Source organism: Populus nigra, chromosome 1 (assembly GCF_951802175.1).
Source record: "Populus nigra chromosome 1, ddPopNigr1.1, whole genome shotgun sequence".
Lineage (NCBI taxonomy): Eukaryota > Viridiplantae > Streptophyta > Magnoliopsida > Malpighiales > Salicaceae > Populus > Populus nigra.
The window spans coordinates 1,870,142-1,925,217 of NC_084852.1; the positions used below are offsets into that span (position 1 = coordinate 1,870,142).

Consider the following 55,076-nt stretch of genomic DNA (forward strand, 5'->3'; position numbering starts at 1 on the left):
TTTAAAAAAAACAAAAAAAACAATAATTATTTGTTATAGATTTATTTATTTTCAAATAATTACTAATTAGACGAGACATTTGCAATACATTCAAGTATTGAATCAGACATGCATACAATCATATCATATTAAAAATAAAGAAACAATAATTATCTTAGTGAATAAAACAATGTGTGATTATTATTATTATTATTATTTTGAAAACACACTCATGAAATTAAAGAAGAATCTTGAGTGATTTGTAATATACTGACTGCATGTATGTGACATATTTAATACATTCAAATACAGAATTAATTATTATTATTATGACACAATAAGATATCAAATTAGATATGAATAGACACACAACAAATCACATTATTTCAAAAAATAATAACTTATTTTTTTAACATGAAAAACAATTATAATGTTGAATATGAAAAAAATATGTGGTTTTTTTTTTCAAAACAACGCATACTATAAAGTATATGTTTTGTAATATAGTGTATCGTATTTTTTAAATTAAAATAATATTTTTTTATTTTTAATATTAGTACATTAAAACTATTAAAAATACTAAATCATTATTGGTAACTAATGGGACATGAGTCAAATTAATGTAATACATTCATATCAAATCACATGATCATTTACATTATATTTAAATATTATACAAAATATAATTATATTGGTAAACATAACAGCGGTGTATATATGTTTTTTTTTCAAGTGATTTATTATACATTTATTTATTTTTAAATAATTATTAATTAGATAAAATATATATGATATATTTAGACCGAAATAGATAATCCATCTCATTACGATCATCATCGATATGATCTATATACATCATTTATACACTAACAATTTTCTTCGATTTGTAGTTATTACATACCAAGAACAAACGGCTATTTAAGGTGTGTCCAGAAATGATACATATATGGTATAAATTAAATTAATGAACAGTCATTTTAGCCTGATTTAGTTGGTTTGGGCTGGGTTAGTTTTGAACTATGGTTGAGTTGGAGCGTACATATTATTTTATATTCTTGTATTTCTATATCTTTGTCCAGCTCAAATCTTACAAGGAAAACACATAAAAAAAGGAAAATAAAATAAAATTAAGTTTGAATTGAAATTCTTTAAGAAATCAAAGAAAAAAGAATATTGTGTTGCCAATCTTAATAAAGCTAAAGCAATGGACCCAATTGGACATGGCCATGTCAATGCTGGTGGAATTTAGAGGTAGATATTAAATATTTATTGGAGATGAAAATGGAGACGGTTTGCAGAGAATTTTAATCTCAGAGATGAGGTGATGGGTGTGTACTTGTGGGGTGACTGATCCTTTGAATTTATAGGTAGATATTAAATATTTATTATTTTTTGAAAAAATAATTTTATTTTTTTCAATTACTTTAAGGAAACAGGACAGGGAATTAATCTTTGTTATATAACTTAATATATGCTGGACCTTCAAATAAATATATATATATAAATAAAAATAGAGTTTAATCAATATTAAGAAGTAATTATGTTTGAAAAATAAATTATTTTTTATACTCTATAATTAATGACATATTTCCATTGTTTTTAACTAATTAATTATAATAATTTATGTCAATCTTCATGAACCTATTTTTAATTTTTTTATATTTTACCAAAATATATTTAAAAGGGAAAATTCACCACAATATATATTCATTTTTTTTTCCATCTTAGCCCAAAAATACTTCCATCCAAGCCCCCACCCAAAAAAAAAAAAAAAGATTTTTACCTACAGAAATGCATTTATATTGATCCATCTCCAATTGAATAGGATCATATACTATACCTTGGATAAAACATTTATTTATCTGGAGTAAATAAAAATAATGATCAAGAAAATGTTGGTAATAAAAAAAGAGTCAGAAACAATTATTAGCTGCAAAGTGAGAGAGAGAGAGAGAGAACTGCTGACAACACAACACACAAACTCTCTCTCTCTCTCTCTTAATCATCAACATCCTCATAATTTGCCATCTCCATTCATTCATCTCTCTCTCTCTCTCTCTCTCTCTCTCTCTCTCTCTCTCCAGCCCCATCCTTCCATTTCTCTTTTATGTTTTACACACTGTCATGCTTTGTACCACTGTATAGTGCAGCTGATGATGATGATGATTATTATGCTCTTCGTCTGATATTCTTTTTTTTTTCTCTTCTTTACTGCTGGCTTTTTTTTTTCCTTGAATTAAAAACAAGAAAAGGGTTTTTTTTTTTTAAGAAAATAATAATAAATCAAATCTGAAGAAGAGGCAGCAGCTGCAGCAGCAGCTAGCACTAACTCATAGGAATTCTTTCTTTCTTTCTTGGCTTTTATTTTATCTTTTCCAGTTGTCTACTCTCTCCCTCTCTCTTTTTTTTGCCCTTTCTTTTTAACATCACCTCCATCTTTCACCAAAACTTCCCTTACTCTCTCTCTCTCTCTCTCTCTCTCTTGCTCTCCCTCTCAATTCTCTTATCTTCTTCCTTAATCCCTTTATGCTCTAGTGAGGGTGGGGGACAGAGGGATCAATAAACTATTGCTTGCTGAATTATTATCATAGATGAAGAGAGATCCTCAACCTCGAGAATTGTAAATTTAATATCAAGAAAAGTACTGGAGAGAGTTAAGTTCAAGGATGCAACAAGGAGGTGGAGAAAGAGGGTCATCACAGTCACAATATGCAGTGTCACAGCAACAGCAACAACAAGGTGATATACCTTTACCTCCTTCTACATCTGCTGCACTGGCAACCCACATGCAGCAGCAGCAGCAGCAAGTCGTAGAAGAGGCATCACCCATTAGCAGCAGACCTCCTGCCACTGCTGCCACAACAAGTGGTGGTGGTGTTATGAATTTGGATGAGTTTATGAGACTTTCAGGTGGTGGTGGTGGTGCAGAAGAAGATATTGCTGGAGAAGAAGCAGATCGAACAGGAGGTATTGCTAGTGGCAATAGGTGGCCAAGGCAAGAAACACTTGCCCTTTTGCAAATTAGGTCTGAAATGGATGCTGCTTTTCGTGATGCCACCTTAAAGGGTCCTCTATGGGAGGATGTTTCAAGGTAAATGATAATGATAATGATAACAACAACCCTTTTTGCATTTTTTTCCGAAAAAAATAATATTTTTATACCATTTTTGTCTTAGATCTCCATTTCTCTTTAATTCTGTAAACAGAAGAAGCACATGGCTTCTTCTATCTCTTTCCATCACGATTCACGAGTTAGCCTGGCATCTTTATTTAAAAAACGAGAAAAAAAAAATTATAGGCTGCATGAATTCTAGCCAATTGGCTTATAACCCATCACTTGCTTTCCCTTTCTTATCAATCTCCATGGAAGAAAAATTGAAAATCCCAAGAGGAATATGAAAAAGATCGATTCGTTTTCTTTTGCAATTTCTCATTTTTGTTTTTACTATTAAAACCAGCAGCTTTTTTTTTTTTTTTAGTTTTATCTCTCTCTGCACTTATTAAAAGGATTAGATAATTGGTATGGGAAGTGGAGAGGAAGTCAGTGGGCCTATAGCTATGAAAGTGAGTGAGAGAGAGAGAGAGAGCATCATCTTCTTGTTTATTAAATTTAAATTAAGGTCAGAATTTGGATTGCATAAGCAGAGAAAGGGTTTATTAATTTTGTATGATTGGATCATTGGCAAAAATTAATTTCTTTTTTTTTTTATCATCGAAAACTACTCTGGTACTACTTGTGGTAATAAAGTTGAAATATGATGGAACAGGAAGCTAGCAGAGATGGGATACAAGAGAAGTGCCAAGAAATGCAAAGAAAAGTTTGAGAACGTGCACAAGTATTACAAAAGAACAAAGGAAGGTAGAGCTGGTCGTCAAGATGGGAAAAGCTATAGGTTTTTTAGCCAGCTTGAAGCTTTGCAGAATACTGGTGGTGGTGGTGTTTCTTCTAGCATCAGCAATGTGTCTGGTGTTGCTCCTCAGCTGATTGGCACTGCAACAGCAAGCAGCCTAGATGTCGCTCCTGTTTCTGTTGGGATTCCTATGCCTATAAGAACTCCTCCACCTTCTTCTCAGGTGCCTCAACCAGCTTCAAATATTGGTTCCATGTTTCCTCCTGATTTGGGGGCAACAGTGGCGCCTGCAGCTGCTGCTGGTGCCCCGGTTCGAATCAGCTTCTCGTCGAATGAGTCTTCTTCCTCTCAAAGTTCTGAAGATGACGACGACGATGAGGATGAAGGTATATTAGGAGGACAAACATCAGCCATGGGCGCTGGTACGAGTCGAAAACGTAAAAGGGCATCATTATCATCGTCGAAAGGAGAAACACATCGTATGATGGAGTTTTTTGAGGGGCTAATGAAGCAGGTTATGCAAAAGCAAGAGGCAATGCAACAGAGATTTTTGGAGGCGATTGAGAAGAGGGAACAAGATAGGATGATAAGGGATGAAGCTTGGAAAAGGCAAGAAATGGCTAGATTGAGTCGTGAACATGAGATTATGGCTCAAGAACGGTCTATTTCGGCTAGTCGAGATGCAGCTATTGTTGCCTTTCTACAGAAAATTACTGGCCAAACTATTCATTTGCCTACGCCTGTATCAATTGCTCCTCTAGTTTCACAACCACCACCACCAACACAGCCACAACAGGTTCAAATAGCGCCATTGGTCACTGTCTCAACACAACCACCACTGCAACCGCAACCCATGCCACTGTCACAAGTAACACCACAACAAAATAAGCAACTACCCCAACAGCAACATCACCAACAACAGCAGCACCAACAAGTTCATCATCAACACCAACCACCGTCCATTTCTTCAGAAATAGTAATGGCGGTCCCGGAACAACAAATAGCACCACTGGAACTTGGAAGTGGTGGGAGCGAACCAGCATCATCAAGATGGCCAAAGCCAGAAGTTCTTGCACTTATAAAGTTGAGAAGTGGGCTTGAAACTAGATACCAAGAAGCTGGGCCTAAGGGACCACTTTGGGAAGAAATCTCAGCAGGGATGCTAAGGTTGGGCTATAAAAGAAGTTCCAAAAGATGCAAAGAGAAATGGGAGAATATCAATAAGTATTTCAAGAAAGTTAAAGAGAGTAACAAGAAACGGACAGAAGATGCCAAGACTTGCCCTTATTTTCATGAACTTGATGCCCTTTATAGGAAAAAGATACTTGGAAGCAGTAGTGGTGGTGCGGGAAGCACCTCCACTAGTGGCTTTGACAGCCAAATTAATAGGCCACAAAAACAGCAGCACCAGCATCAAGAGAGCTTAGAATTGGATCCAATGCCACCTCCAATGCAGCAGACAGTGCCACAACAGACACAAGCCACAGAATCACAAAACAAAAATGGGGCTAGTGTTGATGTTCAAGCAAGCAACACAGTTTTAGCAGGAAGCCCCTTTGGAGAAGGAAATGGAGGAGCAGAAAAGAAGGTAAACCTTAGTTTTGTTCAACAAAAAAAAGAAAGAAAAGAAAAGAAAAGAAACGAACTTATAGTGTTATATAGTTATATTGCCTGAAGTAATCAATGCTCAGTTATTTGATGCCTACTGAATCTTGCTTTCATATTGAAGCCAGAAGACATCGTGAAGGAGCTGATGAAACAGCAGGGGACTCAACAACAACAACAGTTAATGGTGGATGACTATGACAAGATGGAGGAAGGTGACAGCGAAAACGTAAATGAAGATGAATATGATGAGGAGGACGACGGCGACGAAGATGAAGAAGAAGATGAGGCATTGCAAGAGGAGAGGAAAATGGCATACAAGATAGAGTTTCAAAGGCAGAACACAAGTAATGCCACCAATGGAGGAGGGTCTGGGGCACCCTCCTTTTTGGCCATGGTTCAATAGTACCATTGTCAATATCCTCAGATCCCAAAATGTACCATATGTGTGCAGAAGCTCAAATCAAACAAAAGTTATCTAACAAAAATATTTGAGTTCAAAGCCTGACAACCTTAAAAATTCTTCCTTTTTGTTTCCTTCCCTCCTTTTAATTCCATTTCCCTTCACCCCATAAATTCTTTTCTCATCCTGTCCCTTTCCTTTCCCTTTTCTTCTATCCTTCTTCACCATAGTAGCTTTGTTGCGATGAAATGTCCTTTTGCATGGCAATCATGCATCACCACTATTTGTATCACTTTTTCTTTCAATTTATTGATTTGTTGTTGAATAAAGCACCTGTTTGTTCAAGACAAGACAGGAGGATTGATCAAGGGATTAAGACCAAAATAAGCTTGCCTAGCCTATCTGGCTACCTAGCAGCCAGCCAGCAAAAGCTTAGTCATTTATTCATGTCAACATCATCAAAGAGATCATCAGACTGAAGACAGCAGCTAGCAAAGAAGCAGCCCAGAAGAAGAAGATGCGGAGTGAGAGCAAGAAATTATACAAGTTAATTAGAGCAATTAATATGCATGCTGGTAATTTGTGATCGTATAATCATTAGAAGAAGCTAGCAGATCTTGTTACTTAATTAATTTTAATTTTCTTCGATTCATAAGCATTGCTTAAGTACTTTCTCTTGCTTTGCACGAGCTTAATGACCAATCTTGGGTGGTTTTCTAGTAATTCTTCATCTTTATTTACAATGTAATCAAACTCTCTCTTTTTTTTTTCTTTTAATTCAGCATTCTTACAGTGATCGATTAATTACAATAATTATTCTCTGCTTGCATATATTAAATCCATATTAGATTTTCAAAAAGATAATATTTCATTAGTACTCTCCTTAATTAATTTTTGAGTTAATTTAGTAGTGAAGTGGATGACTAATCAAACTTCTAAGATCAAATTCCATTAGAGCATAAGTAAAGCCAATTTGATTTGGTGTTATTAATTAAGTAATAATTAACTGTGGTTTCCTAATCTTAAAAATTATTGCTTCTTTTTTTTGTCTGAGAAAATACTTAATATATTTTCAAGTATATATGTGCACGTATAGACAAAAGTATTGTAAAAAACAAATAGAGGGAAAACAAATTAAAGACATAGTTTTTTTTCAAAAATAGAGGGACCAAATATATATATACACCTTTTTTTCTTCAGATTTATTTAGCATTAGTTGGAGATCAACTTTGACAAATTTTAGAGTGCTTTAAAATAATTATCAATACTTTCTTAACAAGAGGGAAATAGATACAAGAAAAAAGAGAAAAATAAAAGTGAGAAAATACAAAAAAAAAACATAAATTTTTGAGATTAGATGGAAATACTCTTAATAATTATTAATACTCACTTAACAAAGGTAAAATTATTGTGGTAAAATTTATGTTTTTTCCAAAGTGTGGTAAAATTTATGATTTAAAATGTATTTTTCTTGAAAGTGTATTAAAGTAATAGTTTTTTAATATTCATAATATTAAAACGATACAAAAACATTAAAAAAATTAATTAAAAATAAACTTTTTTTAAAAAAAAGAACAAAACAGCGGTTCGATGCAGCCAGCCAAAAACAGGCCTTGAAGTCTTCTTCTTTTATAACCTAAATGGATGCATTGCATTAAAGAAATTACAATTTCGTGCCCCTTTGCTCTCTTGATTGATGAAACTGTCAGAAATGGGAACAAAGTACATGAAATTGGTAGTATTGGCAATTCTTAGTGCTTCGATACCAACATGTAAATCTAAGAAAAAAATAGATTTAATTAATTAATACAGATAACTCTTGTTTAGTGTTAATTTAATTTACAGGATTTTTAATGAAGAAGGGTATGATATATGTGTGGAAAGAATAGCTAAGAAAGAAAGTATATTGTACATTTATTTAAATAAAAATAAATAAATAAATATTGCACTATCATGGTCTGGGGACAAACAACATCATTGACGCATACAAACATTACTATATTACAAACAAAATAATGTATTTCCAATCAGAACAGCTGTTGATGGACTCTTTTTCTTTAATAAATAAATAAATAAATCTCCAAAACCTGATGATCAGCAAAGATTAAGCAAGAAACTGTCTCCCTCGATCACTTTCTTCCTGTAGGGTAGAAATGAAGTTAGGAATCTGAATTTCAGCGGTCCAATTTATTAACTGATGATGGCAAACACAGCGAGGTATAGATTATCCTTTAATTAATTATTATCTGACAGAGAAAGAACTCGTTTCTTAATTTACACTTTTTTTTTCTTTTTATTTTACCTTGAATATATTTTGTTTTTATGTTTCAAACTGTGTTTGTGTTGCATTTTAAATTGTAGTATAAAAAATCATTATATTTATATTTTTTTAGTATTTATTGATCATTTTTAAATGCTAATATCAAAAAAAAAACAAAACTAAAACTTTTAAAAAACATCATCTATTATTACAGTACCTGTTGGGATATAAATGTAGTTTGAGCAATTAAGAGCTGAGATTGAAGAGAGATTAATCTCTGTTTTTAAAAATACGAAAACTAATCAAACTGAAATAAATATTATATATATATGGTGTTGGCTAAACTTCAAAATAAAAGGCAAAAAAAGGGAAATAATTAGAAAATGGAAGAGCTTCGCAGCAGTGTAATAATGGGGGATCTGCATTAATTTAATTTGACAAGAACCAACAGCAACAGATGTGTGTTGAAATTGCTGTCCCATAATTCCCCACTCACTACACATCCATCCACACTTAATTTGGCCAACTAGCAGCTACAACCATGGCTTTCTCTGCGTCTCTCTCTGCATCTCTCTCTCTAATCCACTTATCTTGTAAATCTTCCATCAAAGCATGGCATGCCCTACCCACATCCACCCATGTGCTTTCTTATTTTTCCTTCCCATCACCACATTCCCCCCACTTCTTCACCCTTCCTTAGTAATTATTTCTTTCTTTCAATAATCTACTAATTTAATTATGCCTTTTTATTTCATCAATTGCTCCCTTTATTATCATTGACATGTAAATGTTGTCAATTATGCGATATTTAGTAGCGTTTTGTTCGTGTTATAGCGTAGAAAACATTAAAAACAAAAAAAAAAAACATGTTTAGTTAAAGAAATGAAGATAAAAATATAAAAAAAAATCTGTTTTTAAAATCCAAAGTATATATCCAATGATGATGTCCACAGCACATCTATATGAATTCTGGTATTCGACAATTATTTAATTTAGTGTTGGCAGATGCAAGCAAGAAATAATAATAATAATAATAATACAAATACCAATCATACAATTTTAGGTTCAGCACATGGGAAAGAGTAGTTTGGTTGGTGTCGGCTACCACTTATTAGGGTTTATATATATATATATATATACACCCAGCCTGGACTTTTCTCCTAATTAGTTTTAAATATGCATCGAAGGTTTTATTTTTCAGAGAGGAAGATGGGAGATAGAGTGGGGATTGGTGAAATAAAGAAGAATGGAAGGAGCAAGCATGCATTAACTATTCTTAGGGTTTTGCCAATAATGACTGAGTTTATTTCTTATTAAATTATAGGGTTAGCTTATGACTAAAGTTATTTTTAATGGGAAAGGCCATAAAAGTTATTTATAATGGGGAAAGGCCATAAAAGTTCTAGGAGCAATAAAACCGTACGTCTTCATGATTCTCTATGTTCACATATGAATTACATATTTTTTATGTATATATTAGTTTTCAAATCCAATCTAGTGACTGGAATGAAAAGGGATTTTGAATTATTGGGTAAACTTTTTTTATTAAAATAAATGTATTTTTCTTATAGTATTGTTTTTTTTTATTAATATGAGTGTCCGAGTAAATTTGCATATACCTCGACTGATTTCACGGGTTTTAAAGTTAACAATCATATAAAATTATTCAGTGTTTTTTTATATAGTATTGATTTAATTAGGTTTGGATTAAATTTGTTCAGATGAACCAAAATTATTATAAATCTTATTGTTTTATTAATATTTCTTATCTGATTCAATTAAAAATCTACTCCAACAGCTTAGGTTTTGAATTCTAAATTTTCCTGATCGATCGACATGACAAACCTAAAGTTTAACAACTATGCTATTTTGTTTTCAATCGTCATAATTGAGGTGGACGTTCTCACATAATAATGAAGAACAAATTATAACGGGGCTGCAGCTGTCAGGACTCAGGAGCCTACATGAAAGCACCACGCACACGAACATATTATTTTTTTCACTTTTCCAGTGTTGTAAAGATTATAAATGTCCGAAGTTTAATCAATGATGAATTCAATTCAAATTAGTTCATTTAAGTACCATGAAGTTTGCAGGCTGATTTAAATGTTTGAAAAACAAGATATTCGTTGTTAGTCCACTTAATTAAATTATGCAGAGAGAATGCACTGTTTACCTGTTGATTCCACGTTTGCTCATTTGTTCCATGCCTATGGTGAATGTTTTTTTTTTTTTAACGTGGATGTCCTGATCAATTTGCATATATTTCAACTAATTCCATGAATTTTGAAATTAACGACCATATAAACTTTCGGTGATTATCATATTAGCAACCATAAGACTCGAACCTGAGACCATAAAAAAAACAAACATTTTAATTTCAAATTCTTACCAATAAACACCTACTAGATAGTTGCCTATGATAAATATTATTAAACTCCTATGATGTAACAGTTAATCCCATAAGCTTGTTGATCTAAAGTTTGATTTTAGTGAGGTTTTATATTAAATTACATCTCAAAATCTTATTCTTTATCATCTTAATTATTTTTTAAAAAATCTTAACATAATATTATTTTAAATTAATCTAGATAGATTAATCCACGTAACGTAACTTTAACTTGTAACTCAAATCTCAGACTGAATCATGAGTCCAAATGGATTTTATAACTATGGCTTGTGCCTGGTTAGCTAGTGGATATCGACACCCGAACAATTGATGGTAACACTCGCAATTGTTGATAGCATTAATTTACGAAATGAAATCAAACATTTTGGATACTTTCAGGAATTATTTAAGAAATGAAATCAATCCACTTATCCAGTCAAGGAATCTCTTTCTTGGGTTACACTCTTTTGAATCGAGTGATGTAATCCCAAACAGCTTTCTTCAAAGGCTTTCGCGTGGGTAGAGAGTACCATTGGACCCAAAGGGCATTGCCCTATTTCTTCAAATTGGTGACGCAGGCCTGTCAGATCCCACAATGGTTGTAAATAAATAAAATTCAAGCCTCAATCCGCCGGTCACATCACTTGTTCTTGGAAGAGAGGGAGGATATTCCCTCCCACGCAAAAAATCAGAGAGACAACCAGCTCAGTCAGCCGCAAAATGGAGCAAGCAAGCGTCTTTTTGTCAAATTGACGAATGGGTTGGTTTTACAAGCAAGCTCTGCAAAAACCCTCATCAGGTTTCTAAATCATCGCCGGAAACACAATCATTTCTACCCACGAAGCCCGGAGACCGTACCATCACCTAATTCGATACCTGGCATTCACTGATGCCCACTTTCCGGTCCGAGGATAACTATTCAGATTTCGACAAGGCTGATGATGAGTAGAGTTGCACGTGCAGAGAAAGAATGAACATTTTGTGCTCTCGCATGGCATCCACTTTATTAATGTCAAGGCCAATCATTTAATGATTCCCGTCACTGCATTTACCATTTCCCACACTGCCGAATCAGTACGCAAAAATTTGAGGGAAAAAACTGCATGAGGAAATCACCGTACTTTCCAAGCAAAGAGGACACCGTGACTTGATCAGAGGTGGAGAGGACGTGAGCCACTTAACGAAGACGACAACACTGATTCAGTCAGGCTGATTCTCAATTTAAAAAAAAAAAAAAAACCAGCACAGTTATCAGTAAGATTTAGCGCAATCTTCACAAGAAAAATCTCAAGTTGAACAAATAAAATACGTGGAAATTTTGTTCAATGAAATACACGCTACTAGCAGAACACTTGAGAAAATTAAAGGGTTGCACTACTCCCGTTAACACAATCTCTTTATAGCTGCTTTTCTGAAGTGTGATAATTTGTAAACAAAAACTCAAGATTCTCGCCTATGATAACTTCGTAAATAACTTGTCAAGGACAAAGGACCACGCTTTCATTATGCGAGACTGAAACTCAGACCTCTACCTAAACTAAAGCCAAACAGTAGATTACAGGACATATGACAGATAACTAAGAGGGTTTTATTGCTGACCGTTTGCATCCATCTCTCTGAGTGATCAAGTTCACTTCATGGCCAGGTTCCACGATTAGGATGGGAGCTATAAACACGTAAATGGCAAAAGGGTATAATGAAATGAAGGCCTAGAGGAGAAACTTTCATTGCCTCAGCTTCAACAAAACATGTTTCGAGACCCATGAAAGATCATTCCAAAATTGAGATTCTATAGAGAATGGAAGGAGTGATCCTACAGGTTAGAAGTGCCTCAATCCATCTCCTGCTTGCTCTTGCTTTTCATTTTTGCCTTAAACCTTGACTTCACCATTAGTATCTCTACTGTGTTTAAGAAGTTCCCGACTGCCATAAAGACCAAAAGGACACCACAGAAAATAACCTGCCAGAAACGGATTCTGTCACGAAATTGAATGCTGCAAATTTGTACGGATGTAGATTGCTGGATCTTAAAATGGGGGAAAGAAAGTAATAAAAGCATACCTGCCACTCGGAGGTGACCCCCTTGTATGCAGTCCTGAGCAGCTGTAGTCCCACATATGCCTCAAAACCCTATATCAAGTCCAGAAGCACATACAATTATTCAGGTCAAAACTCAATTCCAGAAGCACTACAATATAATCAGGTTGAACTCAGGCCATCATGCTTACTTCAACAATTCAAATGTCAAAATTTCTAGTAGTAGATCACACTAATTGCATTATCATTTGAAAAACCTAATGCTTCTTCAATTTCCTTCAAACAAATGTGCAGCTGAAGAGGAAGCCTGTTGATGCTTTGTTAAACAAGCGCAAAGCCTGCCAACCCAAATGAGGCACTCATGATTAAACTAGAATTTCCTGCCTTTTGTGAGACCTCAGAATTTGGTAGAAATGAAATCAATTCAACACCATTTACTCAATTCCAGGGTTTGGAAAGCTCTAAGCAACTGATATGAATTCCACAACCCGTTGGAACCACTAATTTCTGTATGATGGCAAATTGCACCATTAGAATTGACCATTAAGCACATACAAAGTCGGTGCAGTTTGCTTCAGAATTGACCGTTGAGAACTTTATCCCAAAAACACCCTCCTCGTCTGCTTCGCAAAGTTTTTTTTGTTTTCCTTCAACACCAATCTTGTCCCAAAGACACCTTCGGAGAATGGGAAGATGGTCACAACAAATTAATTTTGAGTTGATTTGTTGGTGGCAGTCATGATTTTGTTAGGTTTACTCTTTAATGATAGAGGCACATCCTATATGTGGAAATCAGTTGGTTTACAGTTGGTTTACTCTTTAATGATAGAGGCACATCCTATATGCGGAAATCTGGATCTTCTCACAATCAAGTTGCTAGTGGTAGTTTGGATGTTAATTTCTCAGAAAGAAAAAAAAAATATCTGTCTTAAAGATTCAGGCAAAATTGGTTGAATGTTCACTCTTGGTTTAAGCAAACACAGAGTGGTTCTATAGTGGTGTATCATCTGCCATGTCTATCCAAACAGAACCCTCTTTTACATGGATCTCTGCCCTGCTCCTTGGAAACAATTTGATCCTGCATCTATGGATACAAGCAGTTCATTGTCCCCTTCCTTTCCGCTCCGGCCTTGAATGCTACTAATAAAGTCTACAGTAATGGTCCCTTGGACTTGGAAAGTAATACAGAAAATGGCTAGCCCATAGAATATTTGTTTAGAATTTATATCCTGCACTTTCATCTCTAGTCTATAGCTATCATCTATTGTTGTGGAGGATTGGCAGGTAGAAGATTAGTTGCGGTTTGGTTAAGTTCAAATAATAAAATAAAATTTAGATAGAGGTGGCAGGTATAAATGATGCAGGAGCAGCATCAAAGCAGAATGTCAAGTTTGTTGGGTTTCTTTTAGTTGGGTTTTTATCGTTTTCTATTTTGGTTATCTGTTATTTTATTAGGATTTATTTGAACAGCTTGGATTAAGTTATTTTTAAGGCTAGGATTTCTTTTTATAAGGGTTTGCATAACCATTTAAGGGCTACCACTGTTGTAAGGGATTATAACTATTTGTACTTGAGATTTTATATGAAAGAGTTATTTCTTTTCCAGGCCATATAGTCCGGTAGACCAGCCATGGCCATAGGCTGTGTTGGATCTCTTTCACTCTCTTTAATCACATCAATAAATGATAGAGATAAGACAGAAAATGATGGTTGGGAAGAGGGCAAGTTGGGTGAATGATGTATTTCGAGTAACTCAATTCAAATGAATACCACAATTTTAAAACAAATTTCAAATCCAAGAATTCAATTAGAGAATCAATTAATTCAGTCCACTTAAAGCATTGAAATCAATTCTAGTTTCTAGTTTGGAATTGATTCCAAACAAGTGGTTCATTATGCTCCTTAGTCTACTTCATTAGAGTAGCATGTCTTTGCATCAAACTCAATTTCACAGCAAAAGAACATGAATTTCTTAGCCCACCAAAATAATTTAGTGAAAACTACAGCCTTTGTCAACCAGGCTGGAATCAGTTCATGTTTGTAATGCAATATTCAATTGCTATCAGATCAACACTTTGCTTCATTTGTTCAAACCATACAAAGTATATACAATATTAGGTCTAATCTTAAGATTAGTAGAAAGATGCAAAGAGCAGGCCTGTTCCATCTGTATATGAGAACACCAGTTAAGAGGTAGCATAAATACCTGCAGAATGAAGAGTATAGGACACAACAGCCACAACTGCCCATCCACACCAGCTGTTTCTCCCCACACAACATCCATTCGCTTAGCCTAAAATAACAATTAAACAAAAAAGGATTGAAAATATGATGTGCTAATTAATATGCATCTGAAGTAGAGACAATTCCCATCCTGCACAACAGACCAGTAGACAAGCTTCACCAAACCACAAACCTCATAAGAATTAAGATGGAAACAGACCACACCAAAAGTAAAGCATCCAGTGATGCTTTGCAGGGCATACAAGTGATTTTAAGATGATACCTTTCCCAAAGCAATACGGGTATAGAGTCTCTGGCGTTGATATCTATTTTGCAAAAGCATTGCAACTCCTTGCATCATAGCCCATTGCAAGAACAGTTGTACCCCTCTCTGAGCAAGATTCAAGGAATTGTTAACAAATACAAACAGACAACGCATTTAGAATCTAATGGAAAAATAGTAACCTGCTTCTGAGCACAATTTGGTTGACCTTTAATCTCCCATGTGAGACTAACTACGGCCATAATCATAGCACAATAGTGATGGTTGATCCACCTGCAAAAACATATTATCTACTTTGTTGAGATATTCTTGTGCTAATCCAGGGGGACATCAATAACTAATGAAACTGGCATTTCCATGCATGATGATGAACATCATACTTTTGTGAATGCTCTATGAGCGGAATAAGCCTTGTGCGAGAGCAAGACTATTAAGCAGAAATGGCCCAGAAGAATGGAAAACTAAATCCAAATAGACCACAGAGCTGAAAATTAAAGTGCTTATGACTCTAAGTTGTAAACCCACTTGAGATTCTCCTGCCTAGACCACACCTAGGGAATGGTTTTTAAACTAAGCTGTACTCCATGGTTTTTAAACTAAGCTGTATTCCATGGTTAAGAAACCTACCAAACAAGAAAATTCTAAGGTTTCCAACTTCTTTTTTCCACGTTCCATATGATTTTATCATGTTCCAAACATATTTCTAAGAGGGTGATGAAAGGAGAGTCTATAAATGATTAGTTTCTAGAGCTGAACACAAAACTGAGCTATTGTGCCAAGTAAAAATATCATTTTCAGTTTTTAGAAGTTTCGCCTATTTCTTGAGGTGAAAGGCCTTTTAAACCCTTTTTAGGCTAACAATGAGCCTAGAAGGACAGCTTCATATGACAACAGTCTTTCTGCTAGGAAGAGTGGTGGTTTTATGCACCAGTCATCATACTACCATCAATCCAACATCCTTCTTCACAAGCTTTATGGTTCGGTCTTTTGTCTGCTCAAAAGTTATAATTTCACCAAATGACAAGTTGTTCAAAAACAGAACATTAGTTCATAAGACTGCTACAGGCATCTAAAACTATCAACTGTATATGGAGTACCCGCCAATTAGGAACAAGTACCAAGTACCAGGAACCATTACACTTTGCTACTCAAGTCCCTAAGCAAAAAATAGTATAGCTTATGACTAAAACATCAATTCCGCTGTAATAGTGCTGAGTGCACCCTATGATTCTATCCGCTGAGTTATTGATGAGTTGCAGACAAAAGGAGAACAATAACCTCATGGCTGGAAGATTGTGGCAGATCGCCAAACAAAGCAGGCTTAAGATTCATGTTGCGAGAAAATAGGTAGAGTTATTAGCTACATCTAATGAATGTAGCCGTTTCTTTTACAATCATGGAATTTGTGAAACTCAAAAATGTGGAAAGCATGAATGAGAGATTGTTCATAATGACAAATGGTGAACCTAGCAATTACTAGAAGTTAAGATTGTGGAACTAATACCACCTTAGGGCCATAAATACAAAGACAGGAAGAACATGAAGGTTAATACACTTCACTAACTGAATCAACTTAAGATTTATCAGCAGACCTGCTAGAAAGCAATAGTTTGTGGTTGCAAACAAGAAGTCTGCTTGATCAAGTTGTATGTCTTCAAACTAAAGAAAGGATGTTAATCTCTGTTATTCCCCCCACCCCCATCCCCCTCTGTTTTTTGCACTTTTGATTGACTCCACTACAGTAAACTTGGAAGTCTTCCAAGTCAAGGTCCAACTAAAACTTTAAGGAAACAACTATTCATACGGCACAATGCAATGAATCAGCTGCTACAATATATTTTGAGCCAATCCAGAATGCTAAAAAAGAATTCACCCACTAAATTCGAACTGCTTTAGACGCATCGAATTATTAGCATTTACCATGCAGAACACTATAAAGAGCACACAAAGCTCAGACAACATATTAAAGCACAGAAAAGCCAGAATTGCAATTACCATGAACGAATATCGCTTCCATTGGCTCTCAGTATATTCTCTCTCAGAGTCAATCCAGTGTAGAGAAACAATAGCCACGCCTATCAAAGCACAAGCCAAAAATGTAAAAACCTGATCTTGCACGAAATAAGAAAATATCAGCAAAATCTCTCAATTCATCAAAATCCAACAAATTACCTGATACAATTGAACTGGAAACGCAGGCAAGCACCCATTCCAGACCCAAGACCTCAAACAAAGCAAAACCGATGGGAAAAATAGAAACAAAAGTGCGGTCCTATCCTGCTCCCGGAGAAACACAACACTGTAATTTTCAATAAAATTTTAAAAGAGATAAAATTAAAACAAAATAAAGCATACCCTGTAACTGTTATACTCCTCTTTAACCTTGAACTGCACATCTTTACGAGAAGCACGCACATTAATCGGTCCCAAAAACATTTTTAGAAAACGCCCTGCACGCAAATATCAACAACATATCTCATTAAACTCCAGATAATTTATTTGATCTGTCCATTAATCAATTAAGAATAGTCCAATAATAATAGTAGTAAAAGAATTACATCTTGAGGAAAAAAAAGACCTTGAGGCTTTGAAGGAAGAAAAGAAGAAGCATCTCCATCAGCTATAATACATCTTGCTTTCTGTAAATCTTCTTCAAGCTAAACAAAACAACACAAAATCAATCAATCAGAAGAGCAAAAGAGATCCAATTTACACAACAACAGAGCAAATACTCAATCTAATTAACTACCTTGGCAGCTAATTTAGGAGCGAGGTGATTGCTGCGGTCAAGAAGAGAACTGCAACGCCGAATAGAAGACTCAAGAGAGAGAGCTTTTTGGCGAACAGATTGTTCGTCGTGAGCAGATTTAGCAATTAAAGAAGCAGCGGTTTCTTGCAACTCCTTGGCTTGTTCCACCACTCGACCTACCTCTTCCTCCACCGTGTCCTCCGCCGCAGCCGCCATTAATCGGTGTGGCTTTCTGCTTCTTCTATTTTAATTTTTCCTGGTTTGCGTGATTTTGGCTCTTTTTTCTCTCTCTTGTATGATAAAGTTATGTGATAAGTGAAGATATCCTCGTCTTTTTGGAAACAGAAAAAAAAATCCTCCGCATGCATAATTTTATTGAGAATTTAAATTTAATTTAGATGGAGATTTTATTTAAATTAAATGATATATTAATTTGATAAAACTCCGTCCATCTTAATAGTTTTAATTAATGATTCATTTAATTTGACTAAACCTGTTATAATCAAGATATTAACTTGGGTTGATTTAGTGATTGGTTAATTAATTTAATGACTCAAAGCAATTATTTTATGGTGTGAGCAAACTACAATTGAGTCCTCTAACAATTATATGAGTTTTGATTATGGGTCCACTTGTCAAAGTTTGAATCAAAGAAAAGAGAGAAAAGAACATCAAGATCTATCTCTAATTCCCCTTCAATCTCTTTCATGTATTGGATTAAAGGTGTGATTTGAGATTAATTAGCTTAATTTGATTTTTAAAATGCATGAAGGCAAGAGCAATATTTTTTTGTTTTTTTTTTAAAGGGTGTCATGCAAGAAACAATCATGTGTTTTTTTTATGCCAACACTAAGTTCATGCCTCTCATTTTATTATCAAAGGTAAAATATTTATGTGAAACTAAAGAATTTATGTGAATTTTATTCCCCATATCTATATCTAAAATTTAAATATTAATGACAAACAAGGAGATACAAACACAATCCATCTATATAATTTAATAAAAACAAATTATTTTTAGATTAATATGGGTGTCTGGATCAGCTTGCGTGCACATCGATTAATTTTATGGGTCCTAAAATTAACAACCATGTATACCTCAAGTGGCTCTGAGATTTATGGGACTCAAACTAGTGATCTTTGAAAAGTAAACTCAAAATTTAACTAGTTATGTTACACCTTTTAGAATTGAAATGGATTTTTTCTGTACGAATGAGTGATGGTTTCTCAAACACTATATAGCCAAACATGCATTTCTCCATGGTATCACATAACTTTGAGTCTTATTTATGAATTTATAAGGAATTGATTACTATAAATTAACGGTTCAATTGAAGACTTTTGGCAAAAATGAGGGATCTAACTGAATTTAAGTCATACTTGAAGGAGTTACATGTAGTTTAAGTAATATATTTTTATCACACAAAAAAAAATTAAATAGAAGACCAAATGGTTTGAAAGGATCAAGGTTCGGTCGACATATGAAAGGCTTTTAGATAGGTGATAGTTTTGCAGAGCAAATAAAGATTAAATTTTGTGAGAATAATATGGCAAATAATAATTAATTACATAAGAGATATTGTTCGTGTATCATGTACAAATAAATATATTTAACTTTTTTTATGAATAATGTTGTTGAGTTTCAAATTTATACAATGAAGGACTCACATAAAATCAATTTAATAAGACTTCAACTTATTTCATTCAAAAAATTATTTGATACATAACTTTCAAACTATATCTACTTATTAAATTAAATCCAACCAGTTTCATAGATTGATCAAAAATTTAATTTGGATTGGGTTCAAGAAAATTCAGGTGGAAGTTTACTCAGTCAAAACATAATTTATATTTTTAATAAAAAAAATTAAAACAATATTATTTCAGATTAATTTAGATTAACTTATTTAATCTATGATTCAAACCTAGCATTTAGCTAAATTTAATATTTTTATATCTATTTATATATAAACACATAAAAATACTAAATAACATCAAATTAAAAGTCCAAAACTATAGAAAACAATTCTCAATTGAAAGGAAAAACAAGAATAAGCTAAAAGATCCAATTTATAATAATGGAATAAAAACTATTGATTATTCACATCCACGAAATGCTTCACGCCTTGGTAGATTCTCCTTCACAAGTATTCACTTCTATTATGCTCTAAAATAATATTATTTGATTCTCCACTGCTAGCATATGTCTCATTCCTTTTTTAAGCTATATTATATAGTATTTTTGGGTCGAGTATATTATTTGAAAAAGTAAATGTGTTATTCTTTTATCATCTTTTTAAAAACTATAATATATAGTATATTATTTGAAAAAGTAGATGTGTTATTCTTTTTTCATCTTTTTTTAAGCTATAATAATATTTTTGGGTCAATGTTGATATATCAAAATTAAATATTTATCCCATCGGGTTTAAAATAGATTATTTTATTATTTGAAATCCGTGACTAAGGAAATTTTCCTTGCTCTAAAATGAATTGTTTCTTTATTTTTTATTTATTTTTTTCTTTGAATTTTCTTTATCTCAATTGAAAAGCCTAGAAATTTAAAGTCAAAATTCTACGGTCGGCAGCACAAATATACATATTAGTGGGTGTTTCGAAAATATCTCTTATCCTACAGCTATTTTGATCCTTATCCTAATTTTTATTTTTTTCTTATCATAGACTTATTTCTTAAAACGTCACCTTTAGTTAATTGATAAATTATTACATGAAAAATTTCTAATTCCACTTTTAGGGTAGATTTGTCTGACCCAACACTGGAATTGAATTAAAAAAAAATCAAAATTACTCGTTAATTATTTCTATTAAAATTATTGGTTTTAATTTGATTATTTTTTTATTTGACCAATTAAATCACGAAAAAACTTAGTTGGATTAATTGTGCTTTAATGAGTTTTAATCTTTTCTAGTTTAATTTAAAATTTAATTCGAATTAAATTTTAAATTCTAAGTGATTAATAAGACCATACCGATTTTCACCATCTAAAGCAAGTCAAGCACTTGAACATTCTCTGCTACTAAAGCATGAAAGTAATTTTAAAGAGAAACCCCTTCTTATCCTATATCTATATAAAAAATTCACATTTGCCCCTTATATTTTCATTTTATTCAATTGCATTCAAATCATGACATTTGTCGATCCGATTGATAGAAACTAGGGTGATTATTTTCGGCTCGATTCGGTTTTTATCAAAAAAAAAGTAACCAAATAAAAAAAAAAGCAAAAAAAAAACCCTGGAACCGAACCAAAACCCGTTTAAACTGGTCGGTTTCGGTTCGGTTCGGTTCGAGTTTTCAGGACAAAAACTAGTTCAAACTTGTTTGGCTCGGGTTTTTTGGGTTTGGCTCGGTTTTTTCCGGTTTGGCTCGGTTTGAGTTTGGTTTGGTTTTTTCGGTCTCAGGCTTATAAAACCGAAACCAAACCGGTCGGTTTTTTCAAAATATTAGTCGGTTTTTTTCATAGTTCGGTTTTTTCAGTTATTTTTTTTTGTCTTCTCAATTTAATTAATTTTTCAATTTTTTTTACTCACCCCTAATAAAAACCAACAAGGATTACCATAAACCTTATCATATAAGCATTCAGGAAGAAACGGGAGTTCATATCTTTCAAAAATATATATATTTTAATCCATCAAGCAATTTTGGATAAAAAATACTATACGAAATCTTTGGTTTTTTTCTTTTTCGCATAACCCTTTTTAGAACTAGCATGTTTGTAGTGATTGACTTAGGAAGAGGATAATAGATTTACAAGTTTTCCCTTTTCTTCTCAAACTTCAAATTAGGGAATTACCAATGATCTCAATCAAATTTAATTTAGTATTTATGAATGAATTACTAGAAAAATAATATAGTAAAGTCTAAAATCTACCTCTTAATAACTTTGAAAGGTCTAATTTAACTGGTCAGGTTCTAGATTTGTTCTTTAAAAATCACTAGTTCGAGTTTCAGAAACCTCTAAATCATTAAAAACCTATATAATCATTAACTTTAAAACCTATAAAATTAATTAAAATACATATAAACTAAACCGACTAACCATATTAATACACACATCCTAGAAGACAGGAGAACCTGACTTAAATTCATGGCCTGATATTTGATTAAAATAGACAATCCCCACTAGATTTTCTGACCAATTTTTTTCATTATTGCCAATAAATTAATGAGTGCAACTGCGCAGGTCAAAAGGACTGCAGGCAGTTTTGAAGCCTAACCTATAGTCCTTTAGCCACCCCATCCAACAACCAGGTAGGGCTAGCATTTGGTATGACCTTTTGGTAGTAGATCAACTGGCATTTGGCATGACCTCTAGGCCCTCTTCGTTCATTTTTTTTAATTTTTTTTTTTTGGATTTTTTTCTTCATTAATTTCTTGAAAGAAAAGTGACCATTTGCTGTCAAGACATTTACATATCACTTTCATGACAGACCAGGTCCGAGTTACTGAGTTAGTGAGTTGATCCGTCAGCCTATATTAAATCTTATAATTATGTTAATTTGTACGTGATAAATACAAAATCAATCCAACTTCGTATAGTTAATTTCATTTGGTGATTAGAGAGGTTTGCTATATCTCTTGACTTTTTAAGGTTTGAACCTTAAAACCAACTTGTAAAAAAAAAAAACTTTGAAGTTTAAATACACCAAGTCTATATAAATTTTTTTAATTGAAAATATAGTCTTACATAAAAAATTTAGTCTTAAATAAAAAATAAATATATGTTTAGTATTGTGGTACAAAGTATTTTTTAATTGAAAATATATTAAAATAATTTTTTTATTTTTTGCATCAACACATCAAAATTATCTAAAAACACAAAAAAAACATTAATTTGATCTTTTTTAGCAAAAAACACTTTGAAAAGTTAGTTCCAAAGCAAAAATACTCGCTCACTTGGGCACTTAAGCACTGTTTGTTTTTGTAGTGTAAAAATATTTTTGAAAAAAATTGAGTGTTTTTTTTACTTTAAATTAATTTTTTTCATGTTTTTATGGGTTGATATCAAAAATAAATTTAAAAAAATAAAAAAATATAGTATTTTAATATATTTCAAAGCAAAAGGTATTTTAAAAAATTATTGTTACTATAATACTAAACGAGCTTGTAATCTGCCCAAAAGCCACATACATGACCATTTGCTTATGTAGTTGTTTGTTTAGAAAATAACGTCAACTTATATTAATTTTTTAAATTCATAATCTTAGGTGGTGACTAAACTGAAAAGCACCATATCTGGAAAACAACTATTTAAAAGCTTAGCTTAACCCGACGGGTTAACCCATATCCCAAGTGACCCTTAGCTTAGATCGGCTCGAGTTTCAAAAAAAATTAAGGGAGAATTTAAATAATGTAATACAATAAAAAACCTGGGTTGACCAATGTTTCGGTTAACCTGGGGAAAATCCAGTCAAAACATGTTTACTATTTTTTTTAAAAAAAAAATGGTATCATTTTAACTTTTTTATAAAACAAAAAGATATAGTTGACTTGGATTAACTCGAGCCAACTCACTCGACTCTTGACCTGATAATAATCTTGGATTGACTATTGGGTAGGGCCTAGAAACAATGGGAAAACCCAAAAAGACCAAATCTCAATAAATAAAATGTCAAATGATGATATAAAAAAATTAAAGGATAAAAAAATAGCAATTAAGAGAATAAAAACCTCATTTGAAAAGAAAAATTGAGAGCATAAATTAAAATTTTAAATTGAATGGTAAAATTAAAAAAATAAAAATTAACAAATGAATCAAAAAATAAAAATAAAGAGAATGAGGACCGGATTTTTAAAAAATAAAAAATCAAGATTATAGATCCAAGGTTGGAATTGAAAACAAATTAAAATTTGATAAAAAAGATAAAAATTAAAATTAAAAATCAAAACATTAAGATTCAAACCTTAAAATATATATATTGAACCGAAGGGCAAAATAAAAAAAAAATTATATTCACAAAAGAATCCAAAACAAAGAAAACCAATTTTCAACGAACTCAATGATGATGGATGAAATTTTTTAAAATAATTGAAGTCAACCCGATCCAACCTTCAGAATTTATGACACAGATCATGAGGCTGAATCATAATATAAAAGACAAACCTGAAAAAAATAACAATGTAAAATTCTAAACCAACCAAAATAATTAGCGATAAACTTGAAAAAAAATTTTAAAAAATGTAGATTTGAAAAGAAATAAAACAAATTTAACACACAAAAATACCAAATCATAAGGGATGAAATTGAAAAACAATTTCAATTAAGAAAATGATAGCAACTAAAAATAACATTCAAAAGAATGAGGACCATATTTGATATACAAATATATTGTCAATAAATGAAATCGAAAGATAAATTAATTCAATAAAGGATTCAAGATTGAAAACATCACAATTAAAATAATAAGGATCAAATCTAATATAAAAACAAAGTGTAAAGGGATGAAATTGAAAAAAAAATTAACTTAATAAATGATCCAAGATCAAATACATTACAATTAAAAAAAATAAGGATCAAATTTAATATATAAAAAAATCAAGGAATGAAATTGAAAAAAAAAATTAACTCAATAAATTATTCAAGACAAAACCTAACTTAACTTAACAAACAAAAAGATATATATATATATATATATATATATATATATATATATATATATATATATATATATATATTGCAATAGTCACATGAGAATTAAAAAAAAAACATAACAAAAAAAAAAACTAAAACAACCTTGCATCCAGCAAAGAGAGTTTATTTAAAAACATTTAAGTAATTAACATGCAGTAGCAATAACAAGTTCTTCAGTTTTGGTTAAAAAAGGCACTACAAGCTTAAGAACACGACCTAGCTTGACAACATTTTGCTATGTTATGGCATATTTCAACATCATATAGATGATGGCATGACAAATCCTAAGGTAGGTGGTCAATTCCTAGATGCCAATGCCACTTAGAAGTAGTGCACTTGCCGGGGAGTTTGGGAGTGGCTCTCTCCATGGATTACTTCAGCAAGCATTGATTGTTAACCAAATCAAAATGTTGGTTCCTCAGGTTTTTCTTCATTGTGCACAAGATAATCTCACCAGCCATCTTGCCTCTTCCATCTTCTTGTAGAAGAAGGTGTTTTGTTCTTAAGAAGGAGATGTCCGAACGGTTAAAACCAAAGAAAATTTAAAAAGAACAAACAAAATAGCTCTATTTTAATAAAAAATAATTAACCTAAATTGACTCAATGACCCAAGAGTTGACCTAGTAACCCAAATCCCTTTTCAATTCAGTCCTCTAATCAGGCATTTTTTTTCCAGGCTCAATTCCCTATAGTCCAAAACCTATCAAGCTTAATGACATTATAGTTTGATTGAATGGAGGATGGCTAGGGCTTACATTTGGCCAATATTTCATGTTGTTCAGTCATCATCATGGATTGCAGTTGATAACAATGACTATGAGTGGTCTGGATTTATGACTTGGAAGAATGTTCTTGTGAGCTTGCAAAATGATGTAAGAACTCAAAAAGAAAATCTATATTCTGTGATAAACAATATCTCATATTCTCACCTTGACCTCGTCCAAACTATCACTATGACGATAAAAGATGAGAAGAAACACGGGGGGGTAAATTTATCTTCGCTAACATGGAGGAAAAGCCTATCCGTTTTCTCATCCACAAGGATATATATCCTTGACAAATAATCTGATTCAACATGATGGTTACCAAAAAAGAAAGGAAAAGATAGAAAGGAAATGAAAAGGGGTTTCTGGAAGAGTAAGGAATTACACTACTATGGCTACTCCTTTTGTTTTTGCTTCTTTTCACCAGTCCAGTAAGTTTTGACAGCAACAAGAATTTTCTCTGGGTTAAAAGGTCCACTTTCATGGTCCATAATTTGGCTCTTCCACCTCATGCCATTTGTTATGGTCTGAATCTTCACAAGAACCTCTACTGTATCCCTGAATATCACTGTCCCTTCTGGCCTCAGAATTCTATCCATCTCCAGCAGAATGTGGGTTATGTCACACCTTGAATACAAAAAAAATGAAGACATATTCAATCACGAGATTGTGACTTACAAGATCATGGCGATCAAAAATAGCTTTTCAGAATTCAAGTGTTACCTGTCCTGATATATACTAAACACCCCACCGGCATGGATGAGATCGTACGTTCTTGGATATGTTGAGACTGCCTCACACCAATCTTGATATGTTCCAATGAAACCGCGTTCATAGATCACACCAAGTGTGTCTGGATTTGAATTGGCAGGAACCACATTCATAACCCACACTGGATATTTTGCCAAGGCTGCAGCAAATCCTCCAAGCTGTGCATTCATGTCCATTATGTTCCTGTATCTGCCCTTGGTGAGAGGACTAATGATATGCTTATAATTTGTCACTCTATCCTTCCACAGATTATTGTCCTCCTTGAATTTCTCAGCAGTGATTCCTGGTATTGAACCACTGCGAATTCTTGGAGGGATTGCGAATGCACGTGCTGGCCATTTCTCCACGGCACCACCAGCTACTTCATCCGAGCTGCTTACTTCTGGTAATGGAGTTATGCAAACTTCCATTTCTTTGTACCTTTTTTGGTAGAGGTGTCAAATCAAAGGTGTTAGCATATCAAATTAGTATACGGAATACTATGAATTAAGATGTGTATATTTAAAGAATACCAGCCAGCATCTGGATTGTCTGATTTGCATATATGTGGTGTTTTATAGGTCTTCCTGCTTGCAATACAATCAATGTGGTTCAGGGGCTTTTGCCAGACTGAAAGATCATCCTTTTCAACCACTTTCTTCCAGCACAGGCGCTTGGCTACATCCTCAATAGCATCCTGCTCTTGCTTCAAGTCTTCTTGGGTTCTTTCCCAACCTCTCCAGTGTTTCTTCCAGTGAATAGGAGGACCAGATAGAATCCAGTAGCCACCAGGCCTTAAAACTCTATCCACTTCAATTAGATACATACCATCTGTGAAATGAAAGAAAACAACAAACTTAGATCAATAGAAGTTTGGTTGAACCACATTGATAAATGAAAATTTTGTGGTCGTGATTGAGCTCCATTTTTATCAAACTATCTTGGGGGGCAGAAATCCATGCTTCACGTGTTATTCAACACAAGTGCAAGGTAAAATCGAGGGCATACCATATTTATGCCATGGTATCAAGCAACGGGAACAATGAGCCATGTCAAAAGCCCTTGCTGGGTAAGGAAGCCTTTGTGAAGCCATGATACCAATCATACCAGGAACTCCCCTCTCCAACGCAAACCAGACCTGTGCTTCATGTGTATCCCTTGGTGCAAAAGACATTGAAATAATGTCCCTCTTCAACAGGTACGCACCCCAACTCGCAACCTTAACATCCACAAAAAGGACAAGAACAATACACATAAGACCTAGAATGCTGCTAATTCTCATAGAACAAATGTACCTTAAGATATTTGGATAGGATTTGAAACAGAAGTTGAATAGAAAACTTGATATTTTGGCAATTAACTTACACCACAGCCTGTGTCAATTGCAGTTCTGATGCTTCCATCAGTAAGAGGAATGAGCTCATTAATGTCATCAATATAAGCATCAGCTCCACGCGGGAACATGGTGCCTCCACCAGGGAATCTAAATCGGTCACCCTCAACTTGAATCCAATTCTGCACAGCCTTTTCAATACTAAGTTCTTTATGGGGAATATTATCATACCAGGCATAATCACGGCTTTGAGGCCATTTAAAAGGGGTCTTGTATTTAGGCGGAGCAGGTATCAAGCAAAGGAGTAATTCATCCTTTGTTGGGCAATGCCTCTCTCTATATTTCAACATGTTCCTATCAAATTTCCTTCCCCTTTGAGTATCTTGGCAAGGAGTGTACTCACTAAAGGACATGTCGCATGGTGGAAACTCATTAACTGAAGTAGTATTGTTGATCTGACTCTGATGATGGCTATCAAAATCCAAGGCAACTGATGATGAAGATGTTGATGGATTAGAACTAACCGCGGCACGATTTGAAACATCACAGTCTGCTTTAGTGATGGACTGGGTCAGATTTGTGAGTGGGGCGGAATGCTGCCAAGCTCCCAAAACATAAAACAAAACGCAAAGGCCACTGACCCCAACAATCCAAGTTAGGCGCTTTCTCTTCGCTTCTAGCTGATGGTGGTGCTTTGGTGATCCATTAGCCATTTTTATTTATAATCAACAAACAACCTGCAAATATCTCAGACACAAAAGAAATGGGCAGAAATAGATTTAGAGTGATGGGATTGTTGAAAAGGCATAAACATCATTTCATAAAGCTGTCAGCCTCATCAAAATATTAACATTAGACCCCAAAAGGCTCTACTTCCACACATGGACTCATCATTTCAATATTTATTTTGTGAAAAGGAAAAGACAGGCTGCCAATCTGACAGAAAATGGTGTCCACAATGGAACCAGGTAGCAACATTTTCATGAACTTATAGTAATCTGCAGAACCACTGAAGAACTTGGAAGATTCTTCAAGACATGATAAAAAATTAAGGGCAATTTTCCCGATTCACAAATTAGAGGAAACAGAGCAGAGACAGAGCATGGGGTAACTACTCTAAATTCCATTTAAAAGAATTAGCTAGCAGGGGGAAAATTAAGTGTAAAAACAAAAATTAAAAAATAAACAAGTTTGAAAGAGCAAATAAAAATTCAAAAATCCCATGTGAAAAAGACACAGCAAAATCATTACAATCCCAAAATCAAACACCAACATATAACAAGATTTCTTCCAAGAAGATGGTGTAAGAAAGTCACAAATACAAAGCTTACTTGTGTGCACTATTTTTCGTCTAGTGGTTAGATAAGCAAAGCTTACCTCTTTCAAACAACATAAACTCGAGTGCAAGAATCAATATTTTCCAACAAGAAACCAGCTTTTTACAGCCTTTCTTCTTTGCTCTTTGTTTATTTAACCAATAAAGCACAAACCCCCAAAGAAAACTTCAACAGATCCACAAGAAGCCTTCAAGAAACATGCTTATACGTTTTTCTTAACTGTTAATACAAAGGCTTGTCATTTCCTTAAAAAAAGAACTGAAAAGGAGAAGAAAGTACAGTACCTTAAGAAGGTGATTCTCTCTCAGCTGAACACACCCTTCCCTCTAAAAGTAAAACAAGAATCAACAAGAAGCTAAGAACTCAACATGGGTACTCTTTATTTTTCGTGTTACTATCTCTGTGATCAAGTTGCTAGTAATAGCAAGAAAGAAAGCTAAAGAAACTAGCTAGCTAACTAGCTAAAAAAGGTCAAGAAAGGAACATGGAGACAAAGGGACAAAGAAAGGGAGTAGTTGAGGTTATAAAAATGGGTACCGTGTAAAGGAAACACAGAAAGTCTCCACCATTACAGGAACAAGAAGGTGGGGTGGAGGACTTATGACAGAGAGTGTGTGGTTCACTTGGATTTTGTCTTTGTTAATTAATCCAATAATGGAGGAAGGTGGTGACTGGTGAGTTTAGAGAGTTTAAGACTTAGTTAAGAAGAAGAGACAAGGTGGTGGCAGGTTCTGAGCATTCACAGGAGACTGACCAGCCTCTTTTCACTCTCCTCCGTCTAGTTCTTCTCTTTCACTCACTCTTGTTCTATTTTTGCTCTTCTACTTTTATTATTTTATAAATTCTTTAACTTTTTTCCCTTCTTTTTAGGTTCCTCATCCAATCCACTTTCATGAAACCAGGGCAACTCAAACCTACGTCCAGTTTGGTATTTCGTATTATTGTTTTTAAAATTATATTTTATTTAAAAATATATTAAAATAATAATTTTTTAATTTTATTTTTAATATCAACCTATCCAAATAATTTAAAACAATTAAAAACATTAACTTTTTAAAAAATAATTTTACATCATAAAAACAAACAACACCGTAATTTAAACCAAGTTTTAAAAAATAGATAAAAATTAATCTAAATAACATGATGAGTTAAGTTATATATTTTTGATTTAATTAAAACTTAGTCAAAATCTAGTTTAATTTTTTTAAAAAAAATAAATGATATTATTTTTAAATTTTTAAAAATAAAATATTATTAATTTATATTAACTTGTCCAGCACAAATCACTACCCACACTATATTTAATAACATTTATCTTATACTATATAAAAACCTGTATGTCGAAAAGCCAACTTGGCGTATGTTTTTTATTGATTCTTTCCCTCCTGCTTTCTCTTCCCCCATATTCTTTCCTTTTGTTTAAATTTTCAAAACATAGCTTATAGTCAAAAAGGTTATGTCATTTTCATTTTTTTTAAATAAACCTAATAAATTATCTATCTAGTAAATGATTCAGTGTTAAAAATTTAGAATCAAAAAATTTATTTTTTCTATAATTTTAAATTTGAACCATGTGGTTACTATATATAATGGTCATTTAAGGTTTACATAATCGTTAACTTCAAGACCTGTGAAATTAGTTGAGATTTGCGTAAGTTGGCACAAACATCTATATTAATAATAATAAAAAAAAATAGTAGAAGAGTAGCTATGAATTTAGAGCAATAAACCAAAATGAACGTCGATTCTAAACAAAAATCTACATCTAGTGAAAAATCATCACTTTACAATGATTTTGTCGTGGAATTTTCACCGAAATTATGTCCTTCCAATTGTAAATATAACCATTAATAACCAAAAGTGAATACTTTCACTCATTTTTACAACATTTTAGTTCATCAAAAGTGACAAACTCGATTTTTTATATATATATTATCCTGTTTATTTTTGCATTTTAAAAATATTTTAAAATATTTTAAAATATTTTTATTTTTAAATTAATATTTTTTTAGTATTTTGATGCGCTGATATCAAAATTAATTTTAAAAAATAAAAAAATATCATTTTAATACTCGTTTTCAAATAAAAAATATTTTAAAAAACAATCACGATCATATTCTCCTTCCAACTTTTAATATTATGGTAGATTTTACCGTTACAATTAAATAAATAAAAAAAACAATAGTCAAGAACTGTACATGGATGGCCTCCAGAGTAGCAGGGGGGGGGGGTATTGCCTGTAAATAATAATCAATTTCAGAAGTGCTTGTCCAGGTAAAAGCTACAACAGTGAGTGCAAGTTGTTGGCTTATTATCCATGGAAAATGATTTCGTGATTCCATTTTCAAGCCTAGGGTTTTTAAGAAATTCCCTTTATTTTAAGATAAAATAATATTATGTCAAGAAATTAATTAATTAGTTTTTAAAATTTTAAAAAAATACTCAATTTGTTTTTGGAAAAATTGAAGGGGCCTAATTTATGATCTACTCTTAAGGTAGGTATGTAGTGGAAATAGACTCTCCCCTAGCTAGTTTCTAAATTTCCATCAAACCTATTTTAGTATTTGAACATTATCCTGGAATTTTTTTTATTTTTTTTTTGTCTTGTATATCAAGTTTAGAAGCATATTCTTTTTTTTTTTTGAAGTATATTCTTAATTTTATACCTTGATTGTTAAAAAAGAAAAGCACAAAAAATGATACTTCATATCATATAACATATAGCTATTAAACCTATAGGTCAAGTCAAATAAAGTCAAGTCAGAAAACACTGGCTAGATTTCAAGTTGAATAGAAAAAATTGACATTATAAAATCTAGCTGATTTTTCAAAATTTTCACTAATTAATTGACCAGACTAAACTCGGTTAAGTCTATATTAATTTTTTTATTAAATGAAATAATGTTATTTTAATAAAAATAATTGATTCAAGTTGACTCGGTGGTCCACAAGTTTATTTAATGACCGGTGATTTAGATATTTTTTCGGATTAGTTACGGATCAGATAGGATAAGACATCTAAATCTAATAATTAAAGGGATAAGATAGCATAAACGAATAAAAGTAAAACAAGAGAAATTAAGGATGTCAAACAAAGTAAAAATAGAAAGAGAGTTAGTTTCTTGTTGATATCGTGGTATAAGTTGTTTTTTTTTAAATATATTTTTTATTTAAAAATATATAAAAATAATTTATTTTTATTTTTAATATCACTGTATCAAAATTATAAAAATATTAAAAATATTAATTTAATATTTTTAAAATATTAATTTAATATTTTTAAAAAATAAATGCACTAAAAAAACATTTTTTATTTTTTAAAAAAACCAGTGGCAAGTGGAGATGAAAAAGGAAAGGAGGAACATAGATTTAGATAAAGTGATTGAAGCTGTTGGCTTTGTGGACATTATCGTAGTAAAAAAGATTTGCATTTTTCTGTCGTTTTAAGCCCTCAATAATTGACTGTAAAGCAGTGGTAGCTCAGACACAGATACACCCTTTTTATTCTCTCTGTTTTAGAGCGAGGGAGAGCCCAACTAGTGAGCTTGGTATCCTATGACTCGCTTTTGTCATCTTCTTCGCTGCATGTGCTCGGATTTCATAAGACAACACCAATTTAGTACACAGCATGTTACTCTTTCTTTTATGGAGTCCCAAACTCTTGGATTTTACCAGTTTTACTCGAGATTCAATCAGCATCAGACGATTGGATTTTCTTATCAGTGAAAATGTCTCGTCGTGATCAATTCCTTCCCGTTGATTGTATTTTTTAGCAACTAATCGAGCCTTGAATTTCTCGATACAACCACCACATGGTTGTTAATTTTATGGATAATGAGCTGATACAAGACAAAGATGAATTTGAGGTTTCTTCAACTTCAATCGTTAACGGGGGCCAGAGGCATGCGTAATGCTTGTGCTTAGACATGAACACATTATTTTTATATATCCACTTGGTGATCACTCGTAGATGATAGCAGCATTTATCTTGCCGGGATATACGTTTATTTTTTGGCTTGACTGTGTTGTGAATACTACAGCTTGCATGTTGTTAACAGGAAAAGGTCATTGGGTTTTTTCTTCAAAGAGGAACAATGCTGACCCTTCACGGCAAGCATTGTCTTTGACAAGACTGTAGAAAAGATAGCATTGTAAAAAATCCCAAAAGGGAAATACTTGATAAGATCACCTGTTTCATTCTTCTTTTTTAGCTTTATAAATTTAGTTTGTAAATCAATCATATTTTACTAAATTAATAAAAAATTTCGATGATTTAGACCCCGTTTGTTTGCAGGAAAGTAGTTTTTTTTTGGAAAGTGAATTCCGGGGAAAGTGAATTCCAGGAAAGTATTTTCCGATGTTTGGTAGTGTAATGGAAAATAAGTTGGAAAACACTTTCCAGTGTTTGGTTATGTTATGGAAAATGAGCTGGAAAATAACTTATTAATGTTTTATTTTTTCAAGTTTATTAAAATAATGAGGAACAAATCTTACAAATTAAAAAGTTGAATGAGAATGAAATTGAAAAAAAATATAATTTCATAAATTATCTCAAATAAAATAAATAATAATCAAAATAATAGAGATCAAATCTAAAAAATTAAAAAAAAATAAAAAGTGAAGAAATTAAAATAATAATAATTAACATTTCATAAATTATTTCAAATAAAATAAGTAAAAATCAAAAGAATGAGGACCAAATTTGATAGATAAAAAATTTCAATAAAAAAATGATAAGAAAAAAGCAAATAGCAATTATAAAAGTAAGGATCAAAATTAATATAAAAATTAAATTTTAAGAGATGAAATTGAAAAATAAATATTCAAAACAAATTATATATAGCAATCAAAAGTTTGAGGATCAAATTTGATATAATCAGCAAATAATGACATTTCTAATTTTTTCACAACTTCCGGAAAATGTTTTCCGCCTAAATTTTTCAGGAAAACACTTTCCTGAAAACCAAGCCAAATTTTCCTTTGACTGGAAAGTGTTTTTCGTTGACCAATTTTTCCAATAGCAAACAAACACATGAAAGTTTGGAAAGTGGTTTCCCGGAAACCACTTTTCGGAAAACAAACACAGTCAAAAGGGAAAACACTTTCCTAGAAATCAAACCAAATTTTTCTTTGACTGGAAAGTGTTTTCCGTTGACCGAAAAGTGTTTCCGTTGACCGGAAAGTGTTTTCCGTTGACCAACTTTTCTAATGGCAAACAAACACATGAAAGTTTGGAAAGTACTTTCTCAAAAAATAAATTTCAAAAAACAAACATGGCCTTAGATTAAATTGCAGTCGGGCTAAGCCAAGTTTAATAATTACAATAATATGCGGGGAAGAGGGAGAGGAAAAGAATACAGAGCCATGGCTTTGAGTACCCAATCGATCTGATAAGGAGGAAAACAGAGAGTGTGGATTTGAAAAGGAAAGGGATGGATCATGGAGATTTTCCATCCTCCTTGGATAAAAATGTACTCAATCAAGCAAAACGACATGGATTCTTTACCTCAGTGCCTCGAAGATGGCCATTTCTTACCAAATCCACCGAAGGGAAATTCTACGAGAGTTAATGATGGGCCCACGAGCAACCCAAATTCAAAAACTAGAGAGCCAAGTTTTTCAATGCTCTTTCCAACTTCGATGAATTATTATCAGGTACTGATTGCCTCTGGTGCAGCATTCAGTGAAATTGTCCTTGGCTTTTTTATGCTGGGACCTAATCGAAGCCTAAGATGCAAAAAACAACCACAGACAGAGCTCGTGTGAAGGTACCTGTTGTTTTTGCCTTTTAGCCTTCCTAAAAGCAGCAGATCGCTTCTCGTTCAACGACCCCACTTTTAAGGGATTTGCTGGTGCCTGCATAATTACAAGACCCGCCGTCTCAAAACCCGGTTCATGGGTAGATTGCTCCAAACCCAATATCGTTTCAAGATTATATTTTTAAGAAAATAAAAAAGGTTAAAACAATTTTATTTTAAAAGAAAATAAAGTCAAACTAGGTTTCATTTAGATGACTAAATCATAGATGGTTAGCCTGCCGAAGCAACCCGGATTGATTTCCAATTTGGTTTAACATAAAACCTTGCCCAAGTCATGAGTCAACAGGTCACTAGGTTGCCCGTGTGCTGTGCGGGTTTTAGAACTATGATTGCTTAGGCATTGCCCACAGCATATCCATTGAGTATTGCTCACATCAAGTATATTGCAAAACTGTCAAAAAAATTAATAATAATAAAAAGAAAGACATTGTAACCTGACAAAAGCATTGCTAATTTACAACCCATCACACGCTGCCTTGCATAGAGTACAAGGAAACCCCATGTAGGGACCAGAAATAGCTGGACCATTTATGCATTTCACTATCAATAACCCGGCAATCTCCATCGTACAGGCATCCTCCACCTAACTTGCTTCACAGTCACGACAGTATTCCAAGCACTGGTTTCTTTATAACGCATACAGCAGCATTAACAATCACGGAGCCGGAATCCACTGCAAAATTGTTTAATCCGACAGCCTGAAATATAACCAGCCAAGACCAAGTAAAAGAGGTGTTACAACTGTATGCTGTTGCTCAACTCCTCGAATTTCTGAGCAGCCGATTGGTGATTCCTGCTCTCGTACACTTCGATTAGGGATTGTATTGCCTTGGATATCATATGTTTCTTTTGGTCCCCAATGGAGCTTCCAGCCTCGGACTGTGAGCTTGTCTCCCCAAATGAGGAGCATAGACCCTTAAACCACTCCTCCAAAAACGGGGCTTTCTGTGTGAAACAAACGAGGATGAATGTAAATCTCTGAAGAGTTCCATAAATAAACTGAAAAAATGCCATGAATATGATACAATGAAAGGTCCTCAAATTTGTTCATCGGATGCGTATGATGGGAGCGATAAAATTGCTTGGGAAGAAAATATGGAAAGGCAAGGGAAACAACACAGATGCACTCGTATATGCAAGGGAGCTCCCACTTTTCAGTTTCCTTTCATTCCATTCTTACAGGGACTAGTTCTGATACTGATTAATGGAAACATGCTTTCTTGGCAAGAGAAGATTATATGCTGTTTTCCCACGGTGTTAGTGAATATTAAACTCCTACTTTCACAACATTGTACGAGCAATGAGAGATGCTTACTTTCACAAGGAAATCTTTCAGAGGTTGGTGATCAGTGCTTGAAGCGAGACCAAGGACATGCAACATGGTTGCTGTTACCTGTGACCAAGAAAAAGATCATGTGAAACAAATTTGGAAAGAAAAATACCAGGTTAAGCCCAAGCATATCACCCTCTAGCTCTGATGCAAAATGAAATACTCTATTACAGAAGGATTGCTTGAGAGGCTGTCATTAGCATGACACACATAACATGGCAAAGAAAGTTCTGATGGAAATCAGTTCCCCTATAATTCAAAATGTTTTCAAATGAAAATAAATGAGAAGGGGGGTTGACCTGCTTCTCAAGGGCAACCCTATATTTAAAATTTGATGGTGCTGAAATCTGGTCTGAACCTAGATTCTCAAGAATATGTTCCAGTCCTTGCACAACATCCGAAAAGGAGTTCCCATAATCTGCATGAAATAAACAGTCGGAGGATAAGGGAAATTTCAGTTCAACTTCAGATTATAGCTACATTTTCTGAATGCATGCACCAGGGAGAAATTCAATAACTGGACTGATCATAATTAAATTTGGGTGGAAGCTTGCTGTAGGCTGATAGCTCAAAACTGTACATGATATTTCATAATAATTCAACGTTCTGTAAGGCAAACAACATAATCTTAACCATGACAGATGAAAGTGGGCTCAGCCCTCCTACTAACCAAATGCTGAGGCTGGGACAGCCAGAGCAGCAGCAGCTTGTATCCTGATTTTAAAGTTAGAAGAATCCCGTAGTAGTAGCAGGAGAACACTAAAAACAGATGGAGCCCTGCCAAAATGTACACAAGCGTAATTATATTACAAATTTGGGTTGCGAGCATAAATTTGAAAAAGGTATGTAATTTAAATAGAGCACCTTTATGCCAAGCAGGTAGAAGATAGGTATACATATTTGACTCATTTATCACTATGAAGCTTACAGTTTTCCATGGCACATCAACATGTCAAATAATTTGCAACACCAATCCAAGGCATGCAAACGAGTAAAAACATAAAATATGAGGCACTTTTATGGAAGACAGTCCAGGTAATAGCATGCAAACAGATGAGCAGGGGAAAATGATAAATATAGCATGTAAAAGGTCCCTATTTGGTAATGTTGATCTAGTGACTACAAGTAAATTGTGAAAGACAGCACTGTTTTAGTATCACTTACCAATCCATATCTTGCAGTCTTAGTGTCTCGTTTAAAAAGAGGTTACTCAACGCATGACAAACATTCCACTGGACCTGTTAAATGTATATTATTCAAGGTTAAGCAGAGAACATGGTGGAACTGAGACTCAATTTAAATGCAAGCACAACACAAGGCCAGCGACAGTTTTATCCTAAAATCAGAGCAATGGGGAATGATACCTTAACATTCCCAGTTGTAACACAAGAAAGGAATGCTTGAACCATTTTCTCCAGCAAATGTGAGTCTCCCAATGAAGTTGGATAGCGATAATTTGATGCATGTTGAAGACTACTCCTCTCTGATAACATCTCAATTTTGTCGCTTGATGAGTCCAGATAACCCACAGGCTTATCATGCACACCAGAAGAATTTGTACACTTGACAAATCTAGAAAGATTTCCAAGAGCTCTTACAGCATTTGATTTGATCTGATGGTGAGTAAATGAGATGTCTCAATAAATATCTGAAAGTATGAATAAACCCGTCTACTGAAAGCTATGAGAAGAACTTAACCTTAACACCAACCCAGTTAAAATATACAAACTAAGCACCAGGGGAAGCTCCAAAAATTTAAGATGCAATAGAAGAGCTTAAGGAGCAAGGAATTGCTGTTAAATAAAATCAAAGAGCACAAACATGCCTGTGTTATCATGTTCTAGAGAAAAATTTTCAACCCTAAACTATTGAAACAGGCATATATTAGTCAAATGAAGGTGGTTATTTCTGGAAAGTTTATATATTTTCATGTGCAACAGTCTATGGAAACCCCTAGCTGGCACTGAAGGTGCAAGTGAAAAATGAACACAAATTAGTTATACTTTGTTGGTTACTCCATTCCTTGATGTTTCGAGCAAATGATGAACTGTGCTTGCTCCCCCTTCCGCATAAATGTATTTACCATCAACAAACATATTTAACAAAATCTCCCATGGTAACAAGCAATTTGTGAGAGATCGTAAAGGGAGACATCTTAGATATCATCAGAAAAAACAAATGTCAACACCCATTGTGGATGAATGGAAAAATGATAAACTTATAAAAACTGAAAATGACTCTGGCAATCAATCCATTTACCTTGTCTCCATCTTCTGTTAGCCGCAAAGCACACTCAGTTAAAAACGCCACTAATTGAGGGTTTGTGTTTGAGCCTGTAACAGGAGAAAGAAGAATTAATTAAAACCAATACCAATATGAATTCTACAACATAGTAAATTTAAAACACCACTTTGATATCCTGCAAGTGCACCTGTGTACTTTTTCAAGGGAAATTCATCAATACAGTGACGCAGGGAATCACATATGTTTGCCAAAGCCCATGAGGCAGTTATTCTCACCTGAAAGAAATTAGTAATGCACAATCATCAAGGTTACATACTAAGACAAATTTCAAAAATAAAATTGGAAAAGGCATGATAAGATACCGAGACCAAGGGATCCCGAGTGTTGATCTCAACAGCATGGATAAACTTGTCAAGGATCTCTGCACTAAATGATTCAAGTTCATAAATTTTGTATGCACAATCTTGCATAGGAACAACGAGTTACTCAGATCATACAGAAATATTCCATAATCACCTCAGTGGAACTTGCAGAAAACAAGAGATTACACCAATGCCTCGACAAGCAGCTGACCTAACTGAAGGAACCCCATCATTAACAGCATTGATCTGCAAAAGTTTTGAAGGTGCATTATATGAACTTGAAAAGAAAAATAAATAATAAATAATTGTTCAGTGCAGAAAGCAAAATGGTTTCAAGTTGCACATGAACTTACCAAAGAAGAAACAATGAACTCCTGTTTCTCCTTTGCAAGGGAGAAGAATACAGAAGAGGTAATACCCGCGAAACAAGTTATTGCTGCAGTTCTTACCTACCAGCGGCAAAAAAAATATTCCCAAAAAAAATCAGCAATATGCAGGCATGAAGAGAAATCAAATTTTCAGCAGCTGTATAGTTTTGTTATAAATGCAATAGAACTATGTTTCATCTAGTCTTAACATTTCTCAGCAGAAATTGTTATAGGATGTCAAAGGCTGCCAAGAAGGATGCTAACTGCAACTGTGCTAAATTCATTCAATTGATCAACATGTTGAATCATCAAACCAATGGCTTAAACAGTCCCTTTTAAAAATTACTAATACAATCTAACAATTCCACCAAGTCTAGTGTAGTGGGTTTTTTTTAAAGCCCCATGAGGCAAGAACGATTCCTAACTTTCAGATGGATGACCCTTAAAGGACTAATAATAGCTGTGTAGGTTAATATAAATTAAGCAGATGCATAAAAAAAGATTCATCCTCCAACAGGCAAGGAATTTCATGTTTTTCCAACCTCATCTAAAAAGGAAAACTCATCACTAAATAAGAAAATTCCAAAGTATATAGAAAAACAAAAGGCCAAAATTCATTACTAAATAAAAAAAATTAAAAAAAAATCTTTTAGATCTAATTTGAGCGCTTTCCTTATCTTGACTAGATACCAAAAACCAATTCACTGGCATATTGAAAGTTATTATCATTTTTATCAAACAAATTATTTGAAGTGTTCAAACTTCTTTCATGTGTGTATTCTAGATCTTTCACGTTGTCCAATTATAATAAATTTGTATTCTTCAAAGCTTCCAGAACCTCTGAATTACGAATGAGAACAGCGAGGTCCAGCAGGTAGGTTGCTGAAGAAATGAATTAATAATGTTTGTTGAGTTGCTTAGAAAAGCATAGGACGTCACAACTCACATGGCTACCAATACTATTGGAGTGTTCAAATCTCACTAAGTTTTTGCTGTTTGTACGAATGTTCCTAATTAAAATGACTAGTCGTTGGCCATGATTTTTTTAGAATAATCAGTGCTGGGTTTTTTTAAAATAAAATAAAATAAAAATCGAGACTCTAGATTCTGAACAGCCTGGATGAGCATGATTTAGGCATTTCACACTTTACTTTCTAACATTAACAACAATTACAGGAGGAGTGTCCCATACCACCAACCTTTTGCATGAGCAAACACATGCTGACTTCACATGCCAAAAAACACATGAGCAAATGCAGCACAAGTATTAGATCTAGAGACAAAAACTTTAACCATGTGGAGGGAAAAATCTAATATCTCCTAAAGATCACACATATCATGAAAGTAAATTGTTCCAAAAAGGAAAAACGTTCAACAAACCATGGGAGAAGTATGCCGTAATGTCAGGGGTATATGCTTCTCTATTGCCTCAGACCAATGTTCGCTTCCTGAATGATATGTTTTTTGTTCATCTTTGGTATCTTCTGCACTCTCAGGTTCATATGATGGCGCTGATGATACTTTCTTCATCCTCACAAAATCAGATGTAAATGGAGAATCCAGTAACTTATCATCTAAAATATCTTCAGTTCCTTTAAATCCAGATATTGCACGAAGACATTCATCCAAAACCTATAATGGGAAAATGAAGAGAATAAAGGTAGTAAAGATGGAGGAATTACCACATTAGAACCAGATATTAGAATAGAATAGCAATTCATGAAGAAATGTAAAAATGGTTTTTGAAAAAATACAAGCAGTTATTCCATCAGAAATTTTCTTTTATATAATTTCAAGCCAGTAACTGCAAGCATAACTAGTCTTACTGATTTACTGTTGGATTATATAGGACAATCCAAACCATTGACTACAAATCTCACCTTAATCTAAATCAAAACTGTCAGACCCAAGTACAAGAAATTGTTCGGGTTAAAAACAAGTAAAAGAATATCTTACCTTAATAGCAGCTGTTACAATCTTTTCCCCGATAAAGCCAACAGTATCTCCTGCATGTCCCTTCCACGTCCTCATAGGAGCTTCTAGAGAAGCTGCCCTCAAAATTTTGGAGACTATGATGGAAACGCGTTCCCAACAAGCAGATGCTATGTTGGGGTAACTGTGAATCACAGCTCTAAGAGTCTGGAACAAAAGGTGCACAAGTGGTTTTTTTTAAGTAACAACACAACATTAAAATAAGAGCAGTAAAAATTAAAGACAATCTTCTGGGCTTTGACCTTTCTAGCAAAGCTGTAAGCAAAACTCACCACCTAGAGATTGCATACAAGTTTACCAAAGTCTTAATGAATAATAATTGTCTATGCCCTTTTCACTTTAAGTCCCAATCACTCTGGCATAAGGTGAAGGGAAGGGGTGCTAAGGTTGGAGTTAGTATCACCTTTGATTGAAGCCAATTTCCTCGTGCAAGTTCATGAAACTCATTTCAAAGTTTTCCATATTTTTCTCCATTAGTTGATTATAATACAGGCCATGGTTCTTGCATTCGTTTATGGCAATTAGAAATGGGAACAGTGTTTTAGTTTCTTTTTAAAAATCCTTAAATTTCATTACCAACTTAATAGTTCTATGGGTCTATATGTTAGAAAGCAGATTTCTTTCACTTTCTCCGAAGGACCAGATTATAGAGTTTGGACTAGAGGATTTTAGCAAGTTTACTAGCAAATACTTCTTGCTCATCTTATGAATATGTGCTTTCCTTTGACTAATTACATCTGAGGCCGGCATAAATCTAAGTTTAAAACCTTTGTTTCTTATAAATATACTAAAAAGTATTGAACAAGTTTAAATAATTGGTGCAGGATAGCTTTGGGGGGCTGTTCTGGATCTGACTTTGGAGGCTGTTTAGGGTTATATTGACGTGGTTTTCTGTAGGAAATTGTAGAAACTATTAGTCACACTAATATGATTTCTAGGGTCACACATAGACGATAGAAAAACCTAAGATTCACATCTAGAGTTCTAAGGAGCGGCACCTAAGGGAGATTGAGTCACACAATCAATTGCAAATTGCAGGAATTTATTCATAAATTGTTATTCATAATATTGAAAGACTACATACTTATTATAGAGTTTGAGTAGTCTGAATCCAACAAGAACTTAGATTCCTAAATAAGAAAACCAAGTCTGTGTAGAATAGGAAAATACCCTTGTCTATAAAAAGACATAAGTTTTGCTTTATTTGTTGTCTGCATCAATAATATTACCTGGAGGGTCTCAAAGCATATTGTTGGATTGGTTAATTGCTCAGAAAGCCTAAATATAGTGAAAATAACACCAGACCTCTTCTCAGCCTCAACTGCACCTGGAAGAAGGCTTCAAATAGATTACAAGGTCATATTAGACTAAAGTGCGAAAATGAAAACAATGACAAAATATAAATGGAAGTGTTCCAACCAAACAAGACAGTTATATGCACAAAACAGAAAACACCAACCCAATAACAGAGATATCAACTGGTCTATCACCAGTAACACTCACAATTAAGAAGATAGGGATGTCTGACATGTATCAAGCAGGTTGTGAATGGAAAAAACTCAATTTTTATAAACAAACGTGATAGGAGGATCATATGCAGAGACAATCCTCTAAATAGCATAGCATAAAAAAAAAACCTAACCTGTGGAAATTTCTTCTAAAAGCATTTGTTTGACCTGTGGTGATGATGGTGAGGTTGAAAAAGCTGCAGTCAAGCAGCTAATAGTGCTAGCCTAGCAAAAGATTTTAAAGTATGATACAGAAGTTAATTTCAAATGTCATTTGAAGCACCCTACCCCACAACCCGGAAAGGACAAAAAGACCAAAAAAATGGAAGAAACGCTAAAGGAGAACACAATTATTTCCACTTATACTGCATAAGTAGAACTCACCAGCAGGCCAGTTTGATTGCTTTTGAAAGGGAACCCATTCTCAGCCTTTTCCAAGAGAGAAGCAATTGCTCTAGGTAACAACTCTTTGGGCATTCTAGAATATCTGTAGGATGATCACCCAGGAAAAAAAAGGGGGGGGGGATAATAAGTAATGTAAGGATACCGCTGCTTTTCTGGGAAAAAAGCAAGCAAAATGCAAACATGCAAAAAAATATCCTACATTAGAACTGAACAATCCATAATTCTTCACTCCATGTGTAAGAATAGAGTAAATTACAATTTTAACAACACACAGATTCACTTTTGGTTACAGTGAACTGACAAAGCAGATATCAGGCTTGAATAACCTATAAAGTGAGCATGAAGATTACAAGAAACACTGATAGTGTATCAGATAGGAAAACTCAAGACTGTAATGACTGCGAGATAGTTTTTAGATGGAAGATTCGTACGGTGTAGATGATATAAGAAGCATTAGAATCTTGAACACAGATGCTAGCAGTCGACTATGAGTTTCACGCTGGATTAAGTGCAGAATACCTACACCAGACACAAAGGAGCATGCTTAATACTAGGCCATGTGAGCAGTAAACCAGAAACATCAGGAACTAACAACAGTGAAGCACATTTACACCAAAATTACTAAACTGCATGGCACACTGCCTCTCTACTACCAGTGTGAAGTTGCATCAGTATCCGTCCAAGGGAACTTGATAAGGCCATAAAAGATCCCCATTTAGTAGATTCTTTGTACTCTGCCACCTGCAGAAAAACAGATGAAGGCCCATCCAGCATAACTACCACGGTCGACGCAGATGCAATCCGAACCTAGTCACCACAAAACAAAAGAAATGAGTGAGGAGTGTCAAGGAAGTACACAATGTAGTCAAAAATCTGAAAATTGCTCTGCAGATAATTTCAAACATCACAGATAAAGTACCGGAAAAAAAAGAACAGACATTAATGCTCTTAAGGTTGGGGAAAATGGGAAGGAAAAGGGAAGGGAAGAAAGGATTTGGGGAATGAAGGAAACTTATTTTCCTCCTGCATGCCTGGTCAGCAAAGAGAGGAAAGGACGAGAATCCAATTTTCCTCTTCTTTTGGTTAATGGGTGGAGAGGAAAGAAATAGCACGCTAAGAAGATTACTCTAACCTTGCGATATAACTTCCGATTGACAATGTGGGTCTACAGGACATCAATAACAATAGTAAGTAAGATTGGGAATATAGATACACTATTCTCCATCTTGCTGGAATCTTGAGGGCATGGGAGAGGCATGGGAGCACTTTTTTTTTTCCCTCTTCCCTCCCCATTTTGTTCAAAGAAAACAGAATAAATGACCTTACTTGCATACTCTTTCCACACCATCTCTCAATTTTATCCTCACCCCCCCACCAGAAAAAAACAAAAGAAAAGAAAAACAAGTGTATGACCAACAGAAATTGACATTAAACAGTACCTTTAAATAAGGGTCAAAAAGCAAACACGTCATTAGAGTTGCTTCAAACTTCCTGCAAATAAAGAAGTCACATGAAGTAATCAGACAGAGAAAACTTCAAAAAAGAAACAAAAGATAAACAATACAGCACCAACACAAATTTGTTGTGAAAACTAGAGGAAAAAGCTTGACCTCTGTAGCAGTACATCATTGGTAGGCAAAAGCATTGTCCATTGGGCAGTAAATGACTTGGAATCAGCTTGACAAAGATCCTTATCCACAAAATAAAAAGGTAAAATTGCATCAATGTTATGACTGGAATTGCAAATAATTGTTCAGCGATGATAGTTGTAAACAGCTACAACAATTTCATTAACATATTGGAAGTGATCTACAGCAACTGAAATGAAATGAGACTAATAAACATGGGCACCTCAACAAAAAGATCACATCAAATACAGCTAGGTAAATCATTAAGTAAATTTAAACTGTCTTTCTATGAGAAAAAAGAGCATCACTGAGCTCACAAGACTATATTACAGTAATGTTGACGCACGGATTGATAAACAGATGGCTGTGAAAACTTTCAATGCTAAAAAGAATAACTTTATAATGTTTACCCGTATGCATTCAATGGCAGCAACTCGAACCTTTGAGCTTTGAATACCATCAGTATCTTTCCCTGATACATCACTATCACTGCAATCTGAATCTGATGACATGAAATCGGTTGCAGAAGATTCATGATCAGATAAACACAAAGAATCCTGAGCTTTGGGCTGTTTCATATACACACTATCTTTTTTGCGCAAGTGTGGAGGCCTATATGGAGTATTATCTTTTCGTATAGGTTCTTTAGAATTCAACTTAAGACCCGCTAAACTAAGTTCCTTCTCCTTGTTAACAGTCGGTGAGGCTGTAAACTGTTGTCTACTGTTAATGCCATAAATAAAGAACAATCGTAATGTTGCGACAAAACCAGAAACCTGTAAAAAAAGAAAACAAAAACCAATTTGCAACATATAAAAACAACTGGAGCATAGAAAGACGAACAACTGGATCTGTACACCCTAAGAGTATATGGATTAACTTACATGATCATGAAGAGAACCTTTAGGATCCACAAGAACCAAATGTAGACAATTAAGAAGAGAAGAATAAAACCTGCAGAGAAGAGTTGTTACTATGCTAAGGTCAAACATTAAAAATTAGAGTTGTTACTATGCTAAGGTCAAACATTAAAAATTCACATAAAGGCACAAAAACAAGCTCTCCTGTTAATTGTACAGATACGTTGTTTGAGGTTAAAGGGTGATGATCATGGTACCTGGACATAACAATATCTTCAGAAAGCGAGTTGTTGATTGCTAAGGCATCCATCACTTTCCTAAGCACCTAATCAACAACCACAAAACTTAAGACACTCATTTGTACACAAACAATCAACAAGGCATAGGAACACACCTACCTCAATCGTAGATTGCCAAACATCAGCAGAAAAAGAAGACCCCACTTTTTCAAACACTTCACCAAGCATAGTAAACATAACAGTATAAACCTCCCATAAACTACTACACTTAGACACTCCCTTTCCAGTAGCCCCGGCAGACCTTTGGTTCCCACTACTATACGACGAGCTAACTAACTGTGCATGAGAGCAGTCAACAATTCGGAGAAGGAATTTCACTAACTGAACATTATCCGATAGCAAACATTTTTGCTGATATTCACTCACAAAATACCTACAAATTTTTTTAAAAAATAAAAACAAATAAAAAATGAAAAAATGGGAAACATATAAAAATTTAGCAATCACCAAATGAAAAACTAACCTTACAGTCTCTATACATTCGACAGCAAGACTAACATTAGCAGTACCAGCTTTTCCGATAAAAAATTGCAGCATTTTCGCATACGAATCAAGTGCAACACTCCATGAATTAGAATTTAATTGCAGCGAAACGCGTTGCCTTTGGCATACATCATAAACCTAATTTACAAGATTCAAATTCAGTTAAAAAAAACTCACCAACACTAACAAAAATTAAAAATTTAAATTATTTTTACCAAATGTGAAATGTGAGGGTACACTGAAATGAAATCTTGTGATGAATTTGCCACCAATTCCAGTAAAAATATCAAATCAGAGGTAATCTGATAAAACAAAATGATTAGCAAGTTAATGCGAGAGTAATTAAGGAGTAAATCAGTTGATTAGTGAGGATTGAGATTGATAATTTACTTCGTGAGAAGGGAGATCGGAGGCGGCGGAGAGAAGAGTGGGAGAGGAGAACAGTAAATCGTGAAGGAGTTGTGGAAGTGATTTTGATTCTGATTTTGGACTTCGAGTTGTTAGGGTTTCGTCTCTTAGAGTGAGAAATGCTGTTCTCCAGGTTCGGATTATCGGCGGTTGCGGCGGCGACGCCCACGACGATGGTGTCGCCATAAAAGCAGAAATGATTTGTGGGCGGGGAAGAGGAGTTGGGAGTGTTTATAACATATCTGGAGTGTTAAGGTGATGTTTAAAGGGTGTTTTTTATTTGAAAATATATTAAAATAATATTTTTTTATATTTTAAAAATTAAAAAAGTATTAGTATAAAAATATCAAAAAAAATTAATCTAAAATTAAAAAAAATAAAAAAATTAATTTTTTAAAAAAAATTTAAAATACAAAAACAAATAGACAATGATAATGTTATAAAACTTGTGAATTGAGGTGGCACTCTATTAAGCAAATATAATTAAGAATTTGATATCCTAAAAATTAATTAGAAATTATATTTAAAATTAAAAAGTAAAATATAAAACAAATTTTGATTTTAATATTAAAGATAATCTTAATTTAGGGTTGTTTGAAAATGGAATTGTTTTTTAAAATATTTTTGTTTATGGATATATTAAAAGAATTTTTATTTTATTTTTAAAAAATATTTTTAATATTAGCTTAATAAAATTAAATTTTAAAAAAAATTAAAAAAATAGTTTACTTCGATAAACCGCACTCCCAAAGTAGGCTAGCCTCCAATTTATTATTTGATTATCAATCGAATATCAAAACTTGTGGTTTATTAATTTTGCTACTTCAAATGCAAATGAATTTTCTCGGGAAAATTAAATTGAGGGATTAAGGATAGAAAAAAAAAAATACTCTTTCCCATAATTTACATGCAAAACTCCATTTTATCTCTGGAGTTTTTTTTTCATTAATTTTCATACCTTATCTATGGTTATTACATTTTTATTTTGAACATCATTTATATCTCATTTTAGTTTCTAAAAACGAGGAAAAAAATCAATAAAGCATTGAGAAAATAGAGTTTTTAAATGGCTAGATTTCTTAGCGTTAATAACTTTGTTTTTGGTGTCTATAAACTTGACTTGTGGTTTCTATTTTTAATAGCATTAAAAAACAAAATAGATCGGATCTTAGATAAATTTTTAAGTTTTTAATTTTTAAGTTGAATAAAAAGTTTTTTTTGTTATAAATTAGGTTTTATAGATCCACGCACATGTTTTGGGGGTGAAAATACATAGCATTTAGTTTTTTTAATCAACAATATTGAATCTTGATTTTCTAATCATCTAAGACAGGTTTGATGGCTTAAAATTGAACAAAGTGACATCGCATCGCTAGATAACATAAAATGTGTCGTTGCTCATAATTTAAAAAAATATATAGATGACATGTTATTTATTTAGTTTATATATCTACTATTTCGATGCATGTGCTATGTGGCGGGTTCAAATAAAAAATATTATAAAAATTTATAATATAAAAAATAATATCTTTTTAAAAAATTATTAATAATATTAATTATAATAAAACTAATAATATTAATAATACAAATAATAATATTATTAATTATAATACAAATAATAATATTTATACCACAAGTTATATTATTTTTAATATTAATACTTTTAATTATAATAAAAAAATATTTAAAATCATTCATCAAGACCTAGTAGAATTGGACCACGCAAGACCCATTGAGCTTGGGTTCTGACGTCGGACCCAAGACAATCGAGTCCTCCCTCAAACCCAAGACAATCTAGTCTTATGCTAAGATCCAAGCGCTAGGTGCCTCGCGTGGGGTGGACGCGGTTGGCTCACCCCGAGCCACCACCAGCGCCACATGGTACTCGAGTCTGTACGTGGGGCGAGCGCGGACTGGCTCACTCCAAGTGCCACATGGCGCTCGGGTGGTCGTGCAAGGGATAGCACAAGTGATAATATTTTTAGTATTCATACTGTTAATTATAAATAAAATCATAATATTTATAGCACAAATAAATTTTTTATATGAATATTTTAAATTATAATAATAATAATATTTTTAACACAAATAATATTTATTATAATAAAATAATAATATTTGTAACACCAATAATACTATCTTTCATAAAAATACTTTTAATTATAATAAAAAATAAAATATTTAAAATCCTTCATTGAGACCCCATAAAATTGGGACACGCATGACTCATTGAGCTTGGGTCCTAACGACGGACCCAAGACAATGATTCCTGCTTCAAGCCCAGGACAATCGGGCTCTGTGTAGACTCCATCGCCAAGCACCCACGTTGGATTACTATGTGCTTAATTTTTATTAAATAAATAAAGATGATGAGATTCGAACTCATGACTATTTGGTCATTAAGGCTCTGATACCATGTCAAATATCCAATTCAACCCAAAAACTCAAGCTTTTAGGTGAGATTCTAATATATGATTTATATTGTTCTCTAACATGTCAAGCCAACACATGTGTGTTTTTGTTTTTAAAGATGAAACACTTGTTTTAAGCTTGACTTGTCATTTTTATTTATTTATTTATTTTTATTTTATAATAAAATATTTTTTAATTGGGATTATTACAATAAATTTTATAAAGCAACAAAAAATTCATTGCTTTTCAAACAAGATTTATATTTTCCTGGTAATATTATTAATTAATTTATAAAAAAAATTATATGGATCTAAAATGCATGATTTTTTTCATTGAGAGTAATTTTTTTATTTTTTTATTTTATATATAAAATTTTGAAATTAATAGTTGTTTTATTTTTATATTTTTCAATCAAGATTATTGTGACCTTTTTTTCGTGATCTACCTTTCATATGGTGATAAGTTCTTATATAATAAATTATCATATTAACAAACAAAACATGTTTTGAATAGAAAAAAAGTACTTGGTCAAGGTTTTATATTTTTGACTATTTTTTTATTTATTTAAATCATTTGAATTCGAGTAAATGTCTATTTTAATTGTGTTAGTTTCTAATTAAAAAAACATGTACGTTGTTTTATACTTAATTTTATTAAATAAACAAGGATGGTGATATTCGAACTCGTGACTACTTAGTGATCAAGGTTTTGATACCATGTCAAATGATTAATTTAACCAAATAGTTTAAATTGATAGGTGAGATTTTAAGATATGATTTATATTATCTCTAACAGCTATTTATATAAAAAAAATACTTGTTTTCATCAAGACAAGAAAATAAATAATTTGACAATAGATGAGGTCACAAACAATATTTGCTTTGATTATTGTATAGTTAAATAAAAATAGGTTTTGAGAATCACTTCATAACATAGCAGTGCACGAGAACATAACTAGTTTATCCTATAATAAATTATTTTATGTAAAACATAATTAAAATAATGTCACATATCCGATTTGTATGTGCTCGTTTAGTATTTTCAACGAGGTGCCAAGATAAGCCCCAATTTTCCAAGAAGATAGTTTTAGTGTTAAATCTTGGTTAAATTTCCTCCACTTCACATGTAATTTTCTGCGTTAAAATTGTTCTTCAGTGTCATGCTAGGGAATGTAGTCTAAGGTTGATTCCAATTGATGCAGAATTGATAAGCTATGATTTGATAGTGAGCTAATATGTTAGGGCTGGATCGAGGGTGTTTGAGAGTGTGGTAGTAATTATTTTTTAAAATGTTTTTCATTCAAAAATATATTATAATAATGTTTTTTTAAAATATTTTTGATATTAATACATCAAAATAATCTAAAAATATCAAAAATATATTCATTTAAAGTAAAAAATAAATTTAAATTTTTTCAAAAACACTTTCCAACCATAATGTTAAACACCGTCAAAATTGATAAATTAAAATTTGATAACAACAACTCTGACAACAACATAAAAAAATAATTTATAAACAAAAAAAAAATTGTTGTTGTTAAGTTTAACACATCACTATATTTTTAACACTTTGAATATCACTCTATAAAGATTGTTTTTCTCCTTGAAGAGAGAAACACACTTGATGAAATTGACTAGTTTTAATCTATAATTTTAGATTATAGAAACTATACGAACAAAATCAATAATAAAATAATTGTGCTATAAGATTTGATTCACCTAGTTTTTTATATATTCATTTGCTTCTATACCACATTATTAAGAGTTCACTTGAAATTATAGTAGTGATTATTTTTTAAAAAAGTTATTAAAATTAAAAAAATAAATAAATAGGCCCTAAATATAAAAATAGTAAAATTAAAGTTTGTAACTATATCAAAGGAACTTGACCTTTTATTTTCTCTACGTTATTTTTATTTGTCTTTAATAAATATAAATACTCTTCACCATTTCTATTTTTAAAAATATTCATAAAATCATAATATTTTAAAAACTTTATCATGCATTAACATGATACCTTTTCTAGAACCTTCGTAGTCAAGACAACTATTTTATGAAGGTTATCATAAATTCTCAAAAATATCCTGGAGTTTTATCTATTTAATCTTCACCAATACCTCAAGCAACAAAAATAAAATTATAAAAGGATAACAAAACTAAATTAGTGCCGTTATCTAATTTTTCTTATGCAAAAGTTTCATGAATGAGTCGTAATTAATGTTTTTGCTTATGTGTTGTACCATTATCACATGATCATGAAAAAAAAAAAAACAATATACACAACTCTAAAAATATATAATTTGAGTAGTGATTCTAAATTTATTTTTTAGAAATTATTAATTTAAATTTTATAAATATCAAGATCACTAGAAATTTATATAATTGTTAATTTTAAAATTTATAAGATTAGTTAAAAATATATATAAATTAACTCGTATATTTACATTAATAATAAAAAACAATAGATGTGTTAAAATTCTAAAAAGAAAATATAAAGGACATGAACAAATAAATTAAACTAAAAAAAATGTTTGAATATCAATAATGAAAGGCGGTAAATGTGGGCCGCGATTGTACGGCCCTGGGTTGGATCTAAACCATCACCAAACAGGCCTGGTCATCTCCACCCAGCCTTAATAATTCTAGGGTTTATAAAGAAAATATGTGTAGGGTTTTGGGGCAACTCTGAAACACAGAGAGCAGACTAGAGAGACGGCTGCCACAAACCATGAAGACAATTCTGTCGTCCGAGACCATGGACATCCCCGACGGGGTGAAAATCAAGATCAGTGCTAGAATCATAGAAGTGGAAGGCCCAAGAGGCAAGCTGAGCAGGAACTTCAAGCATTTGAATCTTGATTTTCAGCTGATCAAAGACGAGGAAGGGAAGAGAAAGCTCAAGATCGATGCCTGGTTTGCAACAAGAAAGACCAGTGCTGCTATCAGGACCGCCCTGAGCCACGTGGAGAACTTGATTACTGGGGTCACCAAGGGGTACAGATACAAGATGAGGTTTGTGTATGCTCACTTTCCCATCAACGCTTCCATCACTAACAGCAACACTGCTATCGAGATCCGGAACTTTCTCGGCGAGAAGAAGGTAAGAATTTATTCCCAAGTTTTGTTTTTTCTGTCTCGTCTGGTATTCCCGGTGTGATGCTATAAGAAATGAGGTCAAGGGTTTTTCATTTTTTTCTAGACTTTGTTGCTAGAAATATTAGAGTTGCGAGAAAGTTAATATGTGAATAATGGTGGTGAAAGTTTTAGTTTTGGGTTCCGGCAGCATGAAATAAATATCTGTAATTGGTGAATTAGTAGAATATTAATGGAAATACAGCGAGGCTTAGTAAAACCCTGGTAATGTTAAATCAAACCTAGTTTTAGGATCTTTTTATATCAGAGAATTGAAGTGAGTTTTTAGAATTGATAATGAAGGATTCCAGTTTTTACTAGTCTATGTTACTAGCTAAGTGTTTGGAATTAAATGTGGTGATTTGCTGATGATTTCATTTTACACGGGGGGATTAAATGTGCTATTTCAAATTTCATTTGAGTCTTCTAATACATTAAGCTCGGATTCCAGGGCCCAAAGGATTGGGTTGGAATGAAGATTCTTTTGATTATGGAATACGGGGTTAAGTTTCTGTTTCATGGATTCGAGTTATTGTAGATTGGTGGTATGGAATAATTGGTTGTTACTGATAGCTGTATTCTAATTATTTGAAATGAAGATTGTTTTGATTATGGCTTCTGCGATTAAGTTCCTGTTTCATGGATATGCGTTATTGTTGAATTGCAGTCTTTGAAATACCGTGACAAAATGCAGACTTTGTGGTGTAGATTGGCGTGTAATTGGCTTCGGACATGTTCTGATGTTGTTCTAGTTGTTTTCTACAGGTTAGGAAGGTTGATATGCTTGAAGGGGTTAGTATTCTCCGATCTGAAAAGGTGAAGGATGAGCTCGTCCTAGATGGCAATGATATTGAGCTTGTTTCACGGTCGGCAGCTTTGATCAACCAGGTCTGTTTCTCTTTCTCTTTTCGTGTGCGGGTGTGTACTAGCATTTCTGTACATACTAGAATATGTACTCATGAGCATTAATCACATTGTTGTATTCTTTTTTGCTCAATATAGAGTTGTTGTTCCTGTGGATGAGAAAGATGCATCCTAAGTCACTGGAATTGCTTTCATGCTCTTACCTGCTCTCTTTTGTACAGAAATGTCATGTCAAGAACAAGGATATCCGAAAATTTCTTGATGGTATCTACGTAAGTGAGAAGGGCACCGTGGTTGAGGAAGAATGAGGGGTGCGAGTCCAGTTGCATCAACATTGTGGGAGTTCCGTTCAAGCTTCTTTTTAAATCTTTTGGGTTTTCAAAAAAATTTCAAGTATAACATCTGTTGGATACTTGCTAGAGTTTCTGTTTTTAGAAGTTTTGTTATGTTATGGGATTGCTTTTGTATTTTCTTGCTATGCCCTTGGAGCACAAAAATGTCTTACAGTCTCTATACATTCGACAGCAGCTTTTCCGAAAAAGAATTGCAGCATTTTCGCATGCGAATCAAGTGCAACACTCCAAGAATTAGAATTTAATTGCAACGAAACGCGTTGCCTTTGGCTTACATCATAAACCTAATTTAAAAAACTCAATAACACTAACAAAAATTAAAAATTTAAATTATTTTTACCAAATGTGAAATGTGAGGGTGCACTGAAGTGAAATCTTGTGATGAATTTGCCGCCAATTCCAGTAAGAATACCAAATCAGAGGTAATCTGATAAAACAAAATTGCTAGTCAGTTAATGCGAGAGTAATTAAGGGGTAAATCATTTGTTAGGGTTTCGTCTCTTGGAGTGAGAAATGCTGTTCTCCAGGTTCGGATTATCGGCGGTTGTGGCGGCGACACTGATGATGATGGCGCCGCCATAAAAGCAGAAGTGATTTAATGGGCGGGGAAGAGGAGCTGGGAGTGTTTATAGCATTTCTTGAGATGATTCAATTTAAATGGGTGCTCGTGTTTTAGAACTTGTGAATTGAGGTGGCACTCTGGTACAGCAAATATGATTTAAGAGTTTGAAAATTAATTAGAAATCATATTTAAAATTGAAAAATAAAATATAAAACAAATATTGATTTTGAGATTAAAAGATAACCTCAATTTAGTCTCCTATCCATTATTATTTTGAATATCAAAACTTGTGATTTATTAATTTTACTAGAATAATAAAAGATATTTAGATTTTTTATAATATGATAAATTCATCATTACTTTAAATACACATAAATTTTCACGGCTACTCCTAGACTTGAGTGTGTGGGTTTAATATCATGTTTAATATTATAGTACGATTGATTTTTATAATATTTTTTATAACTATATTAAAATATTTTTTTAAAATTAATTTTTCATATTAATACATTTAAACAATTTAGAAACTATTTTTTTTAAAAAAATAGTTTTTTATAAAAACATTTTCCAAACACAAAAACAAGTAAGGTCTAAATATTATGTTGGATATTTTTTATATAAAAAAAACTCTCATATTCAATTAAAAACATTTCAATAATTAAGTTAATATACATAAAAAAAAAAACAAAAAAAAACTGGGAGAAGCCTGACGAGAAGCATGAAGCAGCAGCATAGGCTACCTTACAAAAGGAAGGGGAAGTCTGGGCGGGAAGTTATATTATTGCTGTTTTACCTAATTTTCTAAAATAACAAGGACTTTGCATGCAACCAGAAAATATGATCTAGTCATGTTGATAGATGGGAGAATATTTTTTCAGGTTATTTTATTTTTTATAAAAACTATTAAAACAAATTGAGATTTAAGAGGTTTGAATTTGTCTGCAATGCCAAACTTAAAAGGCTTGCATCTTAATTCAAAAATAATAACAATAATAATTAATTTTACTTTTCAAATTAAATATATGTTTTTTTAGAATAATAATATTTATTTAAAATTTAATAATATTTATCATATTAATAATAATATTAAACTTATCTGACCAAAGTTTTTATAATTTTTAATCCCTTTAAATAAAATTTATGGTTTTTCTTCAATAATAATAATATTTTTTAAAACTTTATTAATAATTATAATAAAAATAATAATAATAATAAATTCGCCTGGCTCAAGTTCTTATTGTAATTAATCCCTTGAAATCAAATTTATAATTTTACTTTAATAGTAATAATATTTTTAAAAACTTTAATAATAATATTAATAATATTAATAATAATAGTAAACTTGTCTTACCAAATTTTTATAGTTTTTATTCATTTTAAATAAAATTTATGGTTTTTCTTTTATAGTAGTAATATTTTTTCCAAATGTAATA

General features: G+C 32.8%; 5 protein-coding genes across 9 annotated transcripts; 2 read left to right on the top strand and 3 right to left on the bottom strand.

Annotated features, from left to right (window-relative positions):
* The first annotated feature begins 1,974 nt into the window (after positions 1 to 1,974).
* Positions 1,975 to 6,561, top strand: LOC133678428 (trihelix transcription factor GTL1-like). Of its 2 annotated transcripts, none has more exons than XM_062100729.1 (3): positions 1,975 to 3,070; positions 3,747 to 5,418; positions 5,564 to 5,718. In XM_062100729.1, exons 1-3 carry the CDS (start codon positions 2,646 to 2,648, stop codon positions 5,573 to 5,575), a joined length of 2,109 nt encoding a protein of 702 aa, XP_061956713.1. In that variant the 5' UTR covers positions 1,975 to 2,645; the 3' UTR covers positions 5,576 to 5,718. The 2 variants fall into 2 exon arrangements, with proteins under 2 accessions (XP_061956713.1, XP_061956708.1); XM_062100724.1 differs by having other exon boundaries at positions 2,007 to 3,070; positions 5,560 to 6,561.
* A 4,253-nt stretch (positions 6,562 to 10,814) lies between these two features.
* On the bottom strand, positions 10,815 to 18,134 carry LOC133672196 (uncharacterized). 3 transcript variants are annotated; one of them, XR_009834811.1, is made up of 12 exons: positions 17,780 to 18,134; positions 17,609 to 17,687; positions 17,386 to 17,480; positions 17,203 to 17,307; positions 17,026 to 17,105; positions 15,213 to 15,303; positions 15,031 to 15,138; positions 14,731 to 14,817; positions 12,549 to 12,617; positions 12,305 to 12,447; positions 11,609 to 11,696; positions 10,815 to 11,529 (listed from the first exon to the last, which is right to left on the bottom strand). XR_009834811.1 is itself a non-coding variant. In XM_062092611.1 (11 exons), the coding sequence occupies exons 1-10, from the start codon at positions 17,993 to 17,995 to the stop codon at positions 12,319 to 12,321; spliced, it is 1,059 nt and encodes a 352-aa protein (XP_061948595.1). In that variant the 5' UTR covers positions 17,996 to 18,134; the 3' UTR covers positions 10,815 to 11,696; positions 12,305 to 12,318. The 3 variants fall into 3 exon arrangements, 2 of the variants coding, with proteins under 2 accessions (XP_061948595.1, XP_061948594.1); XM_062092611.1 differs by having other exon boundaries at positions 10,815 to 11,696; XM_062092610.1 differs by lacking the exons at positions 10,815 to 11,529; positions 11,609 to 11,696 and having other exon boundaries at positions 11,760 to 12,447.
* A 7,170-nt stretch (positions 18,135 to 25,304) lies between these two features.
* On the bottom strand, positions 25,305 to 29,445 carry LOC133702130 (probable methyltransferase PMT17). Of its 2 annotated transcripts, none has more exons than XM_062126357.1 (6): positions 28,900 to 29,445; positions 27,311 to 28,015; positions 26,954 to 27,164; positions 26,479 to 26,776; positions 25,919 to 26,386; positions 25,305 to 25,822 (listed from the first exon to the last, which is right to left on the bottom strand). In XM_062126357.1, exons 2-6 carry the CDS (start codon positions 27,989 to 27,991, stop codon positions 25,591 to 25,593), a joined length of 1,890 nt encoding a protein of 629 aa, XP_061982341.1. In that variant the 5' UTR covers positions 27,992 to 28,015; positions 28,900 to 29,445; the 3' UTR covers positions 25,305 to 25,590. The 2 variants fall into 2 exon arrangements, with proteins under 2 accessions (XP_061982341.1, XP_061982350.1); XM_062126366.1 differs by lacking the exon at positions 28,900 to 29,445 and adding an exon at positions 28,656 to 28,855.
* A 5,304-nt stretch (positions 29,446 to 34,749) lies between these two features.
* LOC133669165 (uncharacterized) lies at positions 34,750 to 46,563 on the bottom strand. Its single transcript, XM_062089216.1, has 27 exons — positions 46,304 to 46,563; positions 46,129 to 46,215; positions 45,894 to 46,051; positions 45,530 to 45,803; positions 45,389 to 45,456; positions 45,156 to 45,225; positions 44,682 to 45,047; positions 44,254 to 44,333; positions 44,083 to 44,134; positions 43,297 to 43,450; positions 43,075 to 43,162; positions 42,623 to 42,725; positions 42,373 to 42,463; positions 41,960 to 42,057; positions 40,695 to 40,877; positions 40,119 to 40,370; positions 38,724 to 38,819; positions 38,525 to 38,616; positions 38,371 to 38,434; positions 38,196 to 38,283; positions 38,024 to 38,097; positions 37,129 to 37,377; positions 36,929 to 37,002; positions 36,435 to 36,541; positions 36,064 to 36,182; positions 35,750 to 35,827; positions 34,750 to 35,379 (listed from the first exon to the last, which is right to left on the bottom strand). The coding sequence occupies exons 1-27, from the start codon at positions 46,505 to 46,507 to the stop codon at positions 35,170 to 35,172; spliced, it is 3,579 nt and encodes a 1,192-aa protein (XP_061945200.1). The 5' UTR covers positions 46,508 to 46,563; the 3' UTR covers positions 34,750 to 35,169.
* A 4,826-nt stretch (positions 46,564 to 51,389) lies between these two features.
* Positions 51,390 to 53,206, top strand: LOC133684520 (large ribosomal subunit protein uL6). Its single transcript, XM_062106840.1, has 3 exons — positions 51,390 to 51,832; positions 52,630 to 52,752; positions 52,950 to 53,206. Exons 1-3 carry the CDS (start codon positions 51,461 to 51,463, stop codon positions 53,034 to 53,036), a joined length of 582 nt encoding a protein of 193 aa, XP_061962824.1. The 5' UTR covers positions 51,390 to 51,460; the 3' UTR covers positions 53,037 to 53,206.
* The last annotated feature ends 1,870 nt before the right edge of the window (positions 53,207 to 55,076 follow it).

Bases quoted from the DNA above. Each gene is read 5' to 3' on its own strand.
- LOC133678428 (XM_062100724.1), top strand. From the start codon at position 2,646: ATGCAACAAGGAGGTGGAGAAAGAGGGTCATCACAGTCACAATATGCA. The intron at 3,071-3,746 runs GTAAATGATAAT...ATGATGGAACAG, and splicing joins CTATGGGAGGATGTTTCAAG to GAAGCTAGCAGAGATGGGAT. The intron at 5,419-5,559 runs GTAAACCTTAGT...TTCATATTGAAG, and splicing joins ATGGAGGAGCAGAAAAGAAG to CCAGAAGACATCGTGAAGGA.
- LOC133672196 (XM_062092611.1), bottom strand. From the start codon at position 17,995: ATGGCGGCTGCGGCGGAGGACACGGTGGAGGAAGAGGTAGGTCGAGTG. The intron at 15,304-17,025 runs GTAATTGCAATT...ATGTTTTTGCAG, and splicing joins GGAAGCGATATTCGTTCATG to GTGGATCAACCATCACTATT. The intron at 12,618-14,730 runs GTATTTATGCTA...GACTTGATATAG, and splicing joins CTATACTCTTCATTCTGCAG to GGTTTTGAGGCATATGTGGG.
- LOC133702130 (XM_062126357.1), bottom strand. From the start codon at position 27,991: ATGGCTAATGGATCACCAAAGCACCACCATCAGCTAGAAGCGAAGAGA. The intron at 27,165-27,310 runs GTAAGTTAATTG...GTGGATGTTAAG, and splicing joins CAATTGACACAGGCTGTGGT to GTTGCGAGTTGGGGTGCGTA. The intron at 25,823-25,918 runs GTAACACTTGAA...TTTGTATTCAAG, and splicing joins TTTAGTATATATCAGGACAG to GTGTGACATAACCCACATTC.
- LOC133669165 (XM_062089216.1), bottom strand. From the start codon at position 46,507: ATGGCGACACCATCGTCGTGGGCGTCGCCGCCGCAACCGCCGATAATC. The intron at 38,617-38,723 runs GTAAGTTCATGT...AAACTTTTGCAG, and splicing joins AGTTCATTGTTTCTTCTTTG to ATCAATGCTGTTAATGATGG. The intron at 38,098-38,195 runs GTGCACTTGCAG...CTCCTGTTACAG, and splicing joins TCCCTTGAAAAAGTACACAG to GCTCAAACACAAACCCTCAA.
- LOC133684520 (XM_062106840.1), top strand. From the start codon at position 51,461: ATGAAGACAATTCTGTCGTCCGAGACCATGGACATCCCCGACGGGGTG. The intron at 51,833-52,629 runs GTAAGAATTTAT...TGTTTTCTACAG, and splicing joins ACTTTCTCGGCGAGAAGAAG to GTTAGGAAGGTTGATATGCT. The intron at 52,753-52,949 runs GTCTGTTTCTCT...TCTTTTGTACAG, and splicing joins CGGCAGCTTTGATCAACCAG to AAATGTCATGTCAAGAACAA.